The sequence below is a fragment of the Palaemon carinicauda genome, chromosome 15 (genome assembly GCF_036898095.1).
Source record: "Palaemon carinicauda isolate YSFRI2023 chromosome 15, ASM3689809v2, whole genome shotgun sequence".
Taxonomy (NCBI): Eukaryota; Metazoa; Arthropoda; class Malacostraca; order Decapoda; family Palaemonidae; genus Palaemon; species Palaemon carinicauda.
This window is the reverse complement of record NC_090739.1, coordinates 126,365,797-126,437,885: the sequence shown is the minus strand read 5'-3', so window position 1 is coordinate 126,437,885 and position 72,089 is coordinate 126,365,797. Positions and strand designations below refer to the sequence as shown.

Below are 72,089 nucleotides of genomic sequence, written 5' to 3'. Positions count from 1 at the left end.
CACTATATTTATCAATGTACAGATTCTTTGAAAAGCTAGTTCTTTAAATTGTGAGAAATCTATTTTTAAAAATTTTCACAAACGACAATTTGTGAAGTTTCACGTTATCTTCATATTATATTTAGTTTGTTTGTGGTCCCGTTATATGCTGATTTAGCTTTCTGAAACCTGCATTCAAAAGTTAGAAGAAAATTCCACTGATAGGATAATTTTCTTCTCTGTTTACAGGGTATTTATTCATTGGAGCAACTCTCCTCCTCATCACTTGGTCACTGTTACTGTTACCAAAGACCCTTCCGGGGGCCAGGAAAAGAGCCCTGAAGAACCTCCGGGCTGCTGCCAAAAAGGGCAAAGAGTATCTCCAGGAATTTAGGAAAACAATGCGACCAGCTAAAGCTAAAGATGGTGGTGGTAATGAAACTTCTTTCAAATTTTTCTTCTTTATTATAAATCTATTTAGTGCTGAGAGTAATACAATCATGGTATATACTGTATGCATATATGTGTATATTGTATCACTATGAACTTTAATTGTAATTAAACAAATCAACTTCACGTAACAAAAATTAGGCAGTATAGCAGTAGGCGCTGTTTAAATTTAGAATTTCCATTGCAGTTCCATTTAACGATTAAATCAATCTTCACATTTCAAAGAATTATAGACTTATTTATTTAATCCCTTAAGTGATGAATATTGTATTAGACAAAATTTTGATCGTAATTTTGGCCTTAGTGAAGAAGCTTTTTGTGTGTTAATTTGCACTAAGATCAAATTAATATTTTAAACCATAAGTTCACAACTATCCAGTCTTTAATTATGATAATGCAATCTGTTTCTAACTTGCATTCATTAAAATTATGAATTAATTTTTTCTCGGGGAATCTTGATAAAAAGTTTAATAAATAAGTCCTTCAGGTAAATAATTAGAGTAATGCAATGATAAAAGCAGATAATGTATATTATACACTACACTATATGAATAGCATGTACAAATTAGATTACACAAGTATGCAGACAGTATTACTATATGATTGTTACAAATGCTATTTGCTTTTCCAACTTTTACATATAAGTCTATTAGTGTACTCTACTGTACTGTCATAAACCAGAAATATTATACAAATATTATGCAATAGATCTAATGCATATTTGATTATGCAGTTTTTTCTCTTGCATCCACTTTCATATATTCAATGTTCAAGAAGCTATTCCAGTCCTAATTCATGAGTAATCCAATAGTACGGGTACATATCCAGTAGGAACCCCTTAGTCCTGATCTCCAGGGATCACAGGCTAGAGAATCAGACCGTGCCAGGGACTAAGGGGTGAATGTATTTTACGTGTTTATATGAAACATCGTCCTATATTTCCCTTCCTCTGTTTTCAGCCATGTGGCCCAGCGCTCAACGGATTCTAACCAATAAAGTGTATGTTCTAATCATCATCAACCAAATTTTTTTCTGGTTTGCTTTCTTTGGTTACATCACCTTTAAGCCCAAGTATCTTGAGCATCAATTTAAGATGTCTGCAGCTAAAGCTAATCAGTACATTGGTATTTATCTACTTTGCTTCATTTTATGTTTTGTAAATGGTTACATAATCTTTTTCCTATGCACAGCATCAAAAAACATGAATACTGTACATTAAACTTCCAATCATTGCGTGTGTTTGGTAGTTAGAATGCTTTTGCTTATTATTGATATTTATGGAATATATGCTGTTAAAAGTATTGCAAGACATAATTTCAAATTTCTTAATGCCGTGGTTGCCTGAAGACTAAGCTTACCTTTTTTCTTCAAGCGGGGGCTGCGACGGCTGCTACCTTGGTAGGCTGGCTCGGAACAGGAAGTGCCTTGACCTTCTTTCGTCCAAGAGCCAAGTTTGTCCTTTCCTTCATGGCATTCCTATCTGCTACAAATCTAATTCTTCATTTGTGTATGGTAAGTACAAGCTTTTCCAGAAAATTTTATGTCCATATTGTTTTGAAAGTGAAATTACTTATGAAGATTTTTGCTGCTGCAGATTAATATTAATTGCAAATTAAAAAAAAAGTTGCCCCTTTGAATGGTACGGGCCAACCAAGGGAAAGGCCCGTGCCAACAACAAGTGTTGGCTTTAATACCCCAAGAAGAAGAAGAAGAAGAATACAATTGAGCTTTACTATTAAAGATATATCCCCAAAGTTCTGTAGTTGTTTGTATGTACTGTAAAACATTTTTAAGCTGGTCGTGTGTGAATGCATGTGAATCATATATATATTTATTCAAAATTAATTGTTGTATGCTGAGCACAAAATAACTTAAATCTAATTACAATAAAATTTTTCTGCATGCACAAAATTCAGTACAGTTCTAACATGTATGCCTACCTGTATTATCAAAATGTAAGAAGATTTATTGTACATGGATATGAATATTTCTTTTACAGTATTGTGCTAATTGTAAAGCATAAGTGAATTATCTTCTACTATAATGGGATTGTTATCTAACTCAAATACAAATATGTTTAGTTACTCAAATTTTCAGAATGCATTGATCTTTGCGCATAATATGTGAACTGACTTCTTTTGTAATTACTCTCGAAGGTCAACGTTTCGTGCAAGCATGATAGAATTCATGGGATGGATCTTGTTTTACAAACCAGGGATACAGTTTCTCTTCAGATTCCTTCGACTGCATCCTCTAGTGGTATAAATGACAAGAATAAGTAAGTCTTTTGTTGTTATATTTTTCAACAAAATTATCATGTCTCCTTTTAGACAAAGAGTATTCTCTTGAGATATTTGTTCTTGAAAGAAAAGTGAATATTGGTTTTCTCATTATAGACTACTGTAATGGGGTTCTTTTGAAGGATTTGTTCTTAAAAGAGAAGTGATTGATTTTAGCATCTAGTCTCCATGTCATGCAATATTCAGGCAATTATGCAAGAAGGCTTTGATCATGCAAACACCTTTTGGTAATATATCACTCGAAGACCATTTTGTTTTGCCAAATAATTTTGGATTTAGCAGTTCTTTAGAGTATGTATCTGAAAATTCTTATAATTCTACTTATCAAATGCAATGTTGTTTTCAGATTCTCCTCTGAATGTTCTTCCAAGTGCAAATGTTCATTCCGATTTTCTCCCGTCTGTGTGGATGGAGTCGACATATTTTACAACCCATGCATGGCTGGTTGTTCTTTGTCATATAAACAAAACAAAACCCAAGTAAGCTTTCTATTATGTACAGTACATTTTGGCATTCAAAACTTGTTCGGGAATTTTATTTTGTCTTTTGACGAGACTTATGATTTTGTAGAATTTATGGGAACTCTAAAGCATATTTTAAAACAGTGGTTATACAAGTTACCTGGAGATTTTTCATAAAGTCTGATATTGTTTTTAATTTTGAATATAAGTTAAGAACAATATATTTGCAACTGTATTCTGTTTTTCTTATTTCAAAGAAATGACGCCTCTAATTTTTCATGCTTTAAACATTATCAGTTACCTCAAGTAATTTTTCTGTAATATTTTACTAAAACATCTGGAAAAGCATGTTGTGACCCAATGTCTTGATTCTAGAAGCATAAGGAAACTATTTACTGAGTCTGTAGTGATGTAGTGCTATATATTATTTAACTATGACAGACACTTTTGAGCAATGGTTAATATTTTTCATTGACAGATTTATGAAAACTGTTCCTGCTCAGGAAGAGAGAAAAAGGCCTCTGTATTCATGGTAAGTATTATAACTATCTTAGCTATAACCCTAGTTGGAAAAGTAGATGTTATAAACCTAAGGGCTCCAACAGAAAAAATAGTCCAGTGAGGAAAGGAAACTGTATACCTGTACCTTCTAGTTATTCTAAATTATAGGTATAATTACAGTACTCCAAGATTTTGAAAGTTTTCATGTTTATGTAAAACCTTGACTGATTCTTTCAACTAATTATTTCTCTTTTTTCTAAACTTAATCTTATTTACATATCCTTTTGTGTAGTAGATTTTATAGATATGATTAACAGAGGGAAAACAACCCAAGCATTTTTATGATACGGAACATTACTTAGAATCTAGCAAAATTTGATGTTTTTAGTCAAATTTTGAGATGTAAAAAGTATTGATACTACAGTATTGTTACTATGATTTTCATTTTTATTACAGAATAGCAGCACTGCATTGGAATCAATAGACAGCAGTATACAAGGGAGAAATCACGGTTTCTCTGAACAGCCTAACGATACAGTCTCCGAAGGTCTCGCTGTCGACGGATACTGCTATCACAATTGTTCCGCTTTCTATATGTACCTGACCTTGACTGTACTTACAAAGATGACCCATGCTGCAAGTAGGGTACCTGTGAATCTTATACTCTTGAGGTAAGGTATTTTATAACACTTCTAGTATTTTATTGGTACAATATGGAAATAGCTTTAGGGTTACCAGATTTGGCCAACTTGTCAGTTTGAGAATTTCTTTTTTGCTCTATAGAGTATATGGTATACATACACATGCAATTTATATATCTATATTTGTAGTGTATTTCCATGTATTGATGTAATCTTTTTTCAGCATGTCCAACTCTAAACACAAACAAGTCCCCAAATTGCTCAGCTAAATTTTTTTTTTTTTTTTAAATTTCTTTCTCCAATTTTTTATATGTTCTCTTGTATGAATTTGGTCTACCAATTCTTAATCGCTTTTTCTTCATTTGAAGATGCTGTTTTACTCAGATTCATTTTAGATGTAGATTTGACTTGCTATTTTTCAATCAATTCTAAGGGCTATATTGTTTTGTGTGTGAAAACTTAAGGGAACTATATTACTGAATAAAAGAGTATTTAAATACAATCACTGAGTCCAATTTATATACAGTATTTATAAAGCTTACCAAAAGTTAAAGATTATAGATAGCAACTTGAAAAGAATCCCAGTAAAAAAAGTGTAAATTAGATGGTAGATAACACTTCCCTTTGTAACCAAAAGAACTGCAAAGTATTTAGAGCTGTTGTAAAGGTATAACCAAGTAATTACTACCATAAAGTAACTGCAAAGAATTAAGAGTTGTTGTAAAGGTCTAACCAAGTAATTACTACTATAATAGTCACCACCACTAAATATGCAACAAAATATATCTTAATTTTCTTCATAGAATAAATAAACTAAATGATTTTGACAAAATTATTCTGCCTGATAGTTAGAAGAAACTCTTTCAGAAGCATCTTTGTCATGTTACTTAAGGTAAAGTGAACTTGACATTTCTTTCAAAATTGCAGGTGTGTTGAAGAGCGTGACAAGGATATGGGCTTAGGTATATTTAATGCTGCTTTAGCATTATTTTCTTCAATACCAGCTCCAATAATCTTTGGATGGGCAATTGGTAAATACAATTACAGTTTATATTGCTATATTGGGGTTGTATGTATGATAGGGGCCACCTGTATGTATTATTATGTCCAACTTAGAATACGGCAGTGAAAGGGGGGTCGCAGGGTGGCGTAAGTCCCCCCTTTAGGTAAATAGCTAAGGACATGGCTTGTAGGTTAGGTTAGGGGGGAAAGTTTATGTTAGTTGATGTCCATTTTTAATCCACGCGGTAGAAACTGGCCGCTGATATACAAAGGCTCCGCTATATATATATGTATATATATATATATATATATATATATATATATATATATATATATATATATATATATATATATATATATTTATATATTTATATATATATATATATATATATATATATATATATATATATATATATATATATATATATATATATATATATATATGTACATTTTTATGTTTTCCTAATTTTATTTATTTTCCTTTTTGCATTCTTACCTTATACTGTACAGTACTTATTTCCTTTGTTTTTCTCTATTCATAAGTTCGTATTACAGTATTTAAGAAGGCTGATGGTCTGGTTGGGATATTTTTATGGTACCGAGACTTCCAAATATGTTTAATTGAATCATAATGAAATATTAATTGTTTAGAAGTTATCAAGTCAGGGGGAGTTCCTTTTAGCCAACCACCCTTAGTCAGGTCATGATTAATCTCTTTAAGTTAGGTTTGTAGGTTAAGATGTTACACTGTATTTTACTATACTCAATTTTTTTTAATGAGGCGCATTTGCACCGAATCGCAGCGGTGCCCTTTTAGCTCGGAAAAAGTTTCCTGCTATCTGATTGGTTAGAATTACCTTGTCCAACCAATCAGCGATCAGGAAACTTTTCCGAGCGAAAAGGGCCTCCCGGCGAGTCGGTGCAAATCTGCCTCACTAAAAAGAATTGACTATAGTCCCTCTATTTCTTCAGCCAAACACTGCTACCTCCCTCCGTTACCCCCATAATTTTTGTTTTGAATTTGACTTATGTTTTAAGTATGTTTTTATTTATAATATAAATAAATGTCATAATTGTTTGAAACACTCTAAAACTTATATTGTATGTGAGGTATTGAATATCCTAATATTCCAGTGCATGATAGTTGGACCAAATTTTCATAAATCAAATCATTATTAAGGTACCTTAATATATATGATATTTTTACTATCTATGATAATGTTCAAGAATCTAAATGTTAGTAATGAAGAAATTAAATTGAAAAGGGCTTATTCTTCACAGACTACTCCTGTCAGTTATGGCAAAATAAGTGTGGAAAGCAGGGATTCTGCTGGCTTTATGACCTAAACAGTTTTAGGTATATTCTCCATGGTATTCCAGCAGGTAAGGATATGATAAAATTAATTTGGTACTACGGTTATACAAACCTTTCGTCTTTTGAAATAGGGACTGTCTTCAGTGGAGCTGGAACAGTGTTGAATTTGTTATCGAGGTAGTTAACAACAGGTGGTGGATGGGGCTATGCCAGATAGTGAGATGCCTGTTTGGCCATTGGGAATCCTAGCAGAGATACAGAGCTGATCCTTGGGTAATGAGTGTCCTTAGGGATGTTTACAATACTGGCTACCTTTTTTGGACCATCAGCCCCCCCTCCCCCCCTCTCCATCTCACATACCAGTAGTGTTTTCAACCGATCCTCTAATGGAGGAGAAAGGGATGTTGAAGAAGAATGTGACTGAATTTGTTCGAGACAAGTCTCAGAGCTTCTACGGTCAATTCTTCCTGGTAGAGAAGTTAACTTGGGCTGGAGACCGGTCATCAACCTCTCTCCACCAAACAGGTTTGATCTTCAAATGAAGTTAAGATTGAAACAAATACGTTCTCTGCTGAATCACATCAGAGGAGACTTCGTTCTTTCAGTGGATCTCAAGTACAATACCCATTCATCACTCCTCTCAGAAGTACCTCTACGGTAGGGTGTACCAGTTGAAGATTCTGTGCTTCGGACTCTGTACTGCTCCCTAGGCACTCACTTGGGTCTTCATCTTGGTAGCAGTTAAACCCATTCACAGGAGATGAATCTATTGATGTAAGTTGACGATTGGCTAATCCTGGCCTCTTTTGTGAGGCAGTTTGTACAGGATCGAGATGGCCTTCTCGCATTAGGTCACGATCTCTACCCAAGCAGAGGTTGAAGTAATCTGGACATGCTGATAAACACTGCTGCAGCAAGGGTCTTTAATTCAGATGGTCACATCATCAATCTCAAGTAGGTTTCTGTCCATGAGAATACTTTTAGAACAGAGGTTGCATTCTTCTCGGCCACCTTTTCTTGCTGCAGAAGCTTGATCCTCACGGTCACCTCCACCAGAGACCTTCTCAGTGGTGTTTGAAAGATCACTGGTCAGCCCGCAGGGATCCTCATAACCTTCTTGTTCCAGAGGGACATGAGTCTGGAGACAATTTTCCTGGTAGTAGAACGAGGAAAACTTCACCAGGGGAGTTACACTCGACATCCCACTTCCGGACATGCAGGTGTTAAATGCTTTAAAGGAGGGATGAGGTGTACATCTATGCAACCTGGACACCTCAGGAGTGTGGTCAGATGAAAAGAAGCACCTGCACAGAACGTCCTTGAAATGCAAGCAGCCTTTTTAGCGCTGCAGTAATTCCAGGAACATTTCAAGAGGCACTTGCTAGTGTTGATGAGGGACAACACCACCATAGTGGCCTACATCAACAAGCAAGGGGTTATTGTCTTGCAAGCTGAAGAAGTGTATATTTATGAGCAATGTTCCACACTGTAGAGATGTCAGTCAAGTACATTCCAGGTAAGAGGAATGTATTAGTAGAAGTACTCAGTTTCCAGAGGTAGGTTGTAAGGTTGGAGTAGTTACTACATCCTTGTGTAGCAGAGAGGCTTCTTGCCCTGTAGAATTTGACAAGGATATACCAGTTTGCCACATAGCTAAACAGGAAATTCCCAGCCCTTTGTTCCCCTGTTCCAAATTTGTGTGTTATCTTCGAAGAAGCTTACTAACACAAACGGGATCAACTGGACGTTTCGCTTTTCCTTCATTCAGCCTGATCTACTGGCTGATCAACCAAGTGTTGATCATATCCAGGCCTCAGGATGACCCTAGTGGCTCCCAGATGGCGTATACAAGTGATATCTTAATCTGTTGACACTTCTAGTCGAGGTCCCGAGAGAACTACCTTAATGGACAACATTTCTGTGTCAGCCACATCTTTAGAGGTACTACCAATCCATGAAGTTGTGGAATTTCTCCTCTGAGCGAAAGGCTTTATGTGAGGGACTGCACAAGAGAGATCATAATATCTGGGAAGCTCCTTAACTGCTGTCTACCAGGCAAAGTGGACATCTGTTGCGATTTTTATTGTAGAAAGGATACTTCTCTGGCTTGAGTATCTCTAGTACAGATCTCCTGTTCTTCTTTCGCCTAGAGAAGCAGCTCTCAGTAGTAGCTGTCAAAAACTACTGCTCAGCCTTGAGTACGGTCTTTCAACTGAAGGATTATAGACCTCGCCTCTTTGTGGGAGTTGTCTATGCTCATAAGGAACTTTGAGTAGTCTTACCCACCCCAAGACCTCAGGCCCCCAAAGTGGAACGGGACCCTCGCCCTTAATGATCTTATTCATACCCTGTTTAGGCCTATGAGTAGGTCTTCAGACTGAGATCTAACTCTCAAGACTGTGTTTTGCTAGCCTTAGTGTCGGAAAGCAGAGTGGGCTATTTGCGCGGTCTCTCTTTTCTGGTCACCCACTTTGAAGATGGGAAGGAGGTGTATCTTAAGTTTGTGCCAAAGTTCATGGCCAATACTCAGAACCCTTCTGTCCACGACTGATGGTTTGAGACCTCCAACCCCTCTCAACGTAAGGCATCAGGTGGCAATTGAGAAGAAATGCTTTTGTGTCCTGTGAGGGGTCTGCAGTGCTATCTGAAAAGGACTTGATATCCCAGACTTAAATGTCAACACCTGGCAAAACCAAGAAAGAGGTGTCGAAGAACGCAATCTCTTTCTGGCTTCGTGAGGTCATCCGTATGGCATATGCCTTGACTTTTGAGAAGGTCAGGTTACTAGCCAGGAATAGAGCTCAAGAAGTCAAGAGTATAGGTCCCACCTTATCCTTCAAGAGGAATCTTGCAGTTAGCCAGGTATTGAAGGCTGGAGTGTGGAGACTCCAAATGACCTCACAGCCTTTAACCAATTGTAGTATACCCACAAGTCCCCTGACACATTTGTTCTTGGTCCTGCCTATACTTGTGTGGCCAATCCAGCTCTCACATGGATCAGGAATCATCTTGTCTATGGTAACGAGTAGCTGTAAGTCTGGAATGAAAGGTAAAATGACTTTCATCTATATCTTTTCTTCCCCTCTCTTGGGGTATGAAGCAGTCATATCATTATTTTCTGGATCTGACTTTATGCTAGTAAGCTACACTTCTGAGCTCCATTTTTTAGAATACCTAGAGGAGTGTCTCCCCTCCTGGCTTGACGAGGGGGAGGATGGTGGAATATATTGTATATCAACCCATTGATCATCGTAAGCTAGATATTACATTCTGGACTGTTCTCCCCTCTGGGGTAAGGGATTCCTCCTTTGACCACGTTTCAATCTTACTTACTACAGGCCAGGTCCTTTCAACCCACTCATCCGTATGGTGGACAATTAGGTGGTTGCTGGAGTCATCTCCTTTACTCCTGTATAGGACCAGGTAGACTAACATTTCCAGAGAAGAAAAAGAATCAACCAGTTCCATTATAGGGGGACGTCTGACCCAGCAATCAGTGAGTCTCCCTTACTTAAAGGATGAAAGGTTTTTATACACATAGGAACAAATTAATTTTAAAATTAATCTAAAATTTTCCTAGCTATATAAACCCAAGTCCTTTAAAGGTAAGCTTTCTACCTTAACCACCTCTTTCAGTTCTGAGCTGGTTAAAAGTGAACAGCCTTTAACAGGCGCACCACCTGATGTTAACATATTCAATACCTGTTTCAGCTCTGCTGGAAACATTCCCCATTTTAAAAGATTTAAATTTGTATTGCTAGAAAATATGAATATTTTGAAATATGTTATATATTCTTATTCTTTTTATAGAAATGTTATCGATTGTTACTTCTCCATTTTACCAATTAATTGTTTTATTGCCTTTAACTAACTTATTCCATGAAATTTTCTTTATTGATCAATGATCTGATATTTTTGTTCCATATGAATAATAATAACGACTATTACTTTCAGCTTTGATGGCAGGCTGCTTGATAACAGAAATAATACTTCTTAGCCTCCACAAGACCATTCACTTTTATGGGAAGGATGAAAATGAAAATTTGTCACAAGAGCAACGTCCAGAGGAGAAGCAAACCCTAAAAGATTCTGAATGTATGGAAATGAAAACAGAGGATTGCTGATATTTCTTCAACATTTGATGAAAATTGTGGCCACAAACTTAAGAAATAAGTATGAAGCTTAAAGATGGTAAGTATAAGAAATTACACCAGCATAAAGATGTCTTGTAGAAGTCACTTTATAGCAATAAGCTTTTAGGAGCACATATGCTTTTGATGTAAGCTCTTGAACATTTCTGTTGAAATTAACTTCAACTTGTGATACATAATGCAGTCTTGTGCCTTTAATAGAATTTTAAACAGCTATCCTAGAATTATGGTAGATCAATTTTTCTGCATAGCAAACAAACTACAGTATACATGTTTTACATATACCTCAGTAGGATATGTAATCAGGTGCATACCTTCTTAAAACAATCAAATAGTGATTATTAAAACAAAGGAAATTTTCAAGCTAAAGGGTAGAGGAAAAGGAAGAGAGTCTTTCTGACATGCAGCACTGTCAGGACTCACTTTTAACCTCGACTTTAGTCTGCCGGCCATAACTAGTGGGGTGAATACACTTTAATAGTAACCGTCTCTGATATCTTTTCACATGTAAATTAAATTCGTAATAATCTGAATTTGGGTAGGGCTTACCTCTCCCTCTTAATTATGTCACTCATATCTGTGTTGTAAGGATAGAATATTATGTCAGGTTGATAGATAGAGGGTGTGTTACAGCCTTTGGTATTGCAATGTCTTTCCGTTTATTTGTGTGAGAATTTCTAGCTATCATATGTTCTAGATTTTTGGATGTTGGTATGAGTTAGAAATTTTATCAGTATGAAATCAATATTTTGTTTAATGAATTTTCATGATTATTCTTCTTCCCTGGGGTAGTTTTCCTAATTTCATCTCTCTTAATATTGTGCCCATCTCCCATTTATATCCCACCCAGACTTTTAAAGGCTCAATTTTGTTACATACCTTTACAAACATATATTTTATACTATAAAGTGTATATCAGGTGGGGTATGTTATTAATTAAACCTTGTGACTTTTTCAGTGAATATATGTAAGAAAACAAATTTACTGATAAAGTTACAAAGTTTAGAAGAAACAGAAAAAATGGAAGTCATTATTTAGACCGGTTCAGAGCATTCAGTTAATAAATCAGCTGGTGTGATGAGATTAGTTACTCTCATTGATTGTGAGGCATCAATCTAGTGCTTGCCAAAATTTCACTAGTTTTAAGAAGGCAGTGGGCATTTGGTAATATGCAACTACTCCATGGTGATGTGTTTAGTAAAATATGAGGCTTGAATTTATGAAACTACTATACATTCTTTATTACTAATATCAATTCCTGATGTTAATGGATCAGTCTTCTTTAACTATTTGATGACAGTACAGTAAATCGATGTCAAATGGTGAGGTCTGTGATTACAATTCCTTTTCTTAAACAGCTTAGTAATAATGATAAAATCTTTCAAGTAATTTACATACTGTTGTTTGATATATAAAGGTATTAAACAAGAACAGATAGACTGTTGAATAAAAATAGTAATTTTAATCGAAAATTCTCCGAAAAAATATACTATTCTGAGCCGTAATTCAATAAAATACAGGTGACCGTAATTTTACCTTACTTTGTTATTATCTTTTATGGGTTGGTGACCGTAATATCACTCCTTTACGTCAACATATCCATTTTTAAAACGCTAAATGCCTGGCAACGTTCATTCCCGGATTTTTACAGTTTTTTTATGGCAAATTTTTAACAGTGTAATTTGTTTGTTTGTTGTTAGTGTTTTCAAGAGCCAGAGAATATTCTTGCGATATCCTTCAGTTACACCTTCCATGATCAATTGCCCGAAAATTCTAGTTGAAAGGAGATATTACAATATGCAGTACTTACCTGTACATACTTTTATGATCGTTTATTTAAAGTTCTTAATTTTCTTAATGCAGTTACAGAAAGAGTTCTCATTAAAAAACAAATATAGGGACGATTATTTTCTTTTCAATTTAACTTTTGTTGAAGATTCAACAATTATTTCTTTAAGGTACAGTACTTGTGTCAATTCTAGTTCTTTGTCTTTAAAAATTAGAGAATTCCCATGAAATATGTATTACAGTTATGTCTTTACATAGACATAAATTCATCTCTTGTAATGTTTGAATAAATATTTTGGACTGGCCGTAAAATCTCAAATGTTGGACTTCAATTTACAATGAGCCAGTAGAATTGCTCCAGGGAATTTTGGAGATACAGTGCACTCTTTATATAAACTTATAAGGTTCTGAAGCATAAATTGTTTACAGTAAAACATTGAACAAATGATTAAATGTATAGGTGTACAGTAATATCTTTAAAGTACCCTTTGTGAATTTTTATTAGTTTTTTATGAATACATTGACCACTTCCCTATTTACCAACAATTTTGATGCTAACAAGAATTTTAATTACATACCGTATACAGGTATATAACTATACCTTGGACTCTTACCGTACTTTCAAAGGAATAAGTCCAGTCCCAGGCTGTGATTTGTCCTACAGGTGTACTGTAATTAAACGTCATAAATCCCATCAGTTCTCAGGAAATATTTGAAATATTTACTGTAACTGGGTAAAGAATAGCCATAAACCAGGTGTTTTATGTTTATGAAAAATTATTTAATACATAGGATGTACTGTAACTGTTTCACTGTGTTTAGGGAATATTTATACTAAGTAATATGTAATTTTATTGCCCATGTTGTTTTCCAGTTAAGTTAATATATCTCTCTCTCTCTCTCTCTCTCTCTCTCTCTCTCTCTCTCTCTCTCTCTCTCTCTCTCTCTCTCTCTCTCTCTCTCTCTCTCTCTCTCATCAATAATCCTCATGATTATTATTTCATTAATCAGTTTTTTACATTGTTTACTGTAGGAATTTTATTTGATGATTGAAAATGTTATACCCAAGTTCTCTCTTATACTAAGTGAAATACATTTTCATAATGTTGTGCAATAATCTATTCAGAATATTTGCAATACAGTATAGGTTCATAAAACATGTATGAGGCAGTACTGCATTTATTCTCTTTTTGTTTATATTTATTCATCAGGGAACTATGATAATATACCAATTGCAAAGTTTTTTTTTTATGAGAAATGCACAATGCATACACTTTTTAGTTTGATTTTTAAGTCTGTCATTTTCATAGTTCTTAAGATAGTATTTGGTTATTAAGTACTTGTGAATAGTTTATTACACATTTATAAATGTTTATATTTTATTAAATATTAATAATTTAGCTTGATTTTCTATTGAATTTCCATCTCTCCACTTCATAGCATATTGTGGTAAGTAATTTAAAACCTTTTATTTTAAATAGTTCTTTGTAAATTTAGAACGCAGAACAAATTAATTTTAAAAGATTTGCTGGAAATATATGAGATTCATGACTCGGTTGAGTCCCTTGTCGGGCTGGGAGGAACGTAGAGAGGAGAGGTCCCCTTTTTTGTTTCATTTGTTTGATGTCGGCTACCCCCCAAAATTGGGGAAAGTGCCTTGATATATGTATGTATGTATGAATCAAAATAGCTGAATGTTCAACATTAGTATATATGTCACAGGCTGGTACATAAACGATGCGTCTATACACCACCGAACCTCTTACTTTACATGTCTCAATATCTACCAAGCTCTTAGAATGATGTTAGCTGTAGTGCGTACTTAAACAAAGTAAAGCAACGATAAATAATGGTAAGTCCTCTCTTTCCAACAGTGTCATATCTCCAGTGGCTGCATTTATTCTCTTGGCACCATGGCTCGAATATGTACACGAGTGTGCGGTGTTCGAAATTTCCTTTTGTTTCATCCTTCTCAATTACCAAATTGGTTTAATTATCTATTCTACTGTAGTTTTATCATTAAACAAAGAATATCAATTGAATGAATTTTTGGTGTATTTCATGTACTGTACATTAATTGTTCAATTGTATCAGTTTGCAAATGTTTTGGAATCTCGTTTTTACTGTACTACGTAAATGTTTAAATTTCTTTTCATGTGTAAATTTGTTATTCACCTTTGAAGCACTTGTATAACTTTATTTTCCTGACAAAAAGCATAAGTAAAGAAGTTAATTATGCGTCTGCTTTGGATCAAACTTGGAACATGATTTTATCTTTCATATAGCCTACATAGGGTGCTGGATTCCTCAAGTATGCCTTAAATAATTGCTAGGGACCTAAAAGAGCCTTCACTTCAAGATTATCTACCTGAAACACTACTCCTTGCATGAACATAGTGCTCCCTTACTAGAGAGATGTGCCTGTAAAGTCAGGCATCACTTAGTTTAATTTGTAGCATAAAATTTCTGCATGATAGCAGCAATTTTATATGGCTAGTGTCTTAATAAAGAAGAATGGAAGACATGTGAACCTATTGGGATGAGCTAAGCATAGATCTTCCAACTGTGATTGCCTCTGTAGACTCCTCGATTACCTCCCTAGCTCTTATTCTGCATGCTGTTGAATTCTATGTCTGTTGCCATAATTATGTCCTAAAAAGTTTTTTTGGGCTCGAGCCATGTCGTCCTGATGGAAGTTCCCTTCGGCTGCTTTCTACTGTATAATATTTCTGCAAGTGATATTACAAGAGAATTACCGTCAGGTATCACAGGGTTCCAACCGCCGGAACGACAATCCGTTGATATAGTGTATAATCAGGGATGCATCCTAAGATAACCATAGATATCTGCAACCCCAATAGACTTTACTTAGTCAAATCCACCAAGGGGAAGGATAAGTGAGGAGCCGTTACATATCCTATCACCTTTCGGTGCTCCATAATCCATGGAGAATGTGATATGGTTACCTTAACCATCTTAAAACACGGACTATCCTGGGACTTACTTGGATATTTTCATGCATTCTACATTTTCTTTGCAGATGACTTTGTTCATTAGCTTTGATGACTAGTGTTTCCAACAAGTTCACTAGGTACAGGTGATCTGAATTTTCCCTATAACTATCTTTGTGGGAACTCTTTATTATGCAAAGGTTGTGTCACCCCTTCTTAATGAATTTAGGAAGCTAGTTATTGTGGAAGGATAAATTGAAGTACAGGTATAGTCAGTCTTCTGTCTTCATTGGTTCTATCTTTGCACATTCGGTCATTTGCGATACAAAATCGTTTACCCTATTAAATGAAAAATCACATCTTAGCGATAAGTACTCTCACGACCCGATGATTTCAAACTGACTGCCCTCCTTTGTGTAATTTCCCTCTCCACACAGCACAACACCCCATCTCTTCCTCACTCAACCTCAGTCTTGTATTGTCTCTCCTTGTGTGTACATCTCCCGCTTCAGTCCTTTTTGGGCAGAATCACATTTTGATGTAAAAATCCTGTACATATCCAGTGTACTTATAGTGATTTTAGTACAAAATATGATGTGTACATTACGCTACCCCAAGCGCCAAACATTCGACGGTTCAAAGAGTTGCATCGAGCTTCAGACTTACTGTGTTGAACTTCAGACATAAAGGGTTAGTGGTGTTGTACTGATACTTTTAATTTTGATTTTCTTAGTGTATTCATTGTGTAGTACTCTAGTGTTAATGGTATATTAACTACTTTACAGTATAAAAAATACTGTATTTTACAAAAGTAATGTACAGGTAGATACAGTATGGGCTACGTGTACGCCGAGTTTGAACGGTGCGAGTTGACTTGCCGAAAACAGCGAACACTTACTTGTGCGCTAATTAAGCTGTACTGTAGTGATAGTACTGTACATATATTATAGTAATACAGTATGTACTACAGTACCAGTGAGTATTATATTAGATAGGAATAACAGTGTTTTGGTATCAAAGTACATTATTTACAGGTACGTGTATTGCAATCTTATAAACGAGTGTACATGTACTGTACTTTTACTGTAATGTGTTCATATTGTAATACTGTACAATAATTATACAGTTCTGTGATAAAATCCAAGTAAAACAATATCAGTTAGTACAGTCAGTTACTTGGTGTATTAATCGTCCGCACGAAGGCAATGGGCTGCTAGTTGTTAGGTTAGGAGTTAACCCACCCTAGGGAAGCAAGTATTTGTGGATTCTTAGGCCTGTCTCTGTTCCAAACCCCTGCAAATAAGGAGGGCTGACTACTGATTTTTGGTAAAAAATATTGTTAGAAGAATTATGTAGAAATTTACTTCCAAATACAGTATTGTATTTCTATCTGGAGATGAATACAGCCTCCTAAAAGGCTGACTAAATATGCCTAAAATGTTTTCTAGAGCTCTATGGTTTGAAATGCAACCCACAATTATTCTGTTCCACTGGGATTTAGGTATCACTTAAATTCATTGTTTGATTTGTAAGTTTTATTATGACCATTAGAAACATTTACTTTATTCTTTGCTAAATCCTCCTTTCCAATCCATTGTTTAGGCCAGCATGATTGAATGTTTTTGTAAAATATTTCTGCCTGAAGTGATATATGTACATATTCATATAGCAGTACCAGCCGAACACGGTCGAGTCCCTTGTCAGGCTGGGAGGAACATAGGAAAGGTCCCTTTTTTTTTCATTTGTTTGATGTCGTCTCCCCCCAAAATTGGGGAAGTGCCTTGGTATATGTGTATGTATGTATATTCATATACAAAAATTTCTGTCTCATCTGGTCCACTGATGCAATATTTTGACAGGATGATAAAAAAGAAATTAAGAAACTATATTTATTTCTATTTTGATAATCACAACACTAATTAATATTTGGTCTTCATTCTAATGTAATAACATCCTATACAGACAATAATGTTCTGATAAAAATCTACCTGTCAATTGTATATTACACAACACAAACCTACTGTACTCGAACATTTTAACAATCACTCTTGTAAGGGGAAGCCTTTAGATAAAATGAGTTCAATAGAGTGAAACTTTTCCTTTGTTATTACAAACCACATTTCAGATCAAAGTTCATATGGGTATTTAAACATACAGAAAAAAACGATGCAAATGTACAACTATGATACAAAATTCAGTACTATTCCCTCAATGTGAAAAGATATTTCATACAATGAATTCATCACATATCTTACACTGACAATTATTCTTGCCTAGTCACAACTTTTTGGATAGTGTATATTAACCTTCTGGTGATCCTGGCTGTGACCAAATCGCTGTCAGGTTCATGACTTTAGGCCAGGGAGCATTGATATCATAATCAAAAATACTTACGTTGACGTTTAGTAGGTGAATAAATTTTCTATTTAGCACTTATGGCTACATAAACAAATGGCGCCACATTGCACCATCGGATTCTCAGAGGGTTGAACTGTTATCAATATTGTAAAGCTTAATATACATCTTGCTTTGAGCAATAAAGAATATTGGCAAAATACACCATATGTACACCAAGGATTATTCTTGAGTTTAATCAAATTATATAATTACATCGACCACTCTTGAATCTGTAGATAACAACCACTTATCACAAATATATATACCTACACAAATGCTGTGGCACCCTAGCAGTACCAGCTGAACTCGGTTGAGTCCCTGGTTAGGCTGGAGGAACGTAGAGAGTAGAGGTCCCCTTTTTTGTTTTGTTTCATTTGTTGATGTCGGCTACCCCCCAAAATTGGGGGAAGTGCCTTGGTATATGTATGTGTATGTACAAATGAGTACAGCACTGTTATTGTTTTGGTTAATATGGCTTTTTAAATAACATTACTATTGAAATCTATACCTAAGTTTTCCCAGAGATCAGTACTCTCCTTTTACCAAGAGCTTGAAATCAAATTTTACCCAATAAACATAATGCTACACTAAAAATGAGCCAAACAGTATCCCTTATAATCATTATATTTATCAATATGTACAACGATACTAAACCAGGTACATTGGTTAGTCAAACTACCAAGCTAAGTTAGTAGCAAACTTTACATTTAACAACAAAATCTAACATAAGCATACTAATCACAGAAAATAAATGACAAGAATTTGTTCGAGATTGTCATGAAATAATTTTATTCCAATTACCTACCAATTATAATTGCCCAAACCATTAAAAACTACTGTACAAATATTTTATAACACTAAAAAATACTGTTATTAATGGAAAAGAACTATACATAATGATCTGTTTAGTTAAATCAGCCAGGCGAGTTTAATTTCGGAATGTAAAATTAGTAAAAATTTATTCCAAGTTTTCTGTGCCAATAATGTACTCCTAAAACTAACATAAGATTTTATAACCAAAGAGAAATCTAGAAAAAAAATAGTAAACTAAACACTTGTACTAATAAGAAAATCAATGTTCTGCTTAAGGGACAACTGGTGAGAGTTAACATCTTATTTCAGGAATCCTGACTATCATTAGCCCCCTTGCCTTCAAAATATCATAATTAACCACAACAGACATAATTTGTTAGTAAAAATTTCTATTAATTTAATGATAACTGAATTTATCCCTGAAATTATTTAGATTTGTGAAATCAAGTTCCAAGCGAAATTTCATATCACCGAGACTAACACTCCGTGGTTAATAACTGCAGAAGAAATTTTACACATAAAACACCATAAAGAATGTTAATACTTGCAGCTAAACAGAAGGAGTATTACTGTATATTCTGCTAAATATACTTATACAATATTGCTTAAAACAATGAGTAAGAAAACTGATATTGAATGCTTCTCTTGAGTAATACTTAGCCCCAAAACTAAACTTTACATTTTAAAACTCCAAATTGATAACAAATTGCATAAAGAAAATATATGAAAAATTACATAAAGAAAAATCCAATGAGTCAACGTGTACAACACCAATATTTTTCACTCATTTTTTCAATTTGATTATTAATCGGCTTCATTTTTGCTGGTTTTGTTATTTTTAAACTTCAATGCTCTGTTAACATTTAAAGATTTTTACAATTAGCCCTTTCTGAACATTTCAAAACTAGAAAGTCTTTTATCCAAAGTTTCATTATTTATCTATACTGTGCAACATGCCAAGTAATAATTCATTATCCAAAGTTAAACTATTTTAATATGCTGTATAGAAACTTTTTTAAACAAAATCAACAGCGTCATTGTGTATCTATTCTGCCCTTAACAGCTCATATTTTCCAGACTGGATTAGAAAAGAAAGAAGACTGTTTTCCATATTATTTTATGGCTCTTTCTGGAAAAATATCAAAGAAAGATGTTTGCATTCCCACTTGATAATAAGAAATATTATTTACTTTTACCTCACTCTTTGCCAGAGCAAAGAAATAAAAATTATAAAACCATTGAGGAAGCACAAACAGCATTGCAGCACAAATGTTGATCATATCTAATTCAATTGACCTTAATTAAAACATTTGACACTTTAGGACATATTTTGACTCATATGGTTAAGCTACCAAATAATAATCATTAAAAGGTATAACTCATAATTACCAATAAGTATTGAACTGATGCCTTCATACGGCCAGTGAAAAAATACACCATCATCAAACCACAGTATAATGATTCCACAAGGTAACCGCAAATCTCTTTAAAATAATAACCTATTTAATCTCCCACTTTGATGTGAACTCATTAGCAAAGATGTCATCAATTTCTACTACATAGTTTCCCATATACCGTATCTGAAGAATTTACTAGTGTACAAAAAAACTAGTTATCTGGCATATCCATATAAAAAGACTGTACTTACATAGCTAGCAAGTCATCTATAAGTACACCTTTTAAAAGTCCTCTGCAAAAACAACAAAGATTATGATGCAATAAAGTATACCGTCTAAGCATTCCAGAAGACAACGATTACGATACTTAACTCTCATATTCCTGGGCAATTAATTTTGCTATGGTGTTTAATTGTATGTGAGACGTACCTTCATAAATGGTCCCAATCTTACAGTCCCGGTAGTACTTTTCCACTGGGAAGTCCCTGGTAAATCCAACCCCACCCATCAATTCGATACACTTGGAAGTCACTCGTGTTGCTACCTCTGTAATGTGAAGAGTAAATTCAAGATTGGATTACTTAAGTCTGTAAGAATAAATGTTTACAATACAATGTTAACTTCAAGATTGGATTACTTAAGTCTGTAAGAATAAATGTTTACAATACAATGTTAACTCTTCTAACCCCAATGGACATACTGGTACGTTTCACAAAACTCATCCCTTAACCCCCAAGGACGTACCAGTACGTCTTTGCAAAAAACTGCTATTTGCATTTTTTTTTTGCATATTTTTGATAACTTCATGAGAAACTTCAGGCATTTTCCAAAATAATGAGACCAACCTGACCTCCCTATGATGAAAATTAAGGCTGTCAGCACAATCTAAAATAAAAAATATTACAAAACGTGCTTGAAAAAGAAAAACGCCTGGGGGTTAAGGGTTGGAAAGTTCAAAATAGCAATGGGGGTAAAAGGGTTAAAAATTGGCCTTATTTATGCAAATAATATAGATTTGAAGCACATGGAATGTCTAAAGAATGAATAGCCTTGTTCATATAGTCTAAAAAGACCATATATTTTAAAGTTTTTTAGAAGCCATATGATAAAACAAGATTTGAAGAATCATGAATACAGGCACTTACCCATATACTATATATAGGACTGACAATTAATATGAGTAAAGCTAAGATAATGTTCAACGAAAAGGCAGAGATACAACGAATAAGGGTTATGGATAAACCTGTAGAGATTGATAATGAATATACATACTTGGGACAGACAGTAAGAGTTTCCCCAGGAGACCAAAATTAAAAGAAGGATAAGCATGGGATGGAGAGCTTTTGGTAAAGAAATTTGGATTATGATAAGTAAAATTCCACTTTTTAAATATTTAACTTAGCCGGTGAATATATAGCTGCAACTCTGTTGCTCGACAGACAAACTGTACAGAAAAAACTCGCCAGCGATCGCTATACAGGTTGCGGGTGTGCCCAACAGCGCCATCTGTCGACCAGATACCAAGCTCTATGTAAACAAAGACTCAATTTTCTCTCTGTCGACGTGTCGACAAGACGTACTTTACTCGCTGTTGCTAAACTGGAGTTTTTCACATCTTATTGGTGAAGTACTATATTCTGGTTTTGAGCTTTCGCTGTGCAGGGTTTTTCTTCAAACAAATCCTTGAACTCTTTTTTGTATCGGATTCATTGTTGATGACTTAGATAGTTTTTGGAATTTTCCCTTGACCAATTCAAAATGGCTGACCCTTCACAAGTTCCCAAATTTAGAAAATGCAATGCTAGGGACTGTTCTAGGCGTCTTCCGAAGGCTTCTATCGACCCTCACACTGTTTGTTCCAATTGTCGGGGTAAAACCTGTCAATTGGAAGATCGGTGTGAGGAGTGCGTGGGCCTTTCGGAATTCGATTTTATCGAATTTGAAAAGTACACACGCAGGCTAGAGAGAGATAGAGTTAGGAGAAGTTCTTCTAGGTCTATTGATGTTTCCTCTCCTCATGCCCCACAACCTATTCCTTCCCCTGTAGTGGTTGTTCCTAACCCCCCTCCTAGCACTCAGGAACCTTCGATGGCTGACATGATGCGTGCCATCCATGCCCTGGGGGAGAGAGTTGAGTCCCTTGCAAGTGACCGTAATCAGCTCATGGCGGATGTTAAGGAGCTTAAGTGCCAAAGTGCAGTGGGAAGTGCTAAAGTGCCAAGTGATAGTGTTGTGAACAGTGTTGCGCTTGAGGGTTCGTCTGTTCGTGCCTGTCGTCCTCCTAGTCCGGGACCTCTTGCAAGCTCCCAAGTCCAGGGGAGAAGCAATGTCGTACGACGCATGGGTTCGAGAGGCTTTAATCAGCGAACAGACGTTCCCTCCATGGTATCAGGCGTATCTCCCCAAGATCGCCCCTACCTACGTAAGACGAGAGAGCCCATTTATACCTCGTCGTCTGAAGGTGTTTCTCGTAAGAAACTTTGGATCAAGGTCTCACGGCCTTTAAAACGTAAATCGGTCCCTTCAGGACAAGTCCAACGTCCCGGTTGTAGCCACTGGGTCAGTTCGGACTCGTTGCCGTCATCTGATGACTGCTCACCGCCTAAGAGAGGCAAAGCGGTACCGTTTCAGACACTAACACCGTCTGTCGCCGCACCTGCTCCCGTAGACCCTAAGTGGGCTTTGCTGCAAGACATGCAGTCCAAGCTTACGTCTTTGATGCAGGACTTTCATGCGAAGAAGGTTGCTGCCGTACCAGCAGCGAGTGCAGTACCTAGCCTACAACCTTCCAAGCGATCGGTTGTGCGTCCTGTTGACGCTGAGGTAACCTTCTCACGTATACCAGTTGAGGGGGTTCCTCCACCGATGCGATCCAGTGTGGGCTGCCAGCCGCATGTTGACGTTAAGCGACGCACGGAGGTTGTTGTTGATGTTCTGGACGTTCAACAACCATCAGAGGTGACTAGTTTTGACGCGGTGCGTCAACCTCCGCAACCCAGTGTGGTTTCCACTGCGCAACCCAGTCAGTCTAGACAGTCTCGGGTAGACGCTGTGCTTCCTCGCGCTACCATGGTTGTTGACAGTTCACAGACTGTGCAACAGTTCCATGACGTTGCGTCTGGCTCCGTCACGCATGCACCAGTGCGACCGGACTCAGCGAACCAGACGTTACCCACTCCGTTGCCGTTTCCTCATCAGTTTTCGGATGAGGAACTTTCTGATGATGATGTTGCTGCACATCAAGATGATCAACAATCAGAACTGGACGAGCCTAAGTCAACTCAACCCTCTTTGGACTTTAGAAAAGTTTTGGCTATTTTCAAAGAGTTGTTTCCTGACCAGTTTGTTTCTGTGGCTCCTCGTTCTCCGCCTTCAGAGTTTGTTTTAGGCATGCCTTCTACCGCACCTGCCTTTACTAGACTCGTTCTCGCACGCTCGTCTAAGAGAGCTTTGCGGGTGATAGGAGACTGGTTAGAGTCCAAGAAGAGTTTAGGGAAGACAGCATTTGCTTTTCCCCCTGCTAGACTCTCTTCTAGATCGAGCGTCTGGTATGCCACGGGAGAAGTTCTCGGCTTGGGAGTTCCTGCCTCTGCCCAGGGCGACTTCTCAAGTCTTGTAGACTCTCCCCGCCGCCTTGCCATGAGACGCTCAAAGATTTGTTGGTCATCATCGGACCTAGACCACCTTATGAAAGGAATCTTTAGGGCTTTTGAAGTCTTTAACTTCTTAGACTGGTGCCTAGGAGCCCTGAGCAGGAAAATCTCTTCGACAGATTATTATTATTATTATTATTATTACTATCCAAGCTACAACCCTAATTGGAAAAGCAAGATGCTATAAGCCCAGGGGCTCCAACAGGGAAAAATAGCCCAGTGAGGAAAGGAAATAAGAAAATAAATAACTGAAGAGAACAAATTAACAATAAATCATTCTAAAAAAAAATAATGTCAAAAGAGATATATCATATATAAACTATTAACAACGTCAACAACAAATATGTCATATATAAACTATAAAAAGACTCATGTCCGCCTGGTCAACAAAAAAGCATTTGCTCCAACTTTGAACTTTTGAAGTTCTACTGATTCAACAACCCGATTAGGAAGATCATTCCACAACTTGGTAACAGCTGGAATAAAACTTCTAGAGTACTGCGTAGTATTGAGTCTTATGATGGAGAAGGCCTGGCTATTAGAATTAACTGCCTGCCTAGTATTACGAACAGGATAGAATTGTCCAGGGAGATCTGAATGTAAAGGATGGTCAGAGTTATGAAAAATCTTATGCAACATGCATAATGAACTAATTGATCGACGGTGCCAGAGATTAATATCTAGATCAGGAATAAGAAATTTAATAGACCGTAAGTTTCTGTCCAACAAATTAAGATGAGAATCAGCAGCTGAAGACCAGACAGGAGAACAATACTCAAAACAAGGTAGAATAAAAGAATTAAAACATTTCTTCAGAATAGATTGATCACCGAATATCTTAAAAGACTTTCTCAATAAGCCAATTTTTTGTGCAATTGAAGAAGACACAGACCTTATATGTTTCTCAAAAGTAAATTTGCTGTCAAGAATCACGCCTAAAATTTTGAAAGAGTCATACAAATTTAAAGAAACATTATCAATACTGAGATCCGGATGTTGAGGAGCCACCGTCCTTGACCTACTTACAATCATACTTTGAGTTTTGTTAGGATTCAACTTCATACCCCATAATTTGCACCATGCACTAATTTTAGCTAAATCTCTATTAAGGGATTCACCAACCCCAGATCTACATTCAGGGGATGGAATTGATGCAAAGAGAGTAGCATCATCTGCATATGCAACAAGCTTATTTTCTAGGCCAAACCACATGTCATGTGTATATAGTATGAAAAGTAATGGGCCAAGAACACTACCCTGTGGAACACCGGATATCACATTCCTATACTCACTATGGTGCCCATCAACAACAACTCTTTGAGATCTACTACTTAAAAAATCAATAATAATGCTAAGAAACGACCCACCCACTCCCAACTGTTTCAGTTTGAAAACAAGGGCCTCATGATTAACACGGTCAAAGGCAGCACTAAAATCAAGGCCAATCATACGAACTTCCCGACCACAATCAAGGGATTTCTGTACTGCATTGGAGATTGTAAGAAGGGCATCACATGCTCCAAGGCCTTTACGAAAACCAAATTGCAAACTAGGGAATAGATGATTACCTTCAGCAAACCTATTAAGACGTTTTGCCAGAAGACGTTCAAAAACTTTAGATAATATGGGAGTTATGGAAATTGGGCGGTAATCAGTGGGACTTGAGCTACCACAAACACATTTACATAGAGGAGTAACATTACCAATTCTCCAACTAGTGCTAAAAGCTCCTCTTCTTGCTAACTTGCGTAAAATAACAGATAACTTTGGAGCTAAGAAATCTGCTGTCTTTATAAAAAACAAAGGAAAAATACCATTTGGGTCTACACCTCCATAAGCATCAAGGTCCATCAACAGAGCTTTAATCTCACGAGATCGAAAAGCTAAACTAGTTAGTTTAGCCTCAGGAAAACAGGAATGAGGAAGTTCAAGTTTTTCATTACTCTGTTTACTGTCAAAAACATCAGCCAAAAGGGTTGCCTTTTCCTTTGGACAGTGAGTGACGGAGCCATCTGGTTTAAGTAAAGGAGGAACTGTTGCATCTACACCAAAGAGTGCAGATTTAAGGGTAGACCACCATTTATGTTCCTGAGTTGTACCAGAGAGGGTTTCCTTTATGATTAAATTGTACTCCTTTTCAGTTGAGGCATAAACTCTCTGAGCAAAAGCTCGAAGCTGAGTATAGTTGTTCCAGGTCAAATCTGATCTGTTACCCTTCCAAAGGTGATAGGCCTCCTGCTTCTCCAAATAAGCACGTCTACAATCATCATTGAACCATGGTTTGTCCTTCATTCGGTACCTTAGCACACGAGAAGGGATACGCCTATCAATTATGTTGACTAGATTCTCATTCAAAGGGACAACAGGATCTACACTATTATATAATTGTGACCAATTCAAGCACAAAAGATCATGCAAAATCCCATTCCAGTCTGCTTGGGATTTCATATAAATTTTACAAGAATATGATATATCAGGGACAGGCTGCTCAGTCTTCACTAATAATGAAATCAAGGCATGATCAGAAGTCCCGACTGGAGAACCAACCTTACTAGTTATAACGCCAGGGGAGTCAGTGTATACGAGGTCCAAGCAATTACCAGACCTGTGAGTAGCTTCATTTATGATTTGCTCACAGCCTGATTCAGAGGCAAAGTCTAAAGCTCTTAAGCCATGGCGATCGGTAGGAGAGATAGAACTCAACCACTCCCTATGGTGAGCATTAAAATCACCAACAAAGACAAACGAAGCCTTTCTATCATCTTCTTGTATCTTAGCCATAATGGTAAGAAGACAATCGAAGATAGAATCATCCATGTCTGGATTCCGGTAGATTGAACACAAATAAAAGTTGTTATGCCTGCCACAAACTTTTATTACCTGAATCTCATGACATCCACATTGATAGCAGGACTTATGAGAAGCAGGGTACTCGGTCCTAATATACACCGCCATTCCCCTGGCCCTAGGAATGGAATCACGTTTCAGCATTATTGGCTTCTTAAAACCAGTTATAAGGAGCTCAGATGAGTGCCTCATATTAGAAACCAAAGTTTCTGAGCACAAAAGAATATCATACTGTCTGGACGCAACTGTAAGGTCTCGGATATTTGCATGAAGACCACGAATATTGCAATACAGAAGACGACATTGACGAAATCTAGGACGTACTGGTCCCGGATTTCGCTCAATGTCTCCAGACAGCATAAGAATTAATAGAAATAAAAAAGAGACATCATACTTAAAAACTAGATTAACAAGAATTAAAACAAAAACAATATGTACAGAATAATAATAAAAGTGATTGATGATATCCATAGACTATAGTAAAAAGTCGGAAAAACTGGTCAACATGGAGGAGCCGATACACCATGCAAGGCTAAATACCCTCCAGGTTAGCCACTTCAACTGAAGGGAGGACAGTAAGGATGGTTTTGAGAAGAAAAAATCAGAAAAAGGAAAAGACAACCTCTTGATAAACCACCAGGCATCCATGGCCCTTCTATTAAGCCTGTCCAACACACCATTTCAAAAAAACAAGAGGAAGAAAAAAAAAAAAAAAGATAGAATAGTGTGCCCGAGTGTACCCTCAAGCAAGAGAACTCTAACCCAAGACAGTGGAAGACCATGGTACAGAGGCTATGGCACTACCCAAGACTAGAGGACAATGGTTTAATTTTGGAGTGTCCTTCTCCTAGAAGAGCTGCTTACCATAGCTAAAGAGTCTCTTCTACCCTAACCAAGAGGAAAGTACACTGAACAAATTGCAGTGCAGTAATTAACCCTTTGCTCATTATGTCCTGCATGGACAAGGCCGTCCGTGATGGGTCCAATGAGCTTGCTGCCTCATTTGTGTCCGGAGTCCTGAAAAAGCGAGAGTCTCTCTGCTCGTTCCTTTCTGCTGGAGTTACACCATGCCAGAGATCTGAGCTTCTCTTTGCTCCCCTTTCCAAGTGCCTATTTCCAGAAGTCCTGATAAAGGAAATAGCTGCTTCGTTAGTGCAGAAGGACACTCACGATCTAGTTGCGTCCTCAGCTCGCAAAGCTCCCCCTTTGCCTACCTTGTCAGCTAGACCAAGGATGGACACTCCAGCGTCTCGCTTTATTCCGCCCTTTCGTGGCAGAGCCTCCAGCAGAGGAGGTGCTCGTGCCGAAGGGAAGTGAGGGAAGAGGAAAGGATCCAAGTCCTCTAAGGGCAGAGTCTGACTGCCCGCAACTTCAGACAGCAGTGGGAGCCAGACTCAAGAACTTCTGGCAAGCCTGGGAGAGGAGAGGCGCAGATTCACAATCTGTGAAGTTGCTCAGAGAGGGGTACAAGATCCCGTTTGTACGCAAACCCCCTCTAGCAACGTCTCCCATCGATCTCTCTCCCAGGTACAGAGAGGAAGAAAAGAGACAAGCCCTAAAACTGGAAGTGTCTCTTTTGCTAGAGAAGGGAGCGGTGGTCAAAGTCTCGGACCTTCAATCACCGGGATTCTACAACCGCCTCTTCCTGGTTTCAAAGAAGACAGGAGGTTGGAGGCCGGTGCTAGACGTCAGTGCTCTGAATGTCTTTGTCACAAAGACGAAGTTCTCCATGGAGACCACAAAGTCAGTCTTAGCAGCGGTCAGAAGGGAAGACTGGATGGTCTCCCTAGACCTAAGGGACGCCTACTTCCACGTCCCCATCCACTCAGACTCCCAACCTTTTCTGAGATTCGTTTTCGAAAATGTGGTCTACCAGTTTCGGGCCCTGTGCTTTGGCCTAAGCACAGCTCCTCTCGTGTTTACGAGGCTGATGAGGAATGTAGCCAAATTCCTCCACTTATCGGACATCCGAGCCTCCCATTATTTGGACGACTGGCTTCTCAGAGCCTCTTCCAGTCGTCGCTGTCTGAAGGATCTCAAGTGGACTCTAGATCTGACCAAGGAATTGGGACTCCTAGTCAATTTGGAAAAGTCGCAACTGGTCCCATCCCAAACTATTGTGTATTTAGGGATGGAGATTCACAGTTTAGCTTTTCGGGCTTTTCCGTCGGCCCCCAGAATAAGTCAAGCCCTGTTATTCATCCAGAACATGCTGAAGAAGGAACGCTGCTCAGTCAGGCTGTGGATGAGTCTGGTAGGGACGCTATCATCCCTGGAACAATTTGTGTCATTAGGAAGACTACACCTCCGTCCGCTTCAATACCATCTAGCTTTTCACTGGAAAAAGGACAAGACGCTAGAAGCGGTCTCGATCCCGATTTCCGAAAAGATGAAGTCTTGTCTGACTTGGTGGAAGGACAATATCAACTTAAGAGAGGGTCTTCCCCTGGCTGTTCAGACTCCCAACCACGTTCTCTTCTCGGACGCATCGGACGTGGGCTGGGGCGCGACACTAGACGGTCGGGAATGCTCAGGACTGTGGAACTCGAGTCAGAGGAACATGCATATCAACTGCAAGGAGCTGTTGGCAGTACATCTGGCCTTGAAAAGCTTCAAGTCTCTCCGAGGCAAAGTGGTGGAAGTGAACTCAGACAACACCACGGCCTTGGCGTACATCTCCAAGCAAGGAGGGACCCACTCACTGACGTTGTACGAGATCGCAAGGGACCTGCTCATCTGGTCAAAAGGTCAAGACATCTCCCTAGTAACGAGGTTCATCCAAGGCAACTTGAATGTCATAGCAGATTGTCTCAGTCGGAAAGGGCAAGTAATTCCAACAGAATGGACCCTCCACAAGGATGTGTGCAAGAGACTTTGGGCCACTTGGGGCCAACCAACCATAGATCTCTTTGCAACCTCGCTGACCAAGAGGCTTCCAATCTATTGCTCCCCAGTCCCGGACCCAGCAGCAATACATATAGATGCCTTTCTCCTAGATTGGTCACATCTAGATCTCTACGCATTCCCACCGTTCAAGATTGTCAACAAGGTACTGCAGAAGTTCGCCTCTCACGAAGGGACAAGGTTGACGCTAGTTGCTCCCCTCTGGCCCGCGAGAGAATGGTTCACCGAGGTACTTCGATGGCTAGTAGACGTTCCCAGAAGTCTTCCTCTAAGGGTGGACCTTCTACGTCAGCCCCACGTAAAGAAGGTACACCAAAGCCTCCTCGCTCTTCGTCTGACTGCCTTCAGACTATCGAAAGACTCTCGAGAGCTAGAGGCTTTTCGAAGGAGGCAGCCAGTGCGATTGCTAGAGCAAGGAGAGCATCCACCATTAGAGTCTACCAATCGAAGTGGGAAGTCTTCCGAGACTGGTGCAAGTCAGTCTCTGTATCCTCGACCAGTACCTCTGTAGCTCAAATAGCTGATTTTCTCTTATACCTGAGAAAAGGACGATCCCTTTCAGCTCCCACTATCAAGGGCTACAGAAGCATGTTGGCATCGGTCTTCCGGCATAGAGGCTTAGATCTTTCCAACAATAAAGATCTTCAAGACCTCCTTAAGTCTTTTGAGACCACCAAGGAGCGTCGTTTGGCTACCCCTGGTTGGAATTTAGACGTGGTACTAAGATTCCTCATGTCAGACAGGTTTGAGCCGCTACAATCAGCCTCCCTGAAAGATCTCACTCTAAAGACACTTTTCCTGGTATGCTTAGCCTCAGCTAAAAGAGTCAGTGAGATTCATGCCTTCAGCAAGAACATCGGATTTTTGTCAGAAAAAGCCACATGTTCGCTACAACTTGGTTTTCTAGCCAAAAATGAGCTGCCTTCTCGGCCTTGGCCTAAATCTTTCGATATTCCCAGCTTATCGGAGATTGTAGGCAATGAACTAGAAAGAGTCTTATGCCCTGTGAGAGCTCTTAAGTTCTATTTAAAGCGTACTAAACCTTTACGAGGCCAATCTGAAGCTTTATGGTGTTCAGTTAAGAAACCATCTTTGCCTATGTCAAAGAATGCTTTATCATACTTTATCAGACTGTTAATACGAGAAGCTCATTCACATCTGAGTGAGGAAGACCAAGCTTTGCTTAAGGTGAAGACGCACAAAGTTAGAGCTGTTGCAACTTCCGTGGCCTTTAAGCAAAATAGATCTCTGAGAAGTATAATGGACGCAACCTATTGGAGAAGCAAGTCAGTGTTCGCGTCTTTTTATCTAAAGGATGTCCAGTCTCTTTACGAGGACTGCTACACACTGGGACCATTCGTAGCAGCGAGTGCAGTAGTGAGTGAGGGCTCAACCACTACAATTCCCTAATTCCATACCCTTTTAATCTTTCTCTTGAAATGTTTTTAATGTTGTTTTTATGGGTTATCCGGAAGGCTAAGAAGCCTTTCGCATCCTGGTTGATTTGGCGGGTGGTCAAAGTCATTTCTTGAGAGCGCCTAGATTAGGGGTTTGATGAGGTCCTGTTGTATGGGTTGCAACCCTTGATACTTCAGCTCCTAGGGGTCGATCATCATCCTAAGAGGATCGCGAGGCTCCGTAAGGAAGACGTACTTAAAAGGCAGAGTAATCGTTCAAGTCGACTTCCTTACCAGGTACCTATTTATTTTGTTTTTGTTATTTTGATAACTTCTAAAATGAAATAAAAAACTCTTAGCTCATAAAATGTAAACATATATTACTGGTCTCTACCCACCATCCTGGGTGTGAATCAGCTATATATTCACCGGCTAAGTTAAATATTTAAAAATGATATTTCAATTATAAAATAAATTTTTGAATATACTTACCCGGTGAATATATAAATTAAATGACCCTCCCTTCCTCCCCAATAGAGACGCAGTGGGACGAGGAGAAAATTGAGTCTTTGTTTACATAGAGCTTGGTATCTGGTCGACAGATGGCGCTGTTGGGCACACCCGCAACCTGTATAGCGATCGCTGGCGAGTTTTTTCTGTACAGTTTGTCTGTCGAGCAACAGAGTTGCAGCTATATATTCACCGGGTAAGTATATTCAAAAATTTATTTTATAATTAAAATATCATTTTTCTGAAAAGAAGTGTTTAATTACATGGTCCTACCAGTACAGTATTTAACTTCTGTATCAGAAACTTAGAGCCTTACTAAAGCCTTAGAATATAAGTTAGTTACAACTAATAGAGCTATGGAAAGAATAATGATGGGAATAACACTGAGCCTGAAAAAGACCAACATGGATATGAGAGCAAACTAAAGTAGAAGATATTCTAACATGTTAGAAAAAGAAATGGACATGGGCAAGGCATATAATGAGAATAACATATAATAGATGGACAAGAGAAATAATGGAACTAGTCCCTAGAGATTGCAAACAAAGCAAGGGAAGGAAGAGAAAACAATGCATTGACGAGCTAAGAAAATTTGCTACAGTTTGCTGTCAAAGGTATACAACACTGTACAGCTTCCTCCTGCGAGGGAAGAGTGCTGACAAAAAAAAAAAACAACAACACTGAGTAACCCAGTATCTTGCTAGTTGGCATGAAGTCTAGTAATATTTTCTTTTTAACCCTTTTACCCCCAGGCTATTTGGAAATTTCCAACCCTTAACCCCCCGGGGGATTATTTTTTTCCCAACACATTTTGCAGTATATTTTTTTAAAATGTTATTTTTATTTATAAAATAAATTTTTGAATATGCTTACCCGGTGATTATATAAGCTGCAGCTCTGCTGCCCGACAGAAAAACTCTACGTTCAAAATACGCCAGCGATCGCTATGCAGGTAGGGGGTGTACATCAACAGCGCCATCTGTCGAGCAGGTACTCAGTACTCAATGTAAACACAGAACTCAATTTTCTCCTCGGTCCACTGGGTCTCTATTGGGGAGGAAGGAAGGGTCCTTTAATATATAATCACCGGGTAAGTATATTCAAAAATTTATTTTATAAATAAAAATAACATTTTTCAATATTAAACTTAGCCGGTGATTATACAAGCTGATTCACACCCAGGGGGGTGGGTAGAGACCAGCATTACTTGTTTACATTATTATGAGCTAAGGATTTTGTATTTCATTTTAGCAGTTATTCAAAATAACAAACATAAAATAAATAAGTACCTGGAATGGAAGTCGACTTGAACAATTACTCTGCCTTTTTTAAGTACGTCTTCCTTACTGAGCCTCGCGATCCTCTTAGGATGCTGAGCGACTCCTAGGAGCTGAAGTATCAAGGGTTGCAACCCATACTAAAGGACCTCATCAAAACCTCTAATCTAGGCGCTTCTCAAGAAAAGAATTTGACCACCCGCCAAATCAACCAGGATGCGAAAGGCTTCTTAGCCTTCCGGACAACCCAAAAAACAACAATAAAAAACATTTCAAGAGAAAGATTAAAAAAGGTTATGGAATTAGGGGAATGTAATGGTTGAGCCCTCACCCACTACTGCACTCGCTGCTACGAATGGTCCCAGGGTGTAGCAGTTCTCGTAAAGAGACTGGACATCTTTAAGATAAAAAGACGCGAACACTGACTTGCTTCTCCAATAGGTTGCGTCCATTATACTCTGCAGAGATCTATTTTGTTTAAAGGCCACTGAAGTTGCGACAGCTCTAACTTCATGTGTCCTTACCTTCAGCAAAGCATGGTCTTCCTCATTCAGATGGGAATGAGCTTCTCGTATCAACAGTCTGATATAATAGGAAACTGCATTCTTTGACATAGGTAAAGAAGGTTTCTTAATAGCACACCATAAAGCTTCTGACTGTCCTCATAAAGGTTTAGTTCGTCTTAAATAGAACTTAAGAGCTCTAACAGGGCATAAGACTCTTTCTAGTTCATTTCCAACCAAATTTGAAAGGCTTGGAATATCGAACGATTTCGGCCAAGGACGAGAAGGTAGCTCGTTTTTGGCTAGAAAACCAAGCTGTAAAGAACATGTAGCCGTTTCAGATGAAAATCCGATGTTCCTGCTGAAGGCGTGTATCTCACTGACTCTTTTAGCTGTTGCTAAGCAAACGAGGAAAAGAGTCTTTAAAGTGAGATCTTTAAAGGAGGCTGATTGTAGTGGCTCGAACCTTTCTGACATAAGGAATCTTAGTACCACGTCTAAATTCCAACCCGGTGTAGCCAAACGACGCTCCTTCGAGGTCTCAAAAGACTTAAGGAGGTCCTGTAGATCTTTGTTGTTAGAAAGATCTAAGCCTCTGTGACGGAAGACTGCTGCCAACATGCTTCTGTAACCTTTGATCGTGGGAGCTGAAAGAGATCTTTCCTTCCTCAGGTATAATAGGAAGTCAGCTATTTGGGTTACAGAGGTACTGGTTGAGGATACTGATACCGACTTGCACCAGTTTCGGAAGACTTCCCACTTCGACTGGTAGACTCTATGAGTGGATGTCCTCCTTGCTCTAGCAATCGCCCTGGCTGCCTCCTTCGAAAAGCCTCTAGCTCTCGAGAGTCTTTCGATAGTCTGAAGGCAGTCAGACGAAGAGCGTGGAGGCCTGGGTGTACCTTCTTTACGTGTGGCTGACGTAGAAGGTCCACTCTTAGAGGAAGAGTTCTGGGAACGTCCACCCGCCATTGAAGTACCTCGGTGAACCATTCTCTCGCGGGCCAGAGGGGAGCAACTAACGTCAACCTTGTCCCTTCGTGAGAGGCGAACTTCTGCAGTACCTTGTTGACAATCTTGAACGGGGGGAATGCATAAAGGTCTAGATGGGACCAATCAAGTAGAAAGGCATCTATATGAACTGCTGCTGGGTCCGGGATTGGCGAGCAATAAATTGGGAGCCTCTTGGTCATCGAGGTTGCAAAGAGATCTATGGTAGGTTGGCCCCATGTGGCCCATAGTCTCTTGCACACATCCTTGTGTAGGGTCCATTCTGTTGGAATGATTTGACCCTTCCGACTGAGGCAATCCGCCATGACATTCATGTTGCCTTGAATGAACCTCGTTACTAGAGAAAGGTTTAGATCTCTTGACCAGGTGAGGAGGTCCCTTGCGATCTCGTACAACGTCATAGAATGGGTCCCTCCTTGCTTGGAGATGTACGCCAAGGCCGTGGTGTTGTCTGAGTTCACCTCCACCACCTTGCCTAGAAGGAGGGACTTGAAGCTTTTCAAGGCCAGATGAACTGCCAGTAGCTCCTTGCAGTTGATATGTAACGTTCTTTGATTCGAGTTCCAAGTTCCCGAGCATTCCCGACCGTCTAATGTCGCACCCCAGCCCGTGTCCGATGCGTCCGAGAAGAGAACGTGGTTGGGGGTCTGAACAGCCAGGGGCAGACCCTCTCTGAGGTTGATGTTGTCCTTCCACCAAGTCAGTGATGACTTCATCTTCTCGGAAATGGGGATCGAGACCGCTTCTAGCGTCTTGTCCTTTTTCCAGTGAACAGCTAGGTGAAATTGAAGGGGACGGAGGGGCAGTCTCCCTAACGAAATGAACTGTTCCAGGGATGAAAGCGTCCCTATCAGACTCATCCACTGTCTGACTGAACATCGGTCCTTCTTTAGCATGTTCTGGATGCATCCTTGGGCTTGACTTGTTCTGGGGGCCGACGGAAAAGCCCGAAAAGCTTGACTGTGAATCTCCATCCCTAAGTACACTATAGTTTGGGATGGGACCAGTTGGGACTTTTCCATATTGACCAGGAGACCCAATTCCTTGGTCAGATCTAGAGTCCACTTTAGATTCTCCAGACAGCGACGACTGGAAGAAGCTCTTAGAAGCCAGTCGTCCAAATAGAGGGAGGCTCTGATATCCGCTAAATGCAGGAATTTGGCAATATTCCTCATCAGTTTCGTAAAGACAAGAGGAGCCGTGCTTAGGCCAAAGCACAGGGCTTGAAATTGGTAGACAACCTTTTCGTAAACGAACCTCAGAAAAGGTTGGGATTCTGGGTGGATGGGGACGTGAAAGTAAGCGTCCCTTAGGTCTAAAGAGACCATCCAGTCTTCCTTCCTGACCGCTGCTAGAACAGACTTTGTGGTCTCCATGGCGAACGTCTGCTTTGTGACAAAAACATTCAGCGCACTGACGTCTAGCACCGGTCTCCACCCTCCTGTCTTCTTTACCACTAAGAAGAGACGGTTGTAGAAGCCCGGGGATTGATGGTCCCGGACTTTGACTACCGCTCCCTTTTCTAGTAAGAGAGACACCTCTTGCTTCAAAGCTAGTCTCTTGTCCTCCTCTCTGTACCTGGGAGAGAGATCGATGGGAGACGTTGCTAGAGGGGGTTTGCGTACAAACGGGATCTTGTACCCTTCTCTGAGCAACTTCACAGATTGTGCATCTGCGCCCCTTTTCTCCCAGGTCTGCCAGAAGTTCTTGAGTCTGGCTCCCACTGCTGTCTGAAGAAGGTGGCAGTCAGACTCTGCCCTTAAAGGACTTGGTACCTTTCTTCTTCCCACGTCTCCCTTCGGCACGAGCACCTCCTCTGCTGGAGGCTCTGCCACGAAAGGGCGGAATGAATCTGGACGCTGGAGTGTCCATCCTGGGTCTAGACAAGGTAGGCAAAGGGGTGGCTTGGCGGGCAGAGGACGCAACCAGGTCATGAGTGTCTTTTTGAATCAAGGAGGCAGCAATCTCCTTTATCAACTCCTTAGGGAAAAGGCAATTTGAGAGAGGAGCAAACATAAGTTCCGATCTCTGACACGGTGTTACTCCAGCTGACAAGAAAGAGCAAAGGTTTTCCCGTTTCTTGAGGACCCCGGAAACGAACGAAGCCGCAAGCTCACTGGAACCGTCACGTATGGCCTTGTCCATGCAGGACATAATGAGCATGGAAGTTTCCTTGTCAGAAGGGGAGATCTTCCTGCTCAACGCTCCCAAACACCAATCCAAAAAGTTAAAAACCTCGAAGGCTCTGAACACTCCTTTCAACAGATGGTCTAAGTCTGAAGGAGACCAACAAATCTTAGAGCGTCTCATGGCTAGCCTGCGGGGAGAGTCTACTAGACTTGAGAAGTCGCCCTGGGCAGAGGCAGGAACTCCCAAGCCGAGAACTTCTCCCGTGGCATACCAGACGCTCGATCTGGAAGAGAGTCTCGCAGGGGGAAACGTGAATGCTGTCTTCCCAAGGTTCTTTTTGGACTGCATCCATTCTCCCAACACTCGTAAAGCTCTCTTAGACGAGCGGGCGAGGACGAGCTTCGTAAAGGCAGGCGCGGATGACTGCGTGCCTAAAGCGAACTCAGATGGAGGAGAGCGTGGGGCCGCAGAAACAAACTGATCAGGATACATCTCCCTGAACAGTGCCAGAACTTTCCTAAAGTCCAAGGAGGGTTGCGTGGTCTTGGGTTCGTCGATGTCCGTATGCGGGTCGTCAATGTGTGCAGCGTCGTCATCATCAGAGAGTCCATCATCTGAAAACTGAGGAGGAAGCGGCAAAGGAGTAGGAATCGGCTGGTCAGCTGAGTCCGGCAGCACGGGTGCATGCGTGACTAAACCGGACGCAACGTCATGGAACTGTTGCCCAGTCTGTGAACTGGCAACAACCATAGCAGCGCGGGGGCGCAAAGCGTCTACTCCAGACTGTCTAGTCTGCTGTGGGCGAGTAGTGGTAACCACACTGGGTTGCGGAGGTTGACGCACCGCGTCAAAACAAAACAACTTAGGTTGTTGTTGTAACTCGCGAACGTCAACGGAAGGTTCCGTGCGTCGCTGAACGTCAACATGCGGCTGGCAGGGTACACTGGAACGCTTGGGTGGCGGGACTCTCACAGCTGGAGTGCGGGAGAAGGTAGCCTCAGCGTCCACTGGACGCACAACCGTGGGTGGTTGTAGGCTAGAGGTTGGTGCAGCGTCAACCTTCTCCGCACGAAAGTCCTGCATCAATGACGTTAACTGTGACTGCATGGTCTGCAGCAAAGACCACTTAGGGTCTACAGTAGCAGGTGCGGCAACAGACGGTGTTACTGCCTGATGCGGTACCGCTTTGCCTCTCTTAGGAGGTGTGCAGTCATCGGAAGACTGCAGCGAGTCCGAACTGACCCAGTGGCTACAACTGGGCCGTTGGACTTGCGCGGAAGGGACCGTCTTGCGCTTAAGAGGCCGCGAGACCTTGGTCCATGGTTTCTTTTGAGAAACCTCTTCCGCAGACGAGGAATAAATGGGCTCTCTCGTCTTCGTGTGGGTGGGGCGATCTTGGTTAGATACGCCCGAAACCACGGAGGGAACGTCTGTTCGCTGATTAAAGCCTCTCGAACCCTTTGGTCGTACGACATTGCTTCTCTCCTGGGCTTGGGAGCTTGCAAGAGGTCCCGGACTGGGAGGACGACAGGCACGAACAGACGAACCCTCAAGCGCAACACTATCTACAACACTTTCCACAACACTACCACTCACTTTGTCACTACCCACTGCACTCTTACACTTCAACTCCTTGACGTCTGCCATGAGTTGGTTACGGTCACTCGCCAATGACTCGACTCTCTCACCCAGAGCCTGGATGGCACGCATCATATCTGCCATCGAAGGTTGTTGAGTGCTAGAAGGGGGATCAGGAGCAACCACTACAGGGGAAGGAATAGGTTGTGGGGCATGAGGAGAGGAAAAATCAACGGAGCGAGATGAACTTCTCCTGACTCTATCTCTCTCTAGCCTACGTGTGTATTTCTGGAATTCGATGAAATCGAATTCCGAAAGCCCAACGCATTCCTCACATCGATCTTCCAATTGACAGGTCTTATCCCGACAATTGGAACAAACGGTGTGAGGATCGATAGAGGCCTTCGGAAGACGCCTTGAACAGTCCCTAGCATTACATTTCCTGAATTTAGGGACTTGAGAAGGGTCAGCCATCTTGAATTAGTCAAAGGGGAATTCAAAATCTATCCAAAGTCGTCAACAAATAATCCAAAATCAATAAAAGAATGCAAGGATGTATTGGAGATAACGTCTGCAAAGCGAAAGCTCAAAACTAGAAATGTGTACTTCACCAAAATATGTGAAAACCAATCCAGTAAGCAACAGCGAATTTAGTAGGTCTTGCCGGTGGCACGACAGAGAGAAAATTGAGTTCTGTGTTTACATTGAGTACTGAGTACCTGCTCGACAGATGGCGCTGTTGATGTACACCCCCTACCTGCATAGCGATCGCTGGCGTATTTTGAACGTAGAGTTTTTCTGTCGGGCAGCAGAGCTGCAGCTTATATAATCACCGGCTAAGTTTAATATTGAAAAATTGCTCTATCAGCCTTAATTTTTGTCATAGAGAGGTCAGGTTGGTCTCATTCTCTTGGAAAATGCCTGAATTTTTTCAAAAAATTATCAAAAACATGAAAAAAAAAAAATTTTTATAGCATTTTTTTGCAAGGATGTACCGGTACGTCCATGGGGGTAAAGGGATGGCTTTTGTGAAATGTACCAGTACGTCCTTTGGGGGTAAAAGGGCTAAAAGGGATTGTTGCTAATTTTATAGTTTGTACAAAAACAATAAATCGAGGAGATACTGAGAGGAGACAGTACATGCTATAACGCCATAAATTTATATCACAAATATTGGAATTTCCATTGTCAATGGCATTAATGAAAGTAAATTAAAAAAAAGAGACATAAGACCAACCTGAACTGTAGAGCTTCGCCATTGCCGCCTGCTTGATAAATGGCTGGCCAGCCTCCTTCAAACGAGCAGCGTTGTACACGAGGAGCCTCGCACATTCTATTTCAGTTGCTAGATAGGATACTGCATGTTGCATGGCCTGGAAAGAGTCCTTTCATGTTAAAACGAAGTCAAACTCCTTAGCCAAGTTTTTGAAAATCCTAAAAATCATACAATCAGAGAAATTATATAAAACCATATACATTATCAACTACAATTCCCTGCCTGACATACGGAGCAATATGTCCAAGATCATACAATGAATCCTACAATCTATGCCCAATTGATTGAATTCTTGCAACTTCTACAAGCAACAAAAATGGATGGGAATAAGATGAGGTTAATACTTAACAGGAAACATAAATAGTTACCTTGTAAATACCTCGAGATTGACAAGAATGGCGTTTTACAATGGCTATACAGTAATCATAAAAGTTAGCAATACAGAAATTCCTTCAGAGAACTTGAAAGATTTTTCTTTCTTTAGACACTATTACTCCATGGCAATTCCTTGAATATTCACGAAAGTTTATTGAACTCAAAAGATGATAAAAAAAGAAAAAAAAAAGAATTACCTGGAAATTGAAGATCCTTTGACCAAACTGCTTTCTCTGCAAAAGGTAGGGTACAGTGGCATCGAGACATCCTTGTGACAGCCCAACCATCTGAGCACCAATTCCAATTCGACCTTCATTCAGCATACCGATTGCATATTTGTAGGCCTGTCCGAATTCGCCAAGAATATTCTTTTCTGGTACCTATTGGAATATGAAAAGTAACATCACTATCTTTGCAATGAAAGCAAAATACTAATGATGAAAGACAATTGAGGATTTTTAATGTGGCAAAATATAACGTCTTTTTCTAAGTATGAATAAAATGACGGCATATCCTGCTAAAACAGCTCCAAGCCCAAAAACTTGGAAATAAGTTACTGCGCCTACAATAACATTGGTCAATATACTTTAGTATCATGTCTGGTATACACAAGTACAGCAATGTATACAACCTACACTGTATTATCTTCCTCTAAACCCAAGATTTTTCATTATCAATATTCCAAATGCCTCAATATCTTTGACGCATCCATAATCTTACCAAACACATCCCTAACTATAAAAAAATCTAAACATTCTGTTAAAAACAGACCCTTATTTCATTCAGCAATAAATAGCCAGTCAGGATGTTAAGAAGGTTATTAATAAGTTCCATCAAGACCTCTAATCTCATGCGCAAGTCCATCATTTCCCTGAAACAGCAAAAATCTTATTCATGGGATCAAGAAGATCAAAACTGGAGAGTTGTCTTATCTCTGCACCTATTGATTGCCAATGTCTTATCTATTGTTTAGTGTCTGATGGAATTCTGCCTGGGCAATAATTCTTGTTTTCATGCCTATGTATCAAGATTATTCTGTCTGACTTTACTACCATTTTCATCTCTGATTAAAATTGTCCTTGTTGTAAGAAAATTGATAGATGTTGCAACATTGCTGTTAATGGAGCACTAATAATTCTATATTATTTCCTTAATCATACAGTAATAATAGATTATTAAGATTTGCCCGTCCTTCTACAGACTGGATAACATAATCTACAATTTGTTCTTTGGGGGTTTAGAGTTGATATTAAATGAGCTGCCTGACACAAGGTGATGTCTTCTGTCACTGCCATGACTTGTATATATATAAAATAGCTGGTGCTCATGATTTCTAACAATCTTTCAACCACTGATTCAGTGATCATAGTCTTTTGTGCCCAAAAGCATCTTAAAAACTACCTACCCAACTGGCCAGAGATATTGGTACAACTTTTAACCTTTTGGTAATTTCAAACCTTAACCCTGTATAGTCTGATAATAATTCACTCTATCTTCAGCAATCTTGTTAACCCTTTTACCCCCAAAGGACGTACTGGTACGTTTCACAAAACTCATCCCTTTACGCCCATGGACGTACCGGTATGTCCTTGCAAAAAACTGCTATTTACATTTTTTTTCATAATTTTGATAATTTTTTGAGAAACTTCAGGCATTTTCCAAGAGAATGAGACCAACCTGACCTCTCTATGATGAAAATTAAGGCTGTTAGAGCAATTTAAAAAAAATATACTGCAAAATGTGCTTGAAAAAAAATAACCCCTTGGGGTTAAGGGCTGGAAAGTTCCAAATAGCCTGGGGGTAAAAGGGTTAATGTAATATATAAACTCATAGCATAGTTATTGTAATGAAAATCAAGGGAAAACTTTTTTAGACATTATTCAGAGGAGTTTGTGACACTGTTTTTAGAGAGGACTTCTTGGAAGCAAACTTCCATTACACAAAAATATCTTAGAGTACCATATACCAAAAAAGCTATTCTTTTATAATACAATGTTAACTACCGGTAGATGCATTGTTCCAAGCAGGAGTTATATGCATGTACAGTGGTCTGCATACACAAGGTACGCAATGTTAATTACAACAGATCAAATCAAACCTCTACAATAAATGATGCACAATACATTCTGCTAGTGATTTTTAAAATAGCAAAAATTTAAATACTATTTTTAATACTTGTAAAAAGGATGTTTTATGATATTTTTCCATTTGAATATAACTACTAGAACCCAAATTTGCATCAAGTATATCCACATTTAGAATGACTAAGTATTTAAAAAAGGTTGACAAAGTATGTGAACATACCAAACAGGGAAAGATAACAATAAATGTACAAGTGAAAAATGTTATTTTGATTATAAAATAAATTTTTGAATATACTTACCCGGTGAATATATAGCTGCAACTCTGTTGCTCGACAGACAACTCTACGGAAAAACTCGCCAGCGATCGCTACACAGGTTGCGGGTGTGCCCAACAGCGCCATCTGTCGACCAGATACCCAGCTCTCATGTAAACAAAGACTCAATTTTCTCCTCGTCCCACTGCGTCTCTATTGGGGAGGAAGGGAGGGTCATTTAATTTATATTCACCGGGTAAGTATATTCAAAAATTTATTTTATAATCAAAATAACATTTTTCAATATTTAACTTAGCCGGTGAATATATAGCTGATTCACACCCAGGATGGTGGGTAGAGACCAGTAATATATGTTTACACTTTTATGAGCTAAGAGTTTTTTATTTCATTTTAGAAGTTATCAAAATAACAAAAACAAAATAAATAGGTACCTGGTAAGGAAGTCGACTTGAACAATTACTCTGCCTTTTAAGTACGTCTTCCTTACGGAGCCTTGCGATCCTCTTAGGATGCTGATCGACCCCTAGGATCTGAAATATCAAGGGTTGCAACCCATACAACAGGACCTCATCAAACCCCTAATCTAGGCGCTCTCAAGAAATGACTTTGACCACCCGCCAAATCAACCAGGATGCGAAAGGCTTCTTAGCCTTCCGGACAACCCAAAAAACAACAATAAAAACATTTCAAGAGAAAGATTAAAAGGGTATGGAATTAGGGAATTGTAGTGGTTGAGCCCTCACCCACTACTGCACTCGCTGCTACGAATGGTCCCAGTGTGTAGCAGTCCTCGTAAAGAGACTGGACATCCTTTAGATAAAAAGACGCAAACACTGACTTGCTTCTCCAATAGGTTGCGTCCATTATACTTCGCAGAGATCTATTTTGCTTAAAGGCCACGGAAGTTGCGACAGCTCTAACTTCGTGTGTCCTCACCTTAAGCAATGCTTGGTCTTCCTCACTCAGATGTGAATGAGCTTCTCGTATTAACAGTCTGATAAAGTAGGATAAAGCATTCTTTGACATAGGCAAAGATGGTTTCTTAACTGAACACCATAAAGCTTCAGATTGGCCTCGTAAAGGTTTAGTTCGCTTTAAATAGAACTTAAGAGCTCTCACAGGGCATAAGACTCTTTCTAGTTCATTGCCTACAATCTTCGATAGGCTGGGAATATCGAACGATTTAGGCCAAGGTCGAGAAGGCAGCTCATTTTTGGCTAGAAAACCAAGTTGTAGCAAAACATGTAGCTTTTTCTGACGAAAATCCGATGTTCTTGCTGAAGGCATGAATCTCACTGACTCTTTTAGCTGTGGCTAAGCATACCAGGAAAAGTGTCTTTAAAGTGAGATCTTTCAGGGAGGCTGATTGTAGCGGCTCAAACCTTTCTGACATGAGGAATCTTAGTACCACGTCTAAATTCCAACCAGGTGTAACCAAACGACGCTCCTTAGTGGTCTCAAAAGACTTAAGGAGGTCCTGAAGATCTTTATTGTTGGAAAGATCTAAGCCTCTATGTCGGAAGACCGATGCCAACATGCTTCTGTAGCCCTTGATAGTGGGAGCTGAAAGGGATCGTTCTTTTCTCAGGTATAAGAGAAAGTCAGCTATTTGAGCTACAGAGGTACTGGTCGAGGATACAGAGACTGACTTGCACCAGTCTCGGAAGACTTCCCACTTCGATTGGTAGACTCTAAGGGTGGATGCTCTCCTTGCTCTAGCAATCGCACTGGCTGCCTCCTTCGAAAAGCCTCTAGCTCTCGAGAGTCTTTCGATAGTCTGAAGGCAGTCAGACGAAGAGCGAGGAGGCTTTGGTGTACCTTCTTTACGTGTGGCTGACGTAGAAGGTCCACCCTTAGAGGAAGACTTCTGGGAACGTCTACTAGCCATCGAAGTACCTCGGTGAACCATTCTCTCGCGGGCCAGAGGGGAGCAACTAGCGTCAACCTTGTCCCTTCGTGAGAGGCGAACTTCTGCAGTACCTTGTTGACAATCTTGAACGGTGGGAATGCGTAGAGATCTAGATGTGACCAATCTAGGAGAAAGGCATCTATATGTATTGCTGCTGGGTCTGGGACTGGTGAGCAATATATTGGGAGCCTCTTGGTCAGCGAGGTTGCAAAGAGATCTATGGTTGGTTGGCCCCAAGTGGCCCAAAGTCTCTTGCATACATCCTTGTGGAGGGTCCATTCTGTTGGAATTACTTGCCCTTTCCGACTGAGACAATCTGCCATGACATTCAAGTTGCCTTGGATGAACCTCGTTACTAGTGTTATGTCTTGACCTTTTGACCAGATGAGCAGGTCCCTTGCGATCTCGTACAACGTCAGTGAGTGGGTCCCTCCTTGCTTGGAGATGTACGCCAAGGCAGTGGTGTTGTCCGAGTTCACTTCCACCACTTTGCCTCGAAGGAGAGACCTGAAGCTTTTCAAGGCCAGATGTACTGCCAGCAGCTCCTTGCAATTGATATGCATGATCCTTTGACTCGAGTTCCACAGTCCTGAACATTTCCGACCGTCTAATGTCGCGCCCCAGCCCACGTCCGATGCGTCTGAGAAGAGAACGTGGTTGGGAATCTGAACAGCCAGGGGAAGACCCTCTCTTAGATTGATACTGTCCTTCCACCAAGTCAGACAAGACTTCATCTTTTCGGAAATGGGGATCGAGACCGCTTCTAGCGTCTTGTCCTTTTTCCAGTGAAAAGCTAGATGGTATTGAAGAGGACGGAGGTGTAGTCTTCCTAATGACACAAATTGTTCCAGGGATGATAGCGTCCCTACCAGACTCATCCACCGCCTGACTGAGCAGTGTTCCTTCTTCAGCATGTTCTGGATGCATAACTGGGCTTGGCTTATTCTGGGGGCCGACGGAAAAGCCCGAAAAGCTAGACTGTGAATCTCCATCCCTAAATACACAATAGTTTGGGATGGGACCAGTTGCGACTTTTCCATATTGACAAGGAGACCCAATTCCTTGGTCAGATCTAGAGTCCACTTTAGATCCTTCAGACAGCGACGACTGGAAGAGGCTCTGAGAAGCCAGTCGTCCAAATAAAGGGAGGCTCGGATGTCCGATAAATGGAGGAATTTGGCTACATTCCTCATCAGCCTCGTAAATACGAGAGGAGCTGTGCTTAGGCCAAAGCACAGGGCCCGAAACTGGTAGACCACCTTTTCGAAAACGAATCTCAGAAAAGGTTGGGAGTCCGGGTGGATGGGGACGTGGAAGTAGGCGTCCCTTAGATCTAAAGAGACCATCCAGTCTTCCCTTCTGACCGCTGCTAAGACTGACTTTGTGGTCTCCATGGAGAACGTCTGCTTTGTGACAAAGACATTCAGAGCACAGACGTCTAGCACCGGCCTCCACCCTCCTGTCTTCTTTGAAACCAAGAAGAGGCGGTTGTAGAATCCCGGAGATTGAAGGTCCGAGACTTTGACCACCGCTCCCTTCTCTAGCAAAAGAGACACTTCCCGTTTCAAGGCTCGTCTCTTGTCTTCCTCTCTGTACCTGGGAGAGAGATCGATGGGAGACGTTGCTAGAGGGGGTTTCCGTACAAAAGGGATCTTGTACCCCTCTCTGAGCAACTTCACAGATTGTGCATCTGCGCCTCTCTTCTCCCAGGTCTGCCAGAAGTTCTTGAGTCTGGCTCCCACTGCTGTCTGAAGATGCGGGCAGTCAGACGCTGCCCTTATAGGACTTGGATCCTTTCTTCTTCCCTCGCTTCCCTTCGGCACGAGCACCTCCTCTGCTGGAGGCTCTGCCACGAAAGGGCGGAATAAATCGAGACACTGGAGTGTCCATCCTTGGTCTAGCTGACAAGGTAGGCAAAGGGGGAGCTTTGCGAGCTGAGGACGCAACAAGATCGTGAGTGTCCTTCTGCACTAACGAAGCGGCTATTTCCTTAATCAGGACTTCTGGAAAAAGGCACTTGGAAAGAGGAGCAAAAAGAAGCTCAGATCTCTGGCACGGTGTAACTCCAGCAGAAAGGAATGAGCAGAGATTTTCTCGCTTTTTTAGGACTCCGGACACAAATGATGCAGCAAGCTCATTAGACCCATCACGTACGGCCTTGTCCATGCAGGACATAATGAGCAAGGAAGTCTCTTTATCTGTCGAAGAGATCTTCCTGCTTAGGGCTCCTAGACACCAGTCTAAGAAGTTAAAAACTTTAAAGGCCCTAAAGATTCCTTTCAAAAGGTGGTCCAGGTCCGATGATGACCAACATATCTTTGAGCGTCTCATGGCAAGGCGGCGGGGAGAGTCTACAAGACTTGAGAAGTCGCCCTGGGCAGAGGCAGGAACTCCCAAGCCGAGAACTTCTCCCGTGGCATACCAGACGCGCGATCTAGAAGAGAGTCTAGCAGGGGGAAAAGCAAAGGCTGTCTTCCCTAAACTCTTCTTGGACTGCAACCAGTCTCCTATCACCCGCAAAGCTCTCTTGGACAAGCGTGCGAGGACGAGTCTAGTAAAGGCAGGAGTGGTAGACGGCATGCCTAAAACAAACTCTGAAGGCGGAGAACGAGGAGCCACAGAAACAAACTGGTTAGGAAACAGCTCTTTGAAAATGGCCAAAACTTTTCTAAAGTCCAAAGAGGGTTGAGTAGACTTAGGCTCGTCCAATTCTGATTGTGGTTCATCTATATGTGCAGCAACATCATCATCAGAAAGTTCCTCATCCGACAACTGATGAGGAAACGGCAACGGAGTGGGTAACAGCTGGTTCGCTGAGTCCGGTCGCACTGGTGCATGCGTGACTGAGCCGGACGCAACGTCATGGAACTGCTGCCCAGTCTGTGAGCTGGCAACAACCATGGTAGCGCGGGGACGCACAGCGTCTACCCCAGACTGTCTAGACTGATGGGGTTGCGCAGTGGAAACCACACTGGGTTGCGGAGGTTGACGCACCGCGTCAAAACAAGGCAACTCTGACGGTTGTTGAACATCCAGAACGTCAACGGCAACCTCCGTGCGTCGCTTAACGTCAACATGCGGCTGGCAGATCACACTGGAACGCATGGGTGGAGGAACTCTCTCAACTGGTGTGCGTGAGAAGGTTACCTCAGCGTCCACAGGACGCACAACCGATCGCGTGGAGGGTTGTAGGCTAGGTACTGCACTAGCTGGTACGGCAGCAACCTTCTCCGCACGAAAGTCCTGCATCAGAGACGTAAGTTTAGACTGCATGTCTTGCAGTAGAGACCACTTAGGGTCTACGGGAGCAGGTGCGGCGACAGACGGTGTTACTGTCTGAAGCGGTACCGCTTTGCCTCTCTTAGGCGGTGAGCAGTCATCGGATGATGGCAACGAGTCCGAACTGACCCAGTGGCTACAACCGGGCCGTTGGACTTGTGCTGAAGGGACCGATTTACGTTTTAACGGTCGCGAGACCTTGGTCCAAAGTTTCTTGCGAGAAACACCTTCAGAAGACGAGGTATAAATGGGCTCTCTCGTCTTAGGTAGGTAGGAGCAATCTTGGGTAGATACGCCCGATACCACGGAGGGAACGTCTGTTCGCTGATTAAAGCCTCTCGAACCCATGCGTCGTACGACATTGCTTCTCCCCTGGACTTGGGAGCTTGCAAGAGGTCCCGGACTAGGAGGACGACACGCACGAACAGACGAACCCTCAAGCGCAACACTGTCCACAACACTATCACTTGGCACTTTAGCACTCCCCACTGCACCTTGGCACTTAAGCTCCTTCACATCCGCCATGAGCTGATTACGGTCACTAGCAAGGGACTCAACTCTCTCACCCAGAGCCTGGATGGCACGCATCATGTCAGCCATCGATGGTTCCTGAGTGCCAGGAGGGGGGTTAGGAGCAACCACTACAGGGGAAGGAATAGGTTGTGGGGCATGAGGAGAGGATACATCAATAGAACGAGAAGAACTTCTCCTAACTCTATCTCTCTCTAGCCTACGTGTGTACTTTTGAAATTCGATAAAATCGAATTCCGAAAGGCCAACGCACTCCTCACACCGATCTTCCAATTGACAGGTTTTATCCCGACAAGTGGAACAAACAGTGTGAGGGTCGATAGAAGCCTTCGGAAGACGCCTAGAACAGTCCCTAGCATTGCATTTCCTAAATTTGGGGACTTGTGAAGGGTCAGCCATTTTGAATTGGTCAAGGGAAATTCCAAAAAACGATCAAAAAGTTATCAACAAAGAATCCGATATCAAAAAGAGTTCAAGGATTTGTGTGAAGAAAAACCCTGCACAGCGAAAGCTCAAAACTAGAATATAGTACTTGACCAATTAGATGTGAAAAACTCCAGTTTAGCAACAGCGAGTAAAGTACGTCTTGTCGACACCTCGACAGAGAGAAAATTGAGTCTTTGTTTACATGAGAGCTGGGTATCTGGTCGATAGATGGCGCTGTTGGGCACACCCGCAACCTGTGTAGCGATCGCTGGCGAGTTTTTCCGTAGAGTTGTCTGTCGAGCAACAGAGTTGCAGCTATATATTCACCGGCTAAGTTAAATATTGAAAAAATGTATTAAGAAATGTATACTGCATATATACTGTATATATGTATGTATGTACATTATATACTCACCACAACATTATCAAAATGGACAGCACATGTGTTTGATGCTCGAAGACCAAGTTTATCCTCCTTTTTACCGATGGTTAATCCTGGGGTACCAGCATCCACAATAAAGCAAGTGATACCTTTATAACCCTGTTTGAAGAGAGAATAACATCCATACAGTAATACTCATCATTAGATCCATTCGACATATGTCAGTTCTGACTTTACATCGTTCATCCTTAAATATTAACCCTTTCACCCCCAAAGGACGTACTGGTACGTTTCACAAAAGCCATCCCTTTACCCCCATGGACGTACCGGTACATCCTTGCAAAAAAATGCTATAATTTTTTTTTTTTTTCATATTTTTGATAATTTTTTTTTAAAAATTCAGGCATTTTCCAAGAGAATGAGACCAACCTGACCTCTCTATGAAGGCTATTAGAGCAATTTAAAAAAAAATATACTGCAAAATGTGCTGGGGAAAAAAATAACCCCCTGGGGGTTAAGGGTTGGAAATTTCCAAATAGCCTGGGGGTAAAAGGGTTAAACATAGAAATAAAATCTATGTTACACCATTTTACCCAACCTTGTGTAGGTCTCTGTGTCATACAATAACAATGAAATGCTGAACAGAATGGTACTGTACTTCACATGGAAGATTAATAATGAAGATATCTGATTTTTATGAAATGATAGCCAATTGTAAATGCTTTTTGTGTTAATTACATGTATAAGGAATGTATAAGTCACTCTCTTGGGCAAAATTCCGACCTACGCCAAAAATCGACTCATGGCGGGTATCTTGAAACCAATTAACTACATACGGCAGTATTACCGTACTGCATTAACCAAAAATGGTTAGAATTTTCTCTAAAATCATACACTAAACAATTCATGAATTTAGTCTTAATAAAAATCTCATCTTTACTGCCCTATGTAGGTTTGAGAAGTCTTTTAATAAAATCATTTGAATGATACTGTACTGCAAAGGTAAAAATCTCTATACACTAAGATGGATTAATTGCTTTTACTATTCAAGTAACAAAATTTGCTTCACGCAAGACAAAAACCCATGTTTCTTTTGAACAAATCAAGATAAAACTAATCAGATCTTTACAAATACGTAATACTGTACACAAGGGCACAAGGGGTGTCTAATCTGAAAACAAATTAAGTTCATGTATGAGAAAAAGGTGAAACAAGTATTTAATACTTACAGCTTTGGGGTTAGCATTTGCCATCACCAGAAAAACACCTGCTTGAGGTGCTGACGAAATCCACATTTTGGATCCGTTGATAACAAAATTATCCCCTTCCTTTCTTGCTGTTGTCTTCATGGCAAAAGCGTCAGAACCTGACTCTGTTTCTGATAAACAGAAACTACCTGTCTATAATGAAAAAAATAAACAGAATTATTTTAAAAAGATAGATGAATTTCATAAATGCAATCCATTTTAGTACTTATTTTACTGTCATGTAAAATAAATCTCCAAATTTGTAAGTTTAAAGTTTGTAATTTTGCTTCTCCACAGTTTTGTCAACAATAATCAATTGACATATTTTTGACACTAGTTATTTGCATAAACCCAGAGGCAAGCAAGCGTATGCTATGAATAATTTACGTGATTCTAACCCTCATTATTCTTAAGATACATTCTAGTATGATACTGTACTGTAGTTGTGGTAAACTATTGGAGACATCTCTGACTCGCATTCAAGTGGTTGTGAGTTGAACCCCATTCAAGCCCAATAATTTCCAGTCGGGACCACAAGATCTACAGTATCTGATAAGTCATCGGCAGCCATTGCCGAGTCCTCTCTAGTACAAATATCTATGGAGAGGTGGCTTGGGCCCCTTGCCTATACTAGCCACGAGCCAACCTTCAAACTATCAAGTAAAGTATTTCCAAAACAATCTGAGATGCTATAATCTAAGATACTAGCACTCTATTGCCAAAACAATGTTGCTAGTAGACTAGCATATGGGCTGATCAAGTACTGAATTCTTGGGTGCCAACTTACCAAGAATCATTTTTTTTTAATCATATAGGGCTAGCAGCCCTAACCTCTGTCAATTTTGGAGGGATAACTCCAAGTTCTATGAATTCAAGATCATATGAACAGCCCTGCATACAAAAAAATTATCGTTAATCAGATGAAATAGAAGTGTACGTAGCTGATGAGCCACAGGTCTTGCTCTGAAGTAGGTACAACCAAATAGTGAGCTATGACTCTCCCAAATATAAATATGGATTATATACATAGGTCTATGGTCTCTGATCATATTAGCTAGTCATAATAGGCAATTTATTCAACCAATAGGATAACAGGATTCTAATTTGCATGAAATTGACTTTTTACATTACACAGAAATGTATACAGCACTGAAATGTATACTGTATATCATTCCTAAAACATTCCAGTATTTCTTCATTACTGCTTCTAAGAAGACCTAAACCCCTCAGGATACTTACAAATTCTGTCGCAAGTTTTGGAAGATAATGAGCCTTTTGTTCCTCAGTCCCATAGGTACGAAACAGAGATGTGATTAGGGTATTGTGAATGTCACAATAAACACTTATGGATGCATCTACTTTTGCAAGTTCCTCTATGACCAAATTAGCCACAAAGAATGACGACCCACAGCCTCCATACTCTGGTTCAACTTCGATACCCATGAACTGTAAAAAAAACAATGTATTAAGGTATAGTTACATCCCAAAGGTTTTTAAATATTTTCCAACTTGAATCTTCATTCAGATCTCAGATACAATAAAATTACATACGTACTCCAATTTCAAAAAGACCGCTGATGACACTTGGGTCAAAACAGCCCTCCTCGTCCATTTTCTTAACCAATGGGGCGATCTTTTCGCTTGCAAACTTATATGCTGTAAAAAAAAAGAGAGCAGTACAGTATTTGAAATTCAAAACCATAAACAATGATCACACTTATTCCGGAAGAAAAAAATCCATGAGTACATTGTTAACTTGACACATCAATGTAATATATATAAAGCATAAAATAATTTTGTATTTCTATGAAAACATAAGCTTATGACTTTGTCAAAAAGGTGCAAAAACCAGGTTTCAAGTTTACCATTATATTTGTAAAGTTCTGTACTGTATTATATATGAAATGAAGTGGCATTTTTATAATATCCACATCACTAATGCCAGATAGTCAAAACCATTACGGTCTTGTGGGTTACTATCGTAATCATTGTAAATCCTAATAATATAGATATATCTATGTAAATCCATTTACTTTTAAAACAATTTATAAGTTTCAGTTACCACATTATCACACTGACCCTAGATGCAGATTGAAAATTTTTTTTAACCATATTAATATTATTTTCTAAGCTACAACCCTAGTTGGAAAAGCAGGATGCTATAAGGCTAGGGGCTCCAACAGGGAAAATAGCTCAGTAAGGAAAGGAAATGAAGAAAAATAAAATATTTTAAGAAGAGCAACAACATTAATATAAATATCTCCTATTTAAACTATAAAAACTTTAACAAAACAAGAGGAAGAGAATTAAGATAGAATAGTATGCCCAAGTGCACCCTCAAGCAAGAGAACTAACCCAAGACAGTGGAAGACCATGGTACAGAGGTTATGGCCCTAGCAAACAAATATTGTACATATATAAAGCATTCAGTGAATTACAATGTCCTCACCAGTTTCTTTCATGATTGTTTCTTCATCTGACAAGACTGTTAGTGGCAAGTGGCTAGGAAGATTTACCCCTTCTAATTGGGATGCAGTCTGTTGATAACGTGGTCCTACTCCTGCTGCGCAGTGAAGCAGTCGTGATTTCATCCATATTTGCTTCACTGGGGCCTAAAGTAAAGTTCAAATCAGAAAAAGCTTATAATAAATATGTGCTGTTCAAGAAAGAAGGAATAGAGAAAAGAAAATAATATATCTATCAAATGTGGAAAAAAAGAGAGAAGAAAATACAAGAATTAGAATAGAGAAGAAAACCAAGGAGGTGCCGATGGAAAGGCGAATCCCTCCGCCCAACAACTGAACTGAACTGAACATACAATATTCATGAGAGACAATTTTCATTTGTGAAATTACAGTTAAAAATCAAGTACAGACTTATACCGACTAAAAACAGTTTGACTTACAACCAGCAATATTGTCAAGAAAAAAATAAACACGGTACAGTAAAACAATGAGTAAAAGACAGCTTTGTATATTAAATCTAGAAGGCAAAGAATAGAATAAAAGAAAAATCGCATACTGTACAGTATACAGCAATACATTATCTGCATAAAAAGTAAACATTAGAGTATTTCCAAACTCAAAATATAGAAAGTTCAGTATAATAGTGTAATTCATGAAAACTACAACTAGTACTACAGTATATGGGAATACATATTGTATTAGGAGTTTCTTAACTTCTATCCAGTGTCACGTGGTTTAATTTGTTAGGAATGTAAGGTTTTAATGTTTGGGGAGTATGTATGATAGTGGCTACCTGTATGTGTTACTATGTCTAGCATTGTATACGGCAGTGTAAGGGGAGGTCGCAGGGGGGGGGGGGTTACCCACCCCCCATTAGGTAAGTAGATAAGGAGACACGGCTTGTATGTTAGGTTAGGGGCGAAAGTTTAGGTTAGTTCATGTCCATCTTTAATCAACGCCTGAGAAACTGGCCGCTGATATACAAAGGCCCCAATGTTTTTTAGTGCCAATGATTAAGAAAAAGGGGGTTTTTATTATAGTTAAGGACGGCAACATTTTCTACTAAAACAGGTTCATCCTCTAGCAAATCTTCGATTCTCATCGAAAATGACATTTAGTTTCACCGACAATAATTTAGAATTACAAATATTTAAGAGAAAGCATAGTCTAATAGATACAGCGGCACAGCCTACCATAGAGTAACATTACATAATGGATCAAAGTTAACCCCAGGATAAAGCCACACAAAATGTGTTGACGTTGCATTTAATTGCAATTGTCTCTACTTTTGGTAATAAATCACATCTGTATCTATGATTGATGGTTCCAAATATCAATGCAAAAAAGATCTCCGTTCACCATTAAATGACAATTTTACAAAAATACTTACAAAGGACCTTATTACGTTTGCCATTGTGAAAATATATTCTGCAAGTGAATGCAAATTGCATTATTGCATAAACCCTTAAATAGTATTGGTTCCTAGACCTTTATAGAAATGTCCTTTCTGGAGTTTTAACATTATAACATTGTAAAATGAATCAGAAATATTTTCTATTGATTTAATTATATTTTCCAACGATTGAAATAAGCTCAAATGTTTCACACAAGAGCGAGTAGTTAGTTTAATATAAATGGTATTTGAGAAGCAGCACTAAAAGCTACATTCTCAATCATTTGTTTACAATCGTGCAGTATTACCAATGACTTAGACGACTAATTTGTTGAATGAATAAAATAATTAACATGTTATCAGCCTTATTTGAGAATGAGCAACAAAATGAAAATTCCAAGGCATTAATTTACAATCATATATTAATGTCAACTTCTTAATCCTAAATCAGAAGATTGGCACACGTAGGTAGTAGGTTGGCCAGGGCACCAGCCACCCGTTGAGGTACTACCGCGCTAGAGAGTTATTGGGTCTTTTGACTGGCCAGACAGTATTACATTGGATTCTTCTCTCTGGTTACGGTTCATTTTCCCTTTGCCTACATATACACCGAATGATCTGGCCTATTCTTTACAGATTCTCCTCTGTCCTCATACACCTGACAACACTGAGATTACCAAACAACTCTTCTTCACCCAAGTGGTTAACTACTGCACTGTAATTGTTCAGTGGCTACTTTCCTCTTGGTAAGGGTAGAAGAGACTCTTTAGCTATGGTAAGCAGCTCTTCTAGGAGAAGGACACTCCAAAATCAAACCGCTGTTCTCTAGTGTTAGGTAGTGTCATAGCCTCTGTAACATGGTCTTCCACTGGTTTGGGTTAGAGTTCTCTTGCTTGAGGGTACACTCGGGCACATTATTCTATCTTATTTCTCTTCCTCTTGTTTTGTTAAAGTTTTTATAGTTTATATAGTAAATATTTAAATGTTACTGTTCTTAAAGTATTTTATTTTTCCTTATTTCATTTCCTCACTGGTTTAATTTGCCTGTTGGGGCCTTTGGGCTTATAGCATCTTGCTTTTCCAACTAGGCTTGTAGCTTGGCAAATAATAATAATAATAATAATAGTAATAATAATAATAATAATAATAGTATAGTAAGGCGTCTGGGATATATCAGCTGATCGTTGAAGAGTATCTGGTAACACTGTGAATAAGTCCCATAATGCATTGCGTCTAAACATCTCTTCTTTTCAGTGGTCGGTCTCCGGAAACATGTAAGTCTAACCGAACTATGGATCTATCCGTATTTATCTGATTGATCAGACAAATTTGATGGTTGTTTTTAGTATAATTTATGGGTAAATTTACCGTAGAATCGCAAATGAATAAATTCAATACGACTGTTTTAATTTTAAACGATTTAGATACTCGACGAAAAATTTGAACTTCATGCCTGGTGCCCCATTCATGTTGCTGTTTTAGGCAGAGCGAATATTTTTTTCATTTATTGTATTCTAGACCAAAACCATGAATTAAATGTGTGATATTTGTGATAGATTCTTGGACCAACATTTGGTTCTCGATTATTATCAAGTATTTTAAACATTTAAGTGAACGAATGTAAAATCGTGAGGTAAATTTCATATACCATACATAATTCTACCAGCATGTTACTACATACTACCTTGGTCAGTTAATGATAGTTGCTTATTTTGCATATCTGTTTCATTTATGTAGCTAAATTGTAGATTCATATCTCATTTATGTAGCCAAATTGTAGATTATCCTTTTTCTTCTGGTATTTTCCGGTATGTATACTGTTTTACCGTGCAAGGTTTGAAATTGGTTATTTTCGTTAGCGGTTATTTTATACTGGTGCCTTATAGTAGGTAGTTGCTGTTTGATAGGGCCATACTTATGAAATAGCCCAATTAGCTAGCATAACGTCTAGTGTGTACTAGAGCAACAATGGTAGGTTTTCAGATTTACATGCCCAATTGGGAGCCTTTGTATATCAATGGCCAGTTCCTCCTGGTCGGATTAAAAACGGATAGCAACTAACCTAAACTTTCCCTCTAACCAAACCTACAAGCCATGTCCTTGCCTACTTACCTAAAGGGCTAACGCCTCCTTGCGACCCCCCTTACACTGCCGTTTTCCAAGTTATCCATAATCGTACACAGGTGGCTGCTATCTTAAATACTCCCCCTAAATCATATTGCTATTACATTATACTGCTGTTCATGTTATGATTTTATATATAATTATCTTTGTGAACATAATACAGTCACCACTGGATAATGTTTTGTACTGTAAGGGTAGTCTTTATCGATACAAGATTGGTAAAATTATAGTTACGGATGGAACAACATTTTGAACTTGAATAAGTTTCTCATGCAGGTAATAATGTGCTTTCACTGAATTTAACTTTCATATTAATAGCAAATAAATCTAAAACCTGTTAGTCTCAGAACAGGTATTTTTTGTTAAACCTAATGGTTTTTAGTACATTGTGCACTTGCTTCTCTCTCTTATAAGGTAAAACATGAAGCATCTATGTACTGGCAAGCGATACCCTGCTAACCATAAATAAAAGCCTTTCAACTGATGAATAGTAATTTGTTAGCTATTAGTGTGTGGTAAAGTTTCTATACTCTGATCCAGCCGGTTTACTTATATTTTGAGGCTGCTTTTTGGTCCTGTATTTCAAGGGAACCCTACTCATGGTGTATGTATGATGGCGGCTTGCTAGGAATACAATAGTTCACAGTTTGCGTTAGTGTGTCGGCTCTCCCCCCCCCCCATTAGGTAAGTAGGTAAAGATACAAATTGTAGGGTAAGGGGGAAGTTTAGGTTAGTTAACGTCCAATTTTTATGCACACTGGAGGAACTGGCCACAGATATACAAAGGCTCCTTGCCATGTGATAATGTGCTGGTTTCCAATTATCACCACCTAATGGGGTGGGATGTTGTTTTTTTTGGTTGGGTAAAGTGTAGAAGTACAGATTATGGTAGATTAATCACGAAAAAAAAATCTACAAAAATAAGAGGGTAAAACATCGTCTAAGATTTAATTCCGCACCAGTCTCCCGTTTCTATTCAAAAATTTTCTTCCGAGCCCCGTTTTCTATTGAATGCAAATTTCTAAGGTTTTAACATGGTCTAATATTTCAAGGGAAAATATAAGAAGACTAGCGAATCTTAACCTTCCCAACCTAACCTAGAAGTTGTATCCTTAACTACTTGGTGGGTATTTGCATCTCCTTGCAACCTCTCTTACCCTTATTCTTACTGCATGCTGAGGCTTGGGATGTATTCACTTACCTTAACCCTTTCACCCCCAAAGGACGTACTGGTACGTTTCACAAAAGCCATCCCTTTACCCCCATGGACGTACCGGTACGTCCTTGCAAAAAAAATGCTATAAAAATTTTTTTTTCATATTTTTGATAATTTTTTGAGAAAATTCAGGTATTTTCCAAGAGAATGAGACCAACTTGACCACTCTATGACAAAAATTAAGGCTGTTAGAGCAATTTAAAAAAAATATACTGCAAAATATGCTGGGAAAAAAATAACCCCCTGGGGGTTAAGGGTTGGAAATTTCCAAATAGCCTAGGGGTCAAAGTGTTAATAGTCATTGTAATCCAAATCAAGAGTAAAAATAGGGACAGCAGGTTGAGGTGCCCTGCAGGGTTCTGATTGTTGCGGATAGCCACTAGGTACTGGTTGTTGGATATAGCCATTTGGTCCTGATCGGCCTGAATGGCCAGTGTGTGTGGATATTTCGTAGCAGAAACTCTGTAATCACTCAGAAGCACACTGGTGGTCAGGTCATAATGTAAAAGCCTTGAAACACTTTCATAAGGTATTTCTGAAGGAAGCTTCCCGTCGGTACATAATAACTTTGAAGATTCCTTGTAATTTGTTGAAAATATTCTTATAGCTTCTTGTGTTGATAACATAACTGGTACAAAATGTAGCCATGACTAAATTGAAGTGGCAAAGCCAAGCTTTATGTTTTTAAAACCGTCCGGCAGTGACTAGCGATTTCCATTCCTAACCAAGCTAATTGGGTGATTAATGTATCTAGTTTCTGATTTGTTTATCCGAGAAAAGATTGGGCAAAATTGGAGTGAAAAATATTTTTTTTTGCAGGGTTAATGTATCATCAGATGAAAAGCCTGTCAAATCTAATAGCCAATAGTAATACATAAGGATAAGGTATGGTGTTTCCATTGGGGCACTGAGATCAGTGGGTCAAGTTACTTCTTATTTTGGGCCAAAATGACCGTAGTGCGCAAAGAGGTGGGAAAAAAAAATGAGCAAACAGGCTAGCAAATTGAGCTACTCTATCACAGTATGAAGAACGACAAAATGTATGTGGAACTCGTAACAAAGGTTAACGCCTTTAAATAATATTGCAGAGTAGTTGTTTTGGACCCACCGAAGTGACTATAATAATTTAATATCTGACTTTCCTTATGGTAGTATTTTTGGCTCCTACAATTGAAGATAATGCGACTCTGCATCGATTCCATCTTCTGAATGCAGACCTATATATTCTGAATCCCGTAATAGAGGTGTAGCCACAACCAGTGCATCGTGCAAATTATGAGGCAGGAAGTTGAACCCTGTCCGGTCTCGAAGTATGATTGTAACTAGGTGAAACAACACCTAAAAAACCTACAAACTAACTGCCGCAGTTATCTCGAGCAGAGTTTTCTTTCAAACATTTTCTTGTATTTTATTTTATTTTGAACACAGACTTCTCAATCTTTAACATGGTCAGATTTTTAAAGGGAAATAAAACCGAAAACCACCTAACCCAGGATCTGTATCCTCAGCTTACTCCGAGACTTAGTCTAGTGTCTTATCTTAATATTTGAAGTCTGTAATGTCTTGCCTTAGAAGTCAGTCTGAATAATCCAAATCAGGTGTTGTAAGTGGTGCTTATTCACAAAACTAAACTTGTAATTGTTTGCAGAAAAAGTGCACTTGACGCACATCTTAGTTTGGTTTTTCTAACTTTACAGTGCCGCTGCTAGTAATGTCAATTTGTGCATATGTGCACGGCTTGGAACACTGGACACTGGGACTGAAGTACTCTGTGATTGCGTAGAAATTTTAAACTTCGTTTATATTTAAAAATAATCTAATGGGTAGCCATGACTGAGCTAAGTGTTTTTTATTTGAAAATCAACTGATGCCTATTCAACAAATTTTAGGGAGAACCAATATAAAGTAGGGATTATAATATTTCTGGATTCTATTTGGCTAATCCGAAATAATCATGTAAACAGGAGAGAAAACCATTAGGAATTGTCACATGTACAGTAAATGTTTTATGTTCAAATAAATCAACCGAAGGTCCCATGAAATTCTAATAGCCAATAGTATTGTATTTTCATTGGAGCACTGAGCTCAGCTCAGTGGGTGGAGCTACTGCACATGTAGGCGAAGGTTGTCAATCCATAATGGGAACAAACATACAAATGTAACGAGAGCTACTGTAAGTAACACTGAGAAAATCAACAAGATTCCTTAATTGGTGCAACTTTAGCGTGAGGTCTACCACCATATGTAGCCTACCCACGTGATACCCGAGGTCTACCGCGAGACCTGTCGCTTCTGCACGGTCTGTTCGTACAGGAAATGAATTTTTCCATTGTACAGACATAAACCTAACCTAACCTAGAATAAATGTATGGAAATTTATGATAACATTTTTATTTTTACCTTTCTTCCTCACCTAATTCAGTCTTTTCTAGGATATGTTTAAATTAATTGTACAGTATATCATTAAATGTATGGAAATGTGTAATGTCAATGAGGGAGGGATTAAACAGCGGTAACCGTCATCGTTAGTGCTCACGGGAGGTAGACCTCATGCTAAATTGCTAACGGGAGGTAGATCTTACACTTAAGTGCGGTAGACCTCACCCTAGGGTAGCACCCCTTAATTACCTTAAATTTTTTTTTCCATGTATTTGAACAAATTTTGTATTTAGATATGTTTTGTTTTCATGTGTTTTACCCAAGAAAAAATATAAATTACTTAAGGTGGGTGGAAGTCTACTAAAATTTAACCATCTTTTATAACATTTGCTCTATATGGCTTTGGTATTTCAACTTAATCGTCACCACATGGTTGTAAACAAAAATAACAAAGGAAACAATTTAAAAGGCCACTACCATATTTATTTTATAATTTGACCATTCAAATCCCTCTTAATGACAAACAACAGATTTCTCCCTTTTTTAGCTAAAAAATCTTCTGCCCTTTCTAAGTTGAAGTAGCCACTGAACAATTACAGTGTAGTAGTTAATCTCTTCAGTGAAGTGTTTTTTATCCCCACTATATGAAATAAGCTTTTCAAGGAAGCCATATGGCCATGAACATCAGTTGTTCTTCGTACAATAGCTTGCGTATAACTAAGATCAGACTATTGAATTTGTACCTGTAGTTTACTATATACAGAAGCCAGCTGGGTTCCATATAGCCTTTAAAAATTGGCCTTAGGATGACTGCAATATTCCTGCTTCATAGTTAGTAAAGGAGTATTTGTAGACCTTGAATGAACTACTGTGTATAACTACTGTATAACCCACGATTGAAGAATCCATACTGTATACGGTTAAACATGACCTCATTTTGTCTGATTTTTATAGTTTTGTGGCCATATGTATTTTTAATGACGTAATTTTTGTTTCAGAAGCAGCCATGAAGCTCAACAAGCTTAAGACTGAGTCAAGGCGTAAGAATCGCCAAAGGTATTTCAATGCGCCATCTCATATGCGAAGAAGGTTTATGTCCTCCCCGCTGTCCAAGGAATTAAGACAGAAGTACAATGTCCGTTCAATCCCAATCAGAAAGGATGATGAAGTACAGGTAAATTTCGAATTTTTTTCCTCCTATTATTGAGCATGTACGAAGAGTATGTGAGGAATAGTGTACTGTTATTAAGGGTGTCTGCTTGTAAACTGCCATTCATAATAACGTGAGCTGCATTACTTAATTTATGTTGGAGTGAGTCGGGTTTAGTTATTGTTTAGGTTATGATTATATTTACATTGTTGGTATTTGTTTCTTTGTACTTGGTAGCTATAGATTTTTTTGGTGTGGGTTTACTATGTGGCCTACCTTTTTTATTCTGGTTTAGTATGTGGCCTACCTGGCTTGTTAGGTTAGGTTAGGCCACATACTATAAGAGATAGAATTTTGTAGGCCATATTTGAAAGGTAGGCCGCATACTAAACCGACACCGATTTTTTTGGGAGTGATACAAATCCTTCAGACATTTTATAGTAGTTTGTAAAAGTTGCAAATGGGGAAATCAATCCACTGATATGTCCATTCAACTTGGATGTAGTCTTAGTAGAAGAGAAAAAATTGTAATGTACACTGGTAAATCCGCTGGTTGATACCATTCATTCTGTGTGAATAAAGAATGATCACATTAGACATGGGAAGTTAGTTTATTAGCCTTGGTTAGTGAGGTTTACGGAAAAGAAATGATTTTGAAAGATAAATGTAAAATATTGTACATTGTAAGGTAGCTCATCATTAAATTTCTATGATTTTCTTTAGAAAGTCTTGAATGGTCGAGTTTGAGGCTTTACATCTTGGGTCAGCAGTGAGCTGATTTTAATATAAAAGTCAACTATAAGTAAATCACTCTTCAACTTAAGATGAAGTTTGTCTCTTGTGCAAAGATAGGATTATTGATGAAGTATCGGAGGAAATTTCATTGTGATAGAACAGACCATATAATTTTTTAGGTCTAGTTAAATTATTCAATTGTACCCTTTTAAGTAAAATTACTGTACATTTACTACTGATAATTGTGAGCGTTCTAGTACTCCACACATCAGAAAATAATTTACACTGCTCAAGGAACTTGTGAAAATTGTGGTTCTCTAATATACATTTTATTCTAGGTTGTACGTGGCCACTACAAAGGACAGCAGGTCGGCAAGGTCGTCAGTGTTTATCGCAAGAAATACTGCATTTACATTGAAAGGATACAGAGAGAAAAGGCTAACGGAGCATCTGTATACGTTGGTATCCATCCATCCAAGGTTAGTTTTTGTACACGTCTTTCTTGTCTTCTTTTGTGATCATTTACATTGTTGCCTGTGTCTCCTCTGGATAAGGCTCCCATGCAGTAAACTTGAAATATTCTGATGTGAAACCTCCCCATTTTCAATTCTTATTATGAAACATTGCATAAAGTAATAAATATTATGCAACTTTCTGCCATGTTGATGCTATTCACTTAATCTCATCAGTTAGTTTTCATGCAACTGTTTGACTTGGCTCATTTTCATTTGTAATTACAGTGCAACTTATTGCCAGAAGAACTAGGCTGTTTCAATGGTGCAATTTCATATTCCAGTATTTGAATTGGTTTGAAATTGCAGTAAAATTTTATGAATAATCATCTTGGGAGTATTAATACAATGATACTTACATATACCAAGGCACTTCCCCCAAATTTGGGGGGTAGCCGACATCAACAAATGAAACAAAACAAAAAAGGGGACCTCCGTAATACAATGATGATCAAGTTAAATTTTGGTAATCTGCCGATAGTTCATGGTTATTAAAGGCTATTTTAGAAATTTGTATAAGATACATAGAGATTTGGATCTTGTACAGCTTTTAAGAATTTGATTTCTAGTTATATCTGTACCGGATGTCTAAAACTAGATTACTTCATTTCTTCCAGGTTTGCGTAGTCAAGCTCAAAATGGACAAGAACCGCAAATTGATTCTCGAACAGAGAGCATCGGGACGTGCCGCAAGGCAAGGAAAGGACAAAGAGAAGTTCACCGCCATGGATACCTCTGCCTAAATAAATCTTGGTTAAGAAGCTTGTCTTTTATTCATTGTATTTTCTTATAATAGCTGAAGAATGACATTAGCAAATGACCCTGGTATAATCAAAATTCAGTATAAAATATTTTAAACATTTTATCCTGGAGTTCTCTATTGAGGAGGGGTGGGAGAGGAAGACATTGATAAGTATACTAACATAAGTAGTCAAAGGTCAATTGGTGAAACTCAAATAATGAAATACTGTACCACTGCTAGAGAGTTGTTGAGTCCTTTGACTGGCCAGACAATACTACATTGGATCCCTCTGGCTACAGCCCTTTTATTCCTATGCAGATACAAACTTCCAAGTCATTTATTCTCATATTTTCTACAACCAGACAAGAAAGGTATGATTGCATCATTCTTATAGTTGCTCCCAATTGCTGAACCCTAGTTGAGCCTGTCATTTTCCCTTGCAACGAAGCAGCCTTTTATTCCAAGGGGTCCTCGGGCTTGATCTCTTCTTAGGAGATCCCTTTATTATGAGGGTGGGCAGATGGCTTCGGTTGTGTCCATACCCAAAGAATTGGCAATGCCAAACTTCTAAACTATTGTTCTTTCTAAGCCTACTATTACGAAAGAGTAGTGTTAAAAAACCCTCTTTAATTTCCCAAGTTTTGTCAACCAAACAGCTGACTGAAGGTTGGAAACCTATCATAGACATCTCCCGTTTGTACTGAAGACAAAATTTAATAAGGAGATCCTGTACATCGTTGTACAGGCCATCAGGAAGGACGATTTCCTTCTGACCAAAGACCTGAAAGAGACCTATTTTCAGGTCCCAATTCATCCTGCCTCAAGAAAGTTCCTAAAGTGTCCCTTTTGAGACTGGATTTTTCAGTTCAGGGTGCTTTGCTTTGACTTATTAACATCCCCTCAAGTCTTCACCAAAGGGATCTCCTATATCTTTGCAAGTTCTGAACCTGGTGAAGTCCAGTCTAGTCCATCAGGTACCTAGGCATGGACTCTGCCAGTGCATTTCCATCTGCCAAGAGGATTCTGAGGAATAGCAGTGATCTTTCGAAAAGGAAAGCCTCTTCCTGCACACTCTTGGCAGAAGCTTCTAGGCCATTTCTCCTCGAAGCTCTTATTCCGAAGAGTGCATCTTCGCTCCGTGCAATTGTCTCTGAAGAGCCAGTGATTGCAGACATCAGACAACTGGTACCACAGGTGGTGATAATGGACTTATGTTGGTGGCTGAGAGAGGAAAACCTGTCGGTGGGAACCCTCCTTCATGCTTCTTTGCAATTCTTTCTGTTCTTAAAGGCTTTTCGGCAAGGGTTGGGTGCTCACCTAAGAAGGGTGCAAATCTACAGCCTATGGTCAGAAGTGTATGAGTCCTTAAACATAAATTTCCCTGAGGTGAAAGTAGCATATCTAGTGTTACTCAACATCCGAGAGACTGAAAGGTCACTCCGTGGTGCTGATGAGCGATAACTCCGCAGTAGTGATCTATATATCCAAACAAAGGAGCCTTGGCACCTCCAGATATGCCATCTAACAATAGAGATAAGTGGCCACAAAACCTAGCAATCTCCCTCTCGGTGTTTATCCCAGGGAAGGGGAATGTTGAAGACCACCTGAGCCGTCGAGATACTACAGTTGGCTCAAAATATTCTTTGCTTCCTCTGGTGGTGAAGAGACTGACTTTGTAGGGTTCCCAGTCTCTGGATAATAAAAGGTTTGTATTGTAAAGAGGTAGGGGTTGTATGAATCAGATTTTTGCAGTTAGGCAGATATGCGAGAAATATTTAGCAAAAGGTAAGGAGGTGTATGTTGCGTTTATGGATCTGGAGAAAGCATATGATAGAGTTGATAGGGAAGCAATGTGGAATGTGATGAGGTTATATGGAGTTGGTGGAAGGTTGTTGCAAGCAGTGAAAAGTTTCTACAAAGGTAGTAAAGCATGTGTTAGAATAGGAAATGAAGTGAGCGATTGGTTTCCGGTGAGAGTGGGGCTAAGACAGGGATGTGTGATGTCGCCGTGGTTGTTTAACTTGTATGTTGATGGAGTGGTGAGAGAGGTGAATGCTCGAGTGCTTGGACGAGGATTAAAACTGGTAGGCGAGAATGACCATGAATGGGAGGTAAATCAGTTGTTGTTTGCGGATGATACGGTACTGGTAGCAGACACAGAAGAGAAGCTTGACCGACTAGTGACAGAATTTGGAAGGGTGTGTGAGAGAAGGAAGTTGAGAGTTAATGTGGGTAAGAGTAAGGTTATGAGATGTACGAGAAGGGAAGGTGGTGCAAGGTTGAATGTCATGTTGAATGGAGAGTTACTTGAGGAGGTGGATCAGTTTAAGTACTTGGGGTCTGTTGTTGCAGCAAATGGTGGAGTGGAAGCAGATGTACGTCAGAGAGTCAATGAAGGTTGCAAAGTGTTGGGGGCAGTTAAGGGAGTAGTAAAAAATAGAGGGTTGGGCATGAATGTAAAGAGAGTTCTATATGAGAAAGTGATTGTACCAACTGTGATGTATGGATCGGAGTTGTGGGGAATGAAAGTGATGGAGAGACAGAAATTGAATGTGTTTGAGATGAAGTGTCTAAGGAGTATGGCTGGTGTATCTCGAGTTGATAGGGTTAGGAACGAAGTGGTGAGGGAGAGAACGGGTGTAAGAAATGAGTTAGCGGCTAGAGTGGATATGAATGTGTTGAGGTGGTTTGGCCATGTTGAGAGAATGGAAAATGGCTGTCTGCTAAAGAAGGTGATGAATGCAAGAGTTGATGGGAGAAGTACAAGAGGAAGGCCAAGGTTTGGGTGGATGGATGGTGTGAAGAAAGCTCTGGGTGATAGGAGGATAGATGTGAGAGAGGCAAGAGAGCGTGCTAGAAATAGGAATGAATGGCGAGCGATTGTGACGCAGTTCCGGTAGGCCCTGCTGCTTCCTCCGGTGCCTTAGATGACCGCGGAGGTAGCAGCAGTAGGGGACTCAGCAGTATGAAGCTTCATCTGTGGTGGAAATGTGGGAGGTTGGGCTGTGGCACCCTAGCAGTACCAGCTGAACTCGGCTGAGTCCCTGGTTAGGCTGGAGGAACGTAGAGAGTAGAGGTCCCCTTTTTTGTTTTTGTTTCTTGTTGATGTCGGCTACCCCCCAAAATTGGGGGAAGTGCCTTTGGTATATGTATGTATGTATTGTAAAGAAAAATAAATTGTTTTTAAACTAATTTAGTTTCTTTGCCGACACACATTAGTCTGGCCTAGTCTATGCTTCTCTTTCCTCATACACCTAACAACACTAAGATAACCAAAAATTTCTTCACTCCAAGGGTTAACTAGCTGTATGATAATTGTTGAGTAGCTATTTTCCACTAGGTAGAGGTAGATGAGACTTTATTTATGATAAGCAGCTCTTCAAGGAGATCACTATCAAACCATTGTTTTTTACTCTTCAGTAGTGTCAGCTTCTGTTGAGGGTACACTTAGATATTATTCTATCTGTAAAATTGTTTCCTTTTTTCACTGCTACTTTACCTGTTGGACCCCTTCGGCTTGTAGCATCCCCTATGCCTATTGACGCAAAGGGTCTCTGTTCGATTTTGCCAGTACTTCTTCATTCATCTACTTCGCACTTCATAGTCCTCAGCCATGTAGGCCTGGGTCTTCCAACTCTTCTAGTGCCTTGTGGAGCCTAGCTGAACATTTGGTGATCTAATCTCTCCTGGCGGGTGCGAAGGGCATGAGATGAGTAATATCAGCTGTAAAAAAAATTACTTGAGTACAGTAGATCTTTTTTTTCAGTGGCGCTTGAAATTGTTTAATGTTGAAAAGTAGTTGTACCACTCTATTATTTTAGTTGGCAACGAATTAAAATGGTAGAAACCGTAGTAAGGAAGCGGTAAATGATTCATTAAAGCTCTCTTAATTCAGTCTTGTTAATGTAATAGAAACTGAATCTGTCATTTTGTAAATTTTGATCTATTTGTCCTCCACTCGTTCATACTGGTGAAGTAAAGTACCATGGAATACAGTTTATAGTACAGTATTGTATTGTGCAACCATATGAAAATTAAAAGGTGTACTGTAATCCTAATAGAACTCCCCTATAGGTTTTCATGAAAATTTAGAATGACCAGTGACTAATGTTCCATTCTTGATTCTTTGAAATTTTTCTGTCCAACTACTTTTGTTAACTTGCATTCATAATAAAACTGTAGACTTTACTGCTTGTGCTGAATGGTGGTGTACTGCTTTTAAAGAAAACCTACCTCTATGAGCATTTCTGGTAAAGCATCTGGAGTTCTCTCTTGAATGATGTTGACTATCACTACCTGAATCAGGTAATTCATGCTTTGTGGACAATATTTTACACCAATCAATTTTGATAAGGAACCTATCAAAAGAAGTTTGCTTAATTCTTATTTTGAAAACTGGTTAGAAATTACATTAATGCATGTCTGACGTGTTGGCAACCTGTGAATGATTTCATGCCAGTGTTGTTAGTAACTGTCCCCAAAAAAAATTATATTGAGGAAAAGATATGCTACAAGACCAATACTGTACAATGTTCGTAAATCAGTTTAAATTTTTATGGTGATATTCAAGGTACTAGTAAGCCAAGGAACTGCTGTATATGCAAATATATTTTTGGTAGATGCAATCAAATGATTGTTTATAGAGCCTACATTTGAGGCTTATTTGTTTTGATGTTGGGGCCTTTAAGAAATTTTTTTTTAGGATTGCCTAGTGTCAGTGTGTGAAGGGTTCACTTTACTGTTCAAAAGATAAGCTCTGCAGTAATATTGTTGTGCTTTTGTTCAAATGCTCATCTTGACATACTCAGTCAGGTAGAGTAGCTGTTCCTTATAAGCCTCAATTATCTATAGCTTGACTATGGCAGTCTTCACAGCCATCTGTTGATGTTTTAGTTGCTCGTGCTTCACAGGTTCCACCAGGTACAGTATAACTAAAGATGTCTCGGTTCCCCTCTACCTCCAGAGGTGCTCATGTTCTTGGACCTATCAAAGGTGGTGTTGATATGGCCCATAGAAGAACACAACTGCATATTAAAGTTTAATAAATGTATGCGTTTCAGGTTGTACAAGCATAGCAGCAACGGGCGATGGGTCGTTGGACCTTGCCATTGCAGGACCAATATGACGGTAGTAGCCTATGATAACAGGAAAGAAGGCAGAATCCCCCTGACCTCCTAACCTTTTGCAAATTGACCAAGCATATGTTTGTAGGCCATGCCACTTTTTAGATCTGTCGTCAAGGTATATTTCAGGGAAGAGAGATGTTTTAGTACATCAGCAATGTCAGTAGGTTCAAGATGTTGGGACAGTGGTCCCTACATCATTGTAATACAGAAAGGTTTCTTTATTTGTGGGGTTCACTAGTGATAGGACATGTTCAACACCCACCTAAAAGGAAGCTCCCAATAGTTTGTTCCCTTATATGAAGGCCAACCCCCTATTCAAGGATGTATTTCAGTATGCAAAGACTTAAATGTACAGTATATATATGCCTTTCCCCCTCTTCAGATCGAGGGTTCATGACATAGGGTTTCAGGATGTCTCAGATGGTCCCTAGCTAAATGGTATCCCCATCTGCTAGCTCTTCTAGAAGTCCTAAGAGAGAAATGCCCATACATACATATACCAAAGGCACTTCCCCCAATTTTGGGGGGTAGCCGACATCAACAAGAAACAAAACAAAAAAGGGGACCTCTACTCTACGTTCCTCCAGCCTAACCAGGGACTCAGCCGAGTTCAGCTGGTACTGCTAGGGTGCCACAGCCCAACCTCCCACATTTCCACCACAGATGAAGCTTCATACTGCTGAGTCCCCTACTGCTGCTACCTCCGCGGTCATCTAAGGCACCGGAGGAAGCAGCAGGGCCTACCGGAACTGCGTCACAATCACTCGCCATTCATTCCTATTTCTAGCACGCTCTCTTGCCTCTCTCACATCTATCCTCCTATCACCCAGAGCGTTCTTCACACCATCCATCCACCCAAACCTTGGCCTGCCTCTTGTACTTCTCCCATCAACTCTAGCATTCATCACCTTCTTTAGCAGACAGCCATTTTCCATTCTCTCAACATGGCCAAACCACCTCAACACATTCATATCCACTCTAGCCGCTAACTCATTTCTTACACCCGTTCTCACCCTCACCACTTCGTTCCTAACCCTATCTACTCGAGATACACCACCCATACTCCTCAGACACTTCATCTCAGACACATTCAATTTCTGTCCATGACCTTTAAATATCTGTCATCTGCTTTTTCAGTGGTACTACTAAACTAGAATCCTTTGTATTTCTTGGTTGGAGTATAAAGCATAACCTCCAAGGAAGGGTCTGTTTTTTTACAGGACTTCCAGGGATATGTCTGAATACCTGGGATGTTCCTGTGCAGTTCTACTAGGTAAAGTGGGCAATCCCCTGTGATAAATGTTGTAGAGAGTTTTCCATATGCAGCCACCCTTCAACATACTGCAGACTTCCTTTTCTACATCTACTTAGAGTAGATCTATTCAGTCTCTGATGTTGAATGGCTGTTACTCAGCTGTGAGCCAGGTCTTTGGCCCAAGGGACTTGTACCTCTTTTCCTCATTGGATTTATACAAGCTCATGAGGAGTTTTGAGCAGTCTTGCATTCCTCTGAAACTCAGGACTCTTAAGTGGGACATGAACTTTATCCTTAGGGCTTTAACATTCCCACCTTTTGAACCTGAGAGAGGGTTATCTGATACGAATCTTGACCTAAAGACTGATTTCTTGTTCCCCATAGCATGGGCGAAAAAGGAAGTTCAGTATAAAAGGTTTCTCATCAGGTCATTACCTCCCAACAAAGTTGGAATGTTATGTTTTCCCCCCTGTTAGTGTGTTTGTTTGTGAACAGCTTCCTGGCCACAATATTAATCGTAGGGTAATGAAGCTTGCAGGGATTAACTGTTATGTAAAAATATGAAAATTATAGAATTTTGGCAGGTTAAGGTCATGGTCAAGCAAAATGTCTAAATCTTGTAATCAGCCCCAAGTTTGGACGTCGTTGTCAGAAATTTCGAACTTTGTTCATATTTGAGTGTATGAAAACCCAAGCCAATTAATATATGCTAAGGTCAAAGATCAAGGTCGAGAAATAAGCTACCGCGACAGAGGCCTGCGCTCTACTGAGTGCCCGCTTAATGTAATTTACACTGAGATAGAGGTCTGCATAGTTTGTCTTGTAACCTTCAGTATTTTATATCGAAATTACTGGGACCCCTTAGTCAGTAACCCCGTTTGAATACTTAATCCCCTCCGTCCAAGACTGGTGGCCTAGCTAATGATGAGATAGTTTTGTGTCCAATAGCGGCTCAGCAGTGCCATCTGAGGAGAAATTTGTACCTCGGGATTGAATGTCGCAGACTTCATTAGCATTGTCAGGAACAAGGAGGATGAATCCAAGAATGCTGTATCCTTCAGGCTTTGTGATTCTCTCTCTCTCTCTCTCTCTCTCTCTCTCTCTCTCTCTCTCTCTGTCTCTGTCTCTGTCTCTTTCTCTCTCTCTCTCTCTCTCTCTCTCTTATACATACAAACAATGTCACTGCCGGAAGAGAAGCAACATTTATGACAAATTAAATCACATTTGAATTAAATATGACAAAGTGAATTTATGAATAATGGCCCCATAATTCTCTCTAAAGAAGCTCATAAAATATTCAGCATTATGAGCCTTGTTCCAGTAGTAAATCTTATTAAATAACATCCATCGACTTGGTGATCAAAGAATAAGATGAATATAACAACATTCTACTCGCACATTTATTTTAATGATTTGTTAGTTAACCTAATTTTGTGAATAGATACTGGAGGTTCATTGAAATAGGTTAAATATACACTGGCAGTCTTAAACTTCTCACAATATAAATGTCAAATGTATAGACAATTTACAAAATGCTCCTATGGTATACCATACATACATATACATACATATACTAAGGCACTTCCCCCAATTTTGGGGGGTAGCTGACATCAACAAATGAAACAAAACAAAAGGGGACCTCTACTCTCTACGTTCCTCCCAGCCTGACAAGGGACTCAACCGAGTTCAGCTGGTACTGCTAGGGTGCCACAGCCCACCCTCCCCCGTTATCCACCACAGATGAAGCTTCACAATGCTGAATCCCCTACTGCTGCTACCTCCACGGTCATCTAAGGCACCGGAGGGAGCAGCACGGCCTACCGGAACTGCGTCACAATCGCTCGCCATTCATTCCTATTTCTAGCACGCTCTCTTGCATCTCTCACATCTATCCTCCTATCACCCAGAGCTTTCTTCACACCATCCATCCACCCAAACCTTGGCCTTCCTCTTGTACTTCTCCCATCAACTCTTGCATTCATCACCTTCTATAGAAAATAAAATCATGGAAAGATGATTTTTTTTCTTTTTTTCAAATTTCAAAGACGTTTAGATTATAAAGAGGATAATAGCGGCTTCCATTAAGGTACATCTTGAACTAACTCATCCTCCCTTCTTAAAGTATGCCCCATCCATCTCCATCTTGATGATCTAACTACTGTTCTCAGAGGGCGCCCCTGCCAGCTGCGAATTGCTACGTTTGTTTTATGCTGCTGTCATTTGATTCCAAAAATCTTTCTCAATGCTTTAATCTCAAAAGACAAGAAATTCTGCACGACTGGTGCCCATAAACTGATATCGATCTTACAGCTGAAATGTATCTTTTTGCTGTGAACCGATATTCGATTTGATCTCTAAACCGTTTTTAGCATGTCCCTTGCTTGTTCTGCCTCCCTATTCTCTCATTGAAATATGTGAATAGTGATCTATTGCTGGTAATGATGATTCCTAAATATTTGAGAGAGTTTGGGAGGTATTATTAGTCCTCCGAGAAGGCAGTTCGTCTGAATGACCTCAGTCCTTCTCTGGTCGATCACCTATCCAACCTTTCTCCCCTCCAGTACTAACCTATCAATCATTTCCTGCATTCCAGCCATTGTAGAGCCAATTAGAACTATATCTGCATATTCAAGATCACACAACCTCTGGTCCCCTTTCCATTGAATGTCATTATTCATTTCTTGCATTACCTTGTTCATAACGTAATCAATCGCCATAATAAACGGTCAAGGGAACAGTATTCCACCTTGTAGTATTCCAGTCTTGACTTAAAATGAATCTTCAAGACTACCATCAACCATTCTCATACAACAAGTTCCTTTATGCATATCCATTATGATGTGTAGAATTTTTTTCTGGTATCCCATAGTGTCTCAGAATTATTTTTAACATATACGTGGAATGCTATCAAAAGCTTTCTCAAAATCCATAAAGCTTAAAATAAAAGGTGAATTTAGTTCGCCACACTGTTGAGCTACATCTCGTAGAATAGAAATTTGATTGACACACCCTCTACCCTTTCTGAAACCAGCTTTCTCTTTTCGAAGTTTTCTATCTATTACAGGTTCTGTTCTATTCAACATTTCCTTGGAAAAATTTCCCTACCTACCGGTGACAATGTAATCCCTAGCCAATTCTCAGTCTCTTCAGTCTTCCTTCTTGGGTACTGTAACAATAATTAATCTCTTTCAACAGACGTGACTTCATCTCGCCACATATGACTGGATAATTCATTGAACACAATGGGAATGT

General features: G+C 39.5%; 3 protein-coding genes across 3 annotated transcripts in view; 2 read left to right on the top strand and 1 right to left on the bottom strand.

Annotated features, from left to right (window-relative positions):
- The window catches only part of LOC137654722 (solute carrier organic anion transporter family member 74D-like), a 35,219-nt gene extending 21,682 nt beyond the window's left edge, over positions 1–13,537 (top strand). The window contains exons 8-17 of the mRNA XM_068388618.1: positions 229–411; positions 1,389–1,553; positions 1,802–1,941; positions 2,586–2,707; positions 3,076–3,208; positions 3,669–3,722; positions 4,148–4,362; positions 5,260–5,363; positions 6,616–6,717; positions 10,604–13,537. Coding sequence (XP_068244719.1) covers positions 229–411; positions 1,389–1,553; positions 1,802–1,941; positions 2,586–2,707; positions 3,076–3,208; positions 3,669–3,722; positions 4,148–4,362; positions 5,260–5,363; positions 6,616–6,717; positions 10,604–10,773 — 1,388 coding nt within the window. The 3' untranslated portion in view covers positions 10,774–13,537. The remainder of the gene's footprint in view (positions 1–228; positions 412–1,388; positions 1,554–1,801; positions 1,942–2,585; positions 2,708–3,075; positions 3,209–3,668; positions 3,723–4,147; positions 4,363–5,259; positions 5,364–6,615; positions 6,718–10,603) is intronic.
- Positions 13,538–17,414: 3,877 nt separating this feature from the next.
- LOC137654721 (short/branched chain specific acyl-CoA dehydrogenase, mitochondrial) lies at positions 17,415–53,737 on the bottom strand. The gene is made up of 9 exons (XM_068388617.1): positions 53,596–53,737; positions 52,190–52,352; positions 51,296–51,396; positions 50,980–51,186; positions 49,723–49,893; positions 48,527–48,652; positions 39,805–39,987; positions 39,194–39,329; positions 17,415–20,692 (listed from the first exon to the last, which is right to left on the bottom strand). The coding sequence occupies exons 1-9, from the start codon at positions 53,617–53,619 to the stop codon at positions 20,514–20,516; spliced, it is 1,290 nt and encodes a 429-aa protein (XP_068244718.1). The 5' UTR covers positions 53,620–53,737; the 3' UTR covers positions 17,415–20,513.
- A 1,026-nt stretch (positions 53,738–54,763) lies between these two features.
- On the top strand, positions 54,764–62,475 carry RpL26 (ribosomal protein L26). Its single transcript, XM_068388615.1, has 4 exons — positions 54,764–54,872; positions 60,316–60,491; positions 61,541–61,681; positions 62,332–62,475. The coding sequence occupies exons 2-4, from the start codon at positions 60,324–60,326 to the stop codon at positions 62,455–62,457; spliced, it is 435 nt and encodes a 144-aa protein (XP_068244716.1). The 5' UTR covers positions 54,764–54,872; positions 60,316–60,323; the 3' UTR covers positions 62,458–62,475.
- The last annotated feature ends 9,614 nt before the right edge of the window (positions 62,476–72,089 follow it).

Bases quoted from the DNA above. Each gene is read 5' to 3' on its own strand.
- RpL26 (XM_068388615.1), top strand. From the start codon at position 60,324: ATGAAGCTCAACAAGCTTAAGACTGAGTCAAGGCGTAAGAATCGCCAA. The intron at 60,492-61,540 runs GTAAATTTCGAA...ATTTTATTCTAG, and splicing joins GAAAGGATGATGAAGTACAG to GTTGTACGTGGCCACTACAA. The intron at 61,682-62,331 runs GTTAGTTTTTGT...CATTTCTTCCAG, and splicing joins TTGGTATCCATCCATCCAAG to GTTTGCGTAGTCAAGCTCAA.
- LOC137654721 (XM_068388617.1), bottom strand. From the start codon at position 53,619: ATGGCAAACGTAATAAGGTCCTTT. The intron at 51,187-51,295 runs GTACGTATGTAA...TTTTTTTTACAG, and splicing joins GCGGTCTTTTTGAAATTGGA to TTCATGGGTATCGAAGTTGA. The intron at 39,330-39,804 runs GTAATTCTTTTT...GACTCTTTCCAG, and splicing joins AAAGGATCTTCAATTTCCAG to GCCATGCAACATGCAGTATC.